The following is a 68,243-nucleotide window of genomic DNA, read 5'->3' as shown; positions in this document are numbered from 1 at the left end:
GAACCATCCGATTATAAAGTACCGATCCTGTAAAAAATCGGAACCAATTTAATGACCATAATTTTCGAACAAAATTTGGATTTGTCTTACATCGATCTGATTCCACTTGATTTGACTTCAGCTCCAGGCAAACCATAACTAATCCATGACGAAATAAATACATATCATGCTTTTGCTCATGGTCGACAACCATAAATTATATATCAGTCTGTGACTGATATATCACTTTCAATATAATTAATTAAAAATATTTTATTTTAATTTTTTTATTTTTTTAATCATATAAATTATATTTATCTTTTCGATATTAGACTAATTATAAATTTTCTCCCGTTTATGATTGGCCAAACATCATGCTGCACTTCAGTTCGAGACTGATCCAGTACATACCACATTTCTTGCATGCATGGCCGATCAGTCCAAATATCGTCCTATACTCCATCCATTATATTAAAGACATAATTTGATTTTCGATATTAGATTAGTCACAATTATAGTTCAGTCCATGACAGACAAAAAATAATACCATCCCTTAGTTCGAGATTGACCCCAGCATATATATTATGTTTTTTAGATGACACTAACCGAAATGCCGCATACACCTCATCAATTTTGTTAAATCATGACTTTCCTTATTCAATATGATATCTATATTCAAACACCAATTATCATGAACCATGTGATATCAATATGTCAACATATGATGCACAAGTCGGTAAATAAATAAAATACACAATCATACAGATACAATTATTAGTAAAAATTTTGCATAATCATGTAAATGATTGTATCAAAAAATCTTTATCTCTATTGATAATAAACTTACCATACTAAGTATCAATTTACATCTTGATTTACGAATCGAGGTATTAAGAAATTTGCTCAACGCTCTCGTCCCAAAAATTATCCTTCTAGAGAATCAAATTAAATATCAAAAAAAAAACCCATAGCATAGAAATTATCTATCTAGAACTCTCTAGCTAAGTTGGGGTTCATCAAGGCTCTAGCATTAAGTCCCTAAATCCTTCTTCCACAAATCCTCTAATTAAAGAGATAAAAATAAAAGACACAAGATAGAGAGAGAGAAGAAAACAACGCTTCTCCCTTCTTCTTTCTCAATTGGGAATTGTTTTCTTTCTACCCCTCTTCCTCTCAAGCTTCCAAGCAAAGAAAACCTAGGACTGGCGACCCATGGTGGTGCTTGTCGATAGCCATGGTGGCGACCCCAACCATGGCCACAGCCGGCAATGGTCGGTGAAGCAAAACAAAAGGAAAAAGAGACCAAAAGAGAGATATTTTGACCCAACACATTATAAAAATTCAGAGTTTTACTAACGATCTTTTAACGATGAACTACAAATTTAGTCACCAAAAGCCTATATTAAGTGATGAAAATAAAAAATAATTATAATAAACTATTTTGATTAATATCTTTAATGGCATACGAAATGAGATTTTTATTATAAAATGTTTATCTTTTATGATTATCTTTTATTTTATCTTAAAAAATTCATCATATATATACGCTATGTTTTTACTTGTGGTTGGCAACCACATCTCAACCCACAGCTGACATCGTAAATACTATATTTCACAGTTGCTCGCTAGTTCACATATCTTATAATTAAATTTGGTTCATCATCTTGATTTGATTTGAATACTGGACTAGTCATAACTATACTCCAGCTCGTGGTAGGTCATACACATACAATGCTTCCGCCTATGGCTGCACTACAAGAAAAGAGTATTTTTGCGATGAAATTATTTGCGATGAAAATTTTTTCATCAATAATAAGAGTATTTACGATGAAATAATAAATTCATTATCAATAATAAAATATTTATGATGAAAATAATTTTTTATTACAAATAATTATATATTAGCGACAGAAAAATTTTTTTGTTATAAATATCCAAAATTTATGACGAATATTTTCATCATAAATAATAAGATATTTATTTTAATTTTAAAATTTTGAATATTCATGATGAAAAAATTTTCATCGTAAATTATTTAAGTATTTATGATAAAAAATATTTTTTCATCAAAAATAATATTATTTCCAACAAAAAATTTTCATAGCTAATATTTAAAAAAAATAAAAAAATTTAAAATTTTAAAAATTATAGATTATTTATGATAAAAATTTTACATCATAAATAATTTAATATTCATGATGTAAAACTATTTCTGTCATGAATATTAAATTATTTATGATAAAAAATTATCATCAATAATATTTCAAAAAAAAATAAAAAAATTTAAAAATTTATAAATTATAAATTATTTATGATAAAAATTTTACATCATAAATAATTTAGTATTTATGATGAAAAAAATTTTTCGTCGTAAATACAAATTATTTATGATGAAAATTTTTTGTTGCTAATATTTCAAAAAGAAATCAAAAATTTTAAAAATTTTAAAATTATACATTATTTATGATAAAAATTTTACATCATAAATAATTAAGTATTCATGATGGAAAAGATTTTTCATCATAAATACTTAATTATTTATGATAAAAAATTTTTATCACTAATATTTTAATAAAAAATTAAAAATTTAAAAAATTTAAAAATTATAGATTATTTACGATGAAAGTTTTACATTGTAAATAATTTAATATTCATAATGAAAATAATTTTTCATCGTAAATACTAAATTAATTATGGTGAAAAATTTTTATTGCTAATATTTTAAAAAAAATTAAAAATTTAAAAAATTTAAAAATTAAAGATTATTTATGATGAAAATTTTACATCATAAATAATTAGGTATTCATAATGAAAATTTTTTTCATTGTAAATACTAAATTATTTATGATGAAAAATTTTTATCGCTAATATTTAAAAAAATATTAAAAATATTAAGAATTCAAAAATTAAAGAATATTTATGATGAAAATATATTTTCATCATAAATATCAGATTATTTACTATAAAAATATTTTTATCACTAATATTTCAAAATTAATTTAAAATTTTCAAAAATATAAAAATTAAAGATTATTTGTGATAAAAAATTTCATCATAAATAATGCGATATTTGCGATAAAAATTTATTTTCCATCATAAATAGTCAATATTATGAAAAAATAAAAAAATTTAAAAAATAAAATTTACAGATTATTTACGATGAAATAGAAAAATATCGTAATAATTAAAAAAATCAAAAATTAAAAAAAATTACTTTTGATACTGAAAAAATTAGTCTCCCAGTATCCAGACTTTGTTGGATGATGCAACAAAATTTTTTACCCACAATCGAATCTACCGTCTATAAGATCCAAGAGCAAACTGCCTCAGAAAATTAAACGCAAAAAATTTGATTCAAAAAAAATATCAATTTTCGATTGTATAAAAAGCAAAATTTTATCAACTATTCGATGGACTAAATTGTATCTTTTACTTCTAAATTATTCTAAAAAAATTTGGTCAACAATCTTTTCTGACAATAAAATTCTATAATATCTTTAACAGAAAAACATAACTTCTTGAACGCGATCCTTAATCTACTGCAGATGATGCGCTACAACAATCGATCCCTGAAATCATCAATTGATGTCGATCTTCCATCAAAAAAATTAAACTCTATATAGAAACTAAGGCGAGCAAATCACCTAAAAATTGATCTAAACAAGATATCTATCAAACCATAACAACACGATCAAAATTTAATTCACATGTAACAAGGATTGTTAGTTAACATCTGCAATATATCTGCAATGTAACAAAAATTTTTAATGCGACTTGCATGTTATTCACTGTTTGGTGAGAAATTTTTTTTTTTTTGTGGATGGTTCAAAACCATAAAATTTTCTAATGCATATGCTTCAAACGTATCGTGGTGTATTGAAAACAACGACGGTAATATCTCTAGCATGAAAAGTCATGACTCCCATGTGATGATGCAATATTTGCTTTTTGTGGTCATATGTGGCTATTTGCATGGTAATGTTCAAACTATATTGATAGAGTTGGAAGTGTTCTTTTGAGAATTGTGTTATCAAAAATTAAAGATTAACTTACTTAAGAGATTTGAGAAGGATATTGTACTTATTCTTTGTAAGTTAGAAAAAAAATTTTACCATCATTTTTTGATGTTATGATGCATCTGGCTATTCATCTTCCAAAAAAAGCTCTTTTGGTCGAACCGATACATTATCGATGGATGTATCCTATTGAAAGGTAAAAAAATTATACGTACTTTGTCATATCAATTATAAGATGTAAATATATTTCTAAAATTCAAATTTATTTTTATTTATAAATTTTTATGTATCCTAAAAAAGTATGTGTGCAATAAAGCACGGCCTGAAATATCTATAGCGGAAGCATATGTAGCTACGGAGTGTGTCACATTCTGCTCGATGTATCTTGATGATATTGAAATAAGATTCAATCGTATAGATCATAATGCAGATCGTGAATGGGATGACAATGAATCGATATTGTCTATATTTAAACAAACGATTGTACTTATTGGTGTAAGGAGATATGAATTTTTGGACGTGAACGAGCTATCCAAGGCATATTTTTACGTTCTAAATAATTATGAAGAAATTAAATATTTCATTGAGTAAGTACCATCTTAGCATACTATTTAATATTCTAAGTAATTTTTTCACATCGATGTAAAATTAAAAATCATGACTTGTTGCAGTGAGCACAAGAGTATGCTATATACAGAGAATAATACAAATGCTGATGATCAATATAAGAGGAAATTTATAAAATAATTTGGTGATCTTGTAAGTTGTATTAGTAATATATTATTTATAATAATTATAAAAATTATTATTTGAATCAATATAATTTTTTATGTTATAGTGTAGATGAAATATAAGTATTTCAATAAAGAAGTGGGTGCGATCGATAAATTATACGATTTAGCATGTGGTCCCGATCGAAGGATTAATCACTATGCTTCCTGTATTATTGAAATAATGAGATTTTACACAAGGAAGCTTGAGATGCAACGACGGATCCAGAATAGTGGGATTGCTACAATAGGATATGAAGGAGAAGAAGAGATTGAATATTATGGTGTACTGATAGATATCATAGAACTAAAGTATAAGTCCAATAATTCTGTATTCTTGTTTCAGTATAAATGGTGGGATATTAGTAATAAAAAGATTGGTATACATATCGATCTATATTTTATTAGTATAAATTTTGCACGAATATGGTACCAGAATGAGTCGTATATATTAGCAACTCAAGCGAAATAAATAATATATTTGAAAGATCTAAAGTATCGAGGTAATTGACATGTTGTACAAAAAATAACATCAAAAGGCATATATGACATACCAATCCGATTAGAGATGGATGAAAATTTGGATTCACATGAAGAAAAAGCTTTTCAGCAGGAAGAACAAATATTAATCGAGCTTCTTGTTGATGAAGAACTTGTAACGACACCTTTGAATTAGGCTGATCTACCATCCAATGAAGTTAAGCAGATTTTATATTTAATCTTGATGAGTCAGAGGGTGATGATCAGTTCATAAATGACGATGAGATAGAAGACGACACATATATCGATTATTGTGATTCGGAGGAGGATTTACACATCGAGAAAGATACGAATATTGATGAGTAGATTTATATTCTTTGTTTAATCTTCTCTTGCAATAATGGTATGCGATATAATTCTATTTATTAGAATATAATTTATTTTCTGTTATTATTGTTTCATATTATATTCATTTATATGTTAAGAATTCAAATATGGCACCAGGAGACAGACGACGACGTTCGCGTTCACAGTCTACTCCGAAGGCTGAGGTGCCTTCATCGATTTCCACTATCACACCGGCTCCATCGCTAGAGGGTTCTGTACTGGCAGGTCCTAGTGAGGTAGATCCGAGTGGTATTATTATATTTTTTATGTAATAAAATTTGATTTTTTTTATGTGGATAGCTATCATACTAATGATTTATTTATTATTATTTCAGGCTAATCTTCATCAGTAGTGAAGCGAGGATGAGGTCCATCGAAGAACCTTACTTTAGAGCATTGGAGACACGAGCACCCAGAACAGCATCTTCGTATTGAGATACCATGTTGATGTGTCAGTCAAACTCTAGCAGCCTCACTGTGAGCAGTAGTGTCATCTCAAGTCAAAGGATCAGTCATACAACTGCAGCATCGAGAAAGTCATTAACGAGTGAGCAGACATCCATGTGACTTTTCGTATTGATCACGCTCAGTACTAGTTATTCTCTAACAACCACCTGCACTCTCGCTCCAGTGTCTCTATACTACAGACTCGAGATCCATCTGTCCGAAAGAAACGATATGTGCACTGATCTATCCGGATCAATCACCATCCCCAAAATGATCCTATGATCAGGAGTAATTTAGGAATTAACCATCAATGACATATGTCTTAAATTCTCAACTCTTTGAGAATATGTATTATCATCTTGTTAATCCCTTGGATGATTCATGGACACAAAAACATGAATGATAATATAACTGTCCAATAAGTACAAAATTATGTTCTAAAAATAAGAAATGTATCAGTCAAGATTGGTTTCTAGGATATATATTCAATAGATAATAGAGTAGATGGCACAGATGGAGCGGACGATACAGCTGATGAGACAGTAGCAGGTCGGTTCGAGCTCTTCGAGCGCTCCCCTTCCCCAGCTCATTCTCCTTCTGTAGATGCCGACACTTGACGACCTCTTTATGTAGTTTTTTATTTTTATTTCAAATCTCTTATAATTTTAATTTAATATAATAAAATAATAAAATTTATCTATGAATTTATTATGTAAATTTTTTATTTTAAATTTATAAAAAATATTATAAATATAAATTAAAAGTATATATTTATAAATTATTTTAAAAAAATATGTGTAAATTATTAGCGACGAAATTATTATCGATGAAATATTGATCATCAAAAAATATTAGCAAAAAAAAATTGATTGTAAAATTTTTAATAAATTTAAAAATACTAAAATTTTATATTAAATTAATAGCGATAAAAATATTTTTATTATAAATAATTAATATTTTATTAGTGATAAAAATTTATGTTGGAAATTGTTATATTTACAACATAAGCTTTATGTCACTAATATTGTTTAAATTTGATTTACAAAAAATTTGTTATTAAATTAATAGCGATCAAAATAGTTTCATTGCTAATAACCACATTGGCAATGAAAAATTTACGTTGCTAATATTTTTATAAATTTTATTTTTATAAAATTTTTTAATTAAAGAAATAGCGAAAAAAAAATTTCATCACAAATAATCATATTTGCAATGAAAATTTTTTATCGCTAAAATTTTTTAAAAATTTAATTTTTATAAAAATTTTTAATTAAATTAATAGTGCATAAAAATATTTTTATCGTTATTAATTTATTATTTATTAGTAATATTAAATTTCATCATAAATATTTTTTTATGCCTAAAATTTTTCATCGTAAATAGTTTTTGAAAAAATTAATTTTTTTAACGATAAAAATTTTTCATCGGTAATATTGATTATTTATGATGAAATTTTTTTATCATAAAATATTATGAACGATGCGATTATTTACGACAAACTATTAGCGATGAAAATTTCATCGCTAATAACTATTAGCGATGAAAATAGGTTATTAGCGATGAATTTTTTTCATCGCTAATAACCTATTTTGTTGTAGTGCCGGCAATCATAAATTATATCTGTGTCTGTGGTTGATATGCCATATTTCGTATACGGCCAATTAGAAATAAACCCCTGATTTCAACTTTTAGTTATACAAATTATATTTATTTTTTCGGTATTAGACTAATTACAACCATACTCCAGCCTATAGTAGGTTAAACACAATACTACACCTCAATCCAGTAAAAATCCCTCACATTTACACCAGCATGAATATGAAATATCTTTACGATAATATTGACTAATAGTAAAATTAATATTTATATAACAATAATTTGAATAATGCTCAATATATCAACATGTATGCTATAAAACTCACATATATGAGTCATGCTAATATACACATCAAGTCTAACCAAACAACAATTTAGTTGCATACATATCACCACTTCAAAGGTTGATCTCAGTAACACAGATTAAGAAAAAGCAGTCATTTAGAGATGATCTCAGTAACACAGATATAGTCCCTTCACCTGTAGATAACAAAAGGAAGATACAGAGAGATCACCATAAACCAATAGATGCTGAGATTCCTGTGGAGTTATACCTATATCTGATGAGTCTCCTACAGCTGATGAAATAGTCCCTGAGTAGCTTGATGAGCAAGTACCTACAGAGCCAGCACCTTTGAAGAGATTTAGTAGGGAGAGACAGACTTCTACGAGATATTCTACTCATGAGTATGTGTTGTTGACTGATGGGAGAGAACTAGAAAGCTATCAGGAAACTACTTTAAGTTAGCAAAGGGAAGAATGGATAAAAGTTATACAAGAGGAGATGTAAAGTTTGTATGACAATATCACACATTTGAGCTAGTGGAACTACCTAAGAATAAGAAAGCACTCAAGAACAAATGAGTGTTCAGACTGAAGAATGAAGAGAATAGCTTACAATCAAGGTATAATGCCAGATTAGTTATGAAGGACTTTGGTTAGAAGTAGGATATTGATTTTGAGAAGATCTTCTCATCTGCAGTAAAGATGTCTTCCATCAGAGTTGTGCTCAGATTAGTTGCTATCTTAAATCTAGATATTGATTAGCTTGATGTAAAGACAGCCTTTCTCTATGATAATCTGGAGGAAGAGGTATATATGGAGCAATTAGAAGAGTTCAAGATCAAAGATATGGAGCATCTTTTATGCAGGTTGAAGAAGAGCTTGTATAGTCTAAAGCAAGCACCTCAATAGTGGTACAGAAAGTTTGAGTCATTTATGATAGACCACGGATATACGAAAATCTCTTCTGATCATTGTATTTTTGTTAAAAGATTTAATGATGATGATTTTACCATACTTCTGCTTTATGTTGATGACATATTGATTGTAGGTCATGACAGAAAGAAAATCGACAAGCTAAAAAAGAAGATGAGTAAGTCTTTTGCAATGAAAGACTTAAGACCAGCCAAGTATATTCTTGATATGAGAATTTTTCGTGATAGAAAATAAAGAAGGTTATGTCTTTCTCAGGAGAAATATATCGAGAAAGTCCTTAATAGGTTTAACATGAGCAAGACGAAACCAGTGAGCTCTTCACTCGCAGACCCCTTTAAGTTAAGCTCTCAGCAATGTCCTACTAGCAGAGAAGAGAAGGAGAAGATGAAAAAAATATCTTATGCATCTGCAGTTGGCAGCTTAATGTATGCTATAATTTTCATCAGGCTTGATATTATTCATGCAGTTGGTGTGGTCGGTAAATTTCTCTCTAACCCACATAAACGACATTGGAAAGCAGTGAAGTAGATATTTAGGTATCTTAAAGGAACATCTGGCATTTATTTATACTTTGGAATTGATAAACCAATGTTATATAATTAAAGTGATGCAGATTGGGCTAGAGATATTGACTTCAGAAAATCCATTTCAAGCTATCTGATTACTTTTGTAGGAGAAGCTGTGTCATGACAATCCAGATTATAGAAATGTATTACCTTGTCAGCCATAGAAGCAGAATACATTACTGTGACTGAAGCTTGTAAGGAAGTATCCTGGATGAGAAAATTTCTATGAAAACTGAGACTAAAACAGAAAGGATTCACAGTTTACAGTAACAGTTAGAATGCCTACCTCAGTAAAAATCTAATTTTTCATTTTCATTCCAAGCATATTGAGATTTATTATCATTGGATCCGTGATATTTTGGAAAATAAATTGTTATCTCTTGAAAAAATCCATATCGATAGAAATGGATTAGACATATAGACAAAAATATTGTCAAAAGATAAGACAGAGGTGTGCAGATAGATAGCAAATTTGGTGAAGCCCCCACATCAGTCAGAAGGGAGAGATTTGTTGAGTCTTGCCCATGTAGAGGCCTAATAAATGGTGGGCCACAAGAGGGTTAAAAAATAGAGCGCCCTCTCTTTCGCTCTCTCTCTCTCTCTCTCTCTCAATCTCTCTTATTCATGCATGCAGACATGCGAGCGCCATCGAAGAGAAAAGAAAGAAAAGAGATTTTCATTGGTTGCGATCACTTATTTTCGATCGAAATGGTGATTCAACTCTGATTGGTCTAAAATTTTGTAGGCATGTTCCTTGTATATGATTCTCCACATCCAACGGTTTGATTATTATCGGATAATCTTTAATCTAATTTTTTTTTTGATACTGATTGTGAGATTTTTCGGGATTGCTGTTTGCTATGGATTTGATGATTTGTGGTCTATGTGATATTTGAAGTTTTCAGAAATACTGTGTATCTCACTAATTATAGTAAAAAAAAAATTTCCTGCCTTGATCTCGTGATTTTTTCTATTTTCTAATTTTTCACGTAAAAAATTTTTGGTGTTCTCTTGTATGATTTGATTTGTTTTTGTTATTGACGTCAGTAATCATTATTGATTATTTATGATAATTATATAAAAATTATTTAATCTCATAAAAAAATCAATTTATTTGTATTTTTTTTTATCAAATCAGCACTAATCCTGACTTCATCATGATCCACTAATGATTGCTTATCTTGCAACAACAAAACAGCAATTGACCAACGGGTATGGCATTTTGTATGGTATGATATCTCTTTATCATTCACATGTACAAAAACAAACGATACAGTACTGCAAAGTAAAACAGAAACTTGAGAATATTACTATTTTTTTTTTTAGAAGAAAAAAATATTATTAGTTACTGAAAAAAAAAATTACAAACAGACAACCACTCCTCCTTAGCAAGTCCACCCAAGTCCCGAGCTAGTTCAAAAAACCAACACTCATTAATTACCTGAATCAATCAGTCACAAAGACTTCACAATCACCTATCCTCTCTCTCTCTTAGTTTTCTTTTTTTGTCCTTTCCTTTTTTTTTCCTATCAAAAAAAAAAAAAAAAAAAAGGTAGTGAAGGCTTTTCTCAGCGTTGCTGAAGGCCGTAAGTCTAAACTTGACCCGCATAAAATCCAGTCAAATTAACCCACGCTTAGCTCTATCCTAACGAGAAACAGGTTCGTTCAGATTGGGGCAGTAATGAGCCGCCTTTCCTCCTAGTACTTGATCTCCATGAGCGAGGCACGCACTATGAGCTCGGTCAGAGTCCAGTCCTCCAAGAATCGGGCCGCTTGCTCAAGCTCGAGCAAGGCCTCAGGGTCGATGTTGACGAACTTCTCCTCCCACATGCCGAGCTCCCTCCGCGCAACGATGTCGTCACCTTTGCCGTCTCCCTTCCAGGAGGTGGTTGGCCGGGTGGTCCAGTACTCCACCACCTTGGCCAGCGTCTGGGCTTTCACACCGGCGACTGGAATGCAGTGGGGGCAGCTCCCGTCCTCCATTATCCTCTTGACGGTCTCCGACGACATGGCCGCTTTCGCTTCCACAACGAAATCTTTGCCGTCCACGCTCCTCAGTCTTATCATCTTCTTCTTGGCTCTCGCCGCCATGGTTCTCTTCATGATCTCTCTTTTTTCAGTCAAACCCACATCTCGCTCCATCACTATGGCCGTGGCCCGCGACGTGAGCTCGATCAGAGGCCAATCCAACAACCAATAGGCCGCATGGCGAAGCTCGAACAAAGCCTCGGGGTCCATGCTGGCCAACTCCTCCTCATCCCACATGCCGACCTCCCGCCGCACAACGCCGTCGTCGCCTTTGCCGTCTCCCTTCGTGGTGGCGGTTGGACGGGTGGTCCAGAACTCCACCACCTTAGCCAACGTCTGGGCTTTCAGGCCGGCGACAGGAATGCACTGGGGGGAGCCCCCGTCCTCCATCATCGTCTTGATGTTCTCCGCCGACATGGCCGCTTTCGCTTCTACAACGAAATCTTTGCCGTCCACGCTCCTCAGTCTTATCATCTTCTTGGCACTCGCCGCCATGCTAATGATGCTTGACACACACACTCTCTCTCTCCGTGGATGCGTTGTCTGGCGGACTCGAGGGGTTTATATAGAGTGGGCTGCATGGGGAGAACTCCGTTGAAGTCCTAATCCTAGCAGGAGTGCGTTCGGGCTCCCAAATCCGGGTAGAAATCGGAAACCCAAGTCCCAACCCTACGAGGAGCGCGTTCGGGCTCCCAGATCTTGGTAGAAATCGGAGTAGAAAGTAACTACTTAAGAAGTCGTTGCTTGATGTGTTAGTAAATTTCTCTATAACCCACATAAATGGTATTGAAAAGTAGTGAAGTGGATATTTAGGTCCCTTAAAAAAACATCTGGCATTTATTTATATTTTGAAATTGATAAATCAATGTTATATGATTAAAGTAATGCAGATTGGGCTAGAGATATTGGCTTCAGAAAATCCATTTCAAGCTATTTGATTACTTTTGCAGGAGAAGCTGTGTCATGACAATCCAGATTATAGAAATATATTACCTTGTCAGCCATAGAAGCAGAATATATTACTGTAGCTGAAGCCTGTAAGGAAGTACTCTGGATGAGAAAATTTCTATGGAAATTGAGATTAAAACAGAAAGGATTCACAGTTTATAGTAACAGTTAGAATGCCTACCTCAGTAAAAATCTAACTTTTCATTTTTATTCCAAGCATATTGATATTTATTATCATTGGATTCATGATATTTTGGAAAACAAATTGTTATCTCTTGAAAAAATCCATACCGATAGAAATGGATTAGACATATTGACAAAAGTATTGTCAAAAGATAAGACAGAGGTGTGCAGATAGATAGCAAATTTGGTGAAATCCCCATATCAGTCGAAAGGGAGAGATTTGTTGAGTTTTGCCCATGCAAAGGCCTAATAAATGGTGGACCACAAAAGGGTTAAAAAATAGAGCGTCCTCTCTTTCGCTCTCTCTCTCTCTCTCAATCTCTCTTATTCATGCTCGCAGACACGTGAGCGCCATCCAAGAGAAAAAAATATATATATATTTTCGTTGGTTGCGATCACTTGGTTTCGATCGAAATGGTGATTCAATTCTGATTGGTCTAAAATTTTGTAGGCGTATTCTTTGTATATGATTCTTCACATCTAACGGTTTGATTGTTATCGGATAATCTTTAACCTAAATTTTTTTTTGACACTGATTGTGAGATTTTTTTAGGTTGCTGTTTGCTATAGATTTGATAATTTATGGTCCGTGTGATATTTGAAGTTTTCAGAAATAATGTGTATCTCACTAATTATAGTAAAAAATTTTCTTCCCGCCTTGATCTAGTGGTTTTTCCTATTTTCTAATTTTTCATGTAAAAAATTTTTGGTGTTCTCTTATATAATTTGATTTGTTTTTGTTATTGACGCCGATAATTATTGGTTGCTTGTGATAATTATATAAAAATTATTTAATCTCATAAAAAAATTAGTTTGTTTGTGGTTTTTTTTGTTTTTTTTTTTTTTTTATCAAATCAGCACTAATCCTGACTTCATCATGATCCACTAATGATTGCTTATCTTGCAGCAACAAAACAGCAATTGACCAACGGGTATGGCTTTTTGTATGGTATGGCATCTCTTTATCATTCACATGTACAAAAACAAACGATACACTGCAAAGTAAAAACAGAAACTTGAGAATATTACTATTTTTTTCTTTTTAGAAGAAGAAAATATTATTAATTACTGAAAAAAAAAATTACAAACAGACAACCACTCCTCCCTAGCAAGTCCACCTATGTCCCGAGCCAGTTCAAAAAACCAACACTCATTAATTACCTGAATCAATCAGTCACAAAGACTTCACAATCACCTATCCTCTCTCTCTTTGTTTTCTTTTTTTTTTTTTTTTTTCTTTTTTTTTTCCTGTAAAAAAAAAAAAGGGAAGTGAAGGCTTTTCCCAGCGCTGCTGAAGGCCGTAAGTCTAAACTTGACCCGCTTAAAATCCAGTCAAATTAACCCACGCTTAGCTCTATCCTAGCGAGAAACAGGTTCGTTCAGATTGGGGCAGTAATGAGCCGCCTTTCCTCCTAGTACTTGATCTCCATGAGCAAGGCACGCACTATGAGCTCGGTCAGAGTCCCGTCCTCCAAGAATCGGGCCGCTTGCTCAAGCTCGAACAAGGCCTCAGGGTCGATGTTGACGAACTTCTCCTCCCACATGCCGATCTCCCTCCGCGCAACGATGTCGTCACCTTTGCCGTCTCCCTTCCAGGAGGTGGTTGGCCGGGTGGTCCAGTACTCCACCACCTTGGCCAGCGTCTGGGCTTTCACACCGGCGACTGGAATGCAGTGGGGGCAGCTCCCGTCCTCCATCATCCTCTTGACGGTCTCCGACGACATGGCCGCTTTCGCTTCCACAACGAAATCTTTGCCGTCCACGCTCCTCAGTCTTATCATCTTCTTCTTGGCTCTCGCCGCCATGGTTCTCTTCATGATCTCTCTTTTTTCAGTCAAACCCACATCTCGCTCCATCAGTATGGCCGTGGCCCGCGACGTGAGCTCGATCAGAGGCCAATCCAACAACCAATAGGCCGCATGGCGAAGCTCGAACAAAGCCTCGGGGTCCATGCTGGCCAACTCCTCCTCATCCCACATGCCGACCTCCCGCCGCACAACGCCGTCGTCGCCTTTGCCGTCTCCCTTCGTGGTGGCGGTTGGACGGGTGGTCCAGAACTCCACCACCTTAGCCAACGTCTGGGCTTTCAGGCCGGCGACAGGAATGCACTGGGGGGAGCCCCCGTCCTCCATCATCGTCTTGATGTTCTCCGCCGACATGGCCGCTTTCGCTTCTACAACGAAATCTTTGCCGTCCACGCTCCTCAGTCTTATCATCTTCTTGGCACTCGCCGCCATGCCAATGATGCTTGACACACACACTCTCTCTCTCTCCGTGGATGCGTTATCTGGCGGACTCGAGGGGTTTATATAGAGTGGGCTGCATGGGGAGAACTCCGTTGAAGTCCTAATCCTAGCAGGAGTGCGTTCGGGCTCCCAAATCCGGGTAGAAATCGGAAACCCAAGTCCCAACCCTACGAGGAGCGCGTTCGGGCTCCCAGATCTTGGTAGAAATCGGAGTAGAAAGTAACTACTTAAGAAGTCGTTGCTTGATGTGTCAGCAAATTCGGATATGAAAAAACGCCCATGTTCTTAGGACCCACGCTCCCACCTTTCCTTCTGGTGGTCCATACGATGCCACACGAGGGAGAGGAAATGGGCATGCTCTGATTAGATGGAGAAGACCACATGGTCCTCTCACTGCTTACCAGCCGCACCGTTCACGTGCTATAGAACAAGAAAACATCGGGGCTGACTGTGGGTGCAATGGAATCGAGGCGAGTCGAGTCGGATAGCTCAAAATTTAAATTCAACCCAACTCAAAATATTCGAGTTTAAAATTTAATTCAAAATCGATCAAATCTTAACATGTTAAATTTGAGCTCGATTCGATAAAAAATAGATAAAATTTAAGATGGACTCAACTCAAATACCAACCGAGCTATATTCGAGTTCGAATTCGAACTCAAAATCGAGCTTTAGTCAATTAATAATATATATTATAAATAAAAAAAATATTATTAAATATATATATAAATTCGAATAAGTTCGTGAGCTTTCGAATTGAGTATGCTACTATTCGAGCTCGACTCGAGCTCGATAATAACCAAGTTGAGTCAAGTTCAGACTTGAATCGAATTTGAGTAGCTCGTGAGCAACTCGACTTGTTTGCAGTCTTAAGGTTGACAAAATCTAGGAAGTATCCTATTATAAAGAACTGATCCTATAAAAAATAAGAACCAATTTAATAACCTTAATTTTTGAATAAATTTTGGATTTGTCTTGCATGAGCTAGATTCAGCTGAATTGGCTTATAAATTGTCATGCCTCAACTTAATATCCTAATCGATCATGTGATATGATTATTTTAATCATAGAGTAATGTCCTAGAGATCATACAAATCTAAGTAATAAATAAATCTACATGAATATTAAAAAAATTATAAAAATTCAATCATATTTACCAAATCACATCAATCCATCTTTATTGAATAAGATTTTATAAGATTGAATAATTTATTTGGTATCAGAAAATCAAAACTAACTAACTAATGACTCTATCATTCGAACTCAATGTCCAATCCAATTGGTAATACGTATTTTATAACTTTAAAAAAAAAATAAGATATAAACTTTACAGTTCAGTAAGAATTTTTCACACTTAAACCAGCATGAGTATGAAATATCATTGTGATAATATTAGCCAATAGTAAAATAATAAGATTAATATATCAATAATTTAAATAATGCTCCATATATAAACATGTATGCTATAAAACTCAATTGCATACATATAAGTCATACTAGTATACACATCAAGTCTAACCATATAGCAACTCAATTGCATACATATCACCACGCAGAAATCTCAAGATAAATATTAGTTATATATCATCCAAGCAACAATTCGATTCAACGATATAGTGAAATTATTTTTTATTATTTGATTAATACAGTTGGATCATGATCACATTATCACTCCAGTATTGGACTAAACCCACTCATGCTCCAGCTCGCGGCATGCCGATCATACTTCCATCTGTGGTCGGCAATCACATCTCAATCTATGGCTAACATCATAAATATCATGTTTCACATATTCTGACTTTCAGATACCCTTCAATTGAACCTGATTTATCATTTTGATTTGACTTCAGTATTGCATTAGTCACAACCATGCTTCTACCTATCATAGATCAAGTACACACCATGATTTATATCCAACTATAATCATATCTCAGTCCATGGCTGATACACCACGTTTCATGAATGGCTGACTAAAAATTCTTTACTTTTTTTATTATTTTAGTTATGCAAATTATATTTTTCTTTCTGATGTTCGATTAATCACAATCATACTCCAGCCCGTGATAGGTCAAACATCATGCTGCACCTCAGTCCGAGGCTAATCCAGCACATACCACATTTCTTGCATGGCTGATCAGTCTAAATACCACCCATATCTTATCCATTATATTAAAGTCATAATATGATTTTCGGTATTAAATTGATCACTGTCATGGTCCAGCCCATAGCGGATCAAAAATAATATCATACCCCAGTCCAAGATTGATCTAGCATATACATCATGTTTTTAGGATGACCGACTAACCTAAATACCGTCTACACCCTATCAATTATGTTAAATCATGATTTTTCTTATTCAACATGATATCTATAATTAAACATCAATTATCATGAACCATGCGATAACGATACATCAATACATGATACACGAGTCGGTATATGAATAAAATACACAATCATGCAGATATAGTTATAAATAAATTTTTTTTATAACCATATAAATGAATGTGTTAGAAAATTTTTATCTCTGTTGATAACGAACTTACTACACTAAGTATCAATTTACATCCTAATTTACGATTCAAGGTGTTAAGAAATCTGCTCAATGCTTCTGTAGCAGCCCGGTTACTTGGGCCTGTAGCCCAAACGGCCCAACAACACAAAAAAAAAAAAAAAAAAAAACAGAGGAGGAAGACTCCTAGCCGGAGTCTTCTTCCTTCACGATTCCGGCAAAATCGGACTCAAAGAGTCCGGCTAGGGTAGGAAACCTCCTGTATAAAGATCCCCCGTCCTCTCTTAGGAAATTACAACCAAAAATTTTGAGGAAAATCGAGGGATTTGAGAAACTTTCTCAAAGGTTACCGTGGGGGGGTTGATCGGAAGAAAGGGGAGTCGTCGGAGCTTTCTTTGGACGGCGGAACAAGGTATTTCCTCTTCCCCTTGTTATTCTCCGGGCACCGGTATTTTTGGAAGCCGGCGAGGTGCTGGTTCGGACTCAAATAGGGATACCGTGTTTTTGTGATTTTCTTCTTTCTCTGCCGCCGGCAACAAGGAGGGTGACACTACCGCCGACACGGTAGCATCGCCGGCGTCGGGACGTTGCCGGGGAAGGTGGCTGGGGTGCTCTCTGGGTCGGGATGTGGGGAGAGGTTCGGATGGAGGCTCGGGTTCCTGTTTTCGAACGTGAGGAGAGAAGAAGAAGAAGCATCTTCTCTCTTCTTTAATTAAGAAAAAAAAATTATAATAAATAAATAATATATATATATATAAGGTGGGGGATCATGGGTATGAGTCAGATGACCTCAAAATATATAGAAAATTTATTTGGTTAAATCAATTTATTTTTGTTTGATAGGAGAACAGTCTAACGATCAGGGAGACAACGAGTAGGGCTTGATTTTCGGACTATAAGGTTGTGAATTTGAATTTCCAATTATCGAGGTAAGAATCCTGTACATGATCATCGCTAAATTTATGTTATTTATTTGTTAGTTTTATATGTTAAATTTGTAATATCAAAATTATAATCGATGAATTTTCTATGTTTGAGACATTGAGATATGGCTTATATGAATATATTTTTTTAAATATGAGTATATTATGGAAGAATGTTTTTTATGATTGATGGTATGAATCTTATGGACATGATTTATCAATTTATTCATTCTATAATTTAAAATAATTCGATAAAATTCAGAATTGAATGAAAAGGGTATGTTTTGGACTAACCTCGACATATGAATCAGCCGGCCAGGAGCTTATGCCTGGGACAGCCCCCACTGGCTTACAGGTGGATCAGCCGGCCAGGAGCTCATGTCTGAGACAGCCCGCCAGGAGCTTATGCCTGAGACAGCCTCTCACGGACTTTCGTACGTGGGACAGCCGGCCAGGAGCTCATCCTGGGACAGCCTTGAAAGGCTTTTATAAAGGAATAATTGGATTGGAAAGAGATTGAGGTATGGTCTGGGTTAGTCTAAAACCAAAAAGGGATAAAACATTGACAGATTGAAAATGTGAGAAGATACAATATTTAATATGAAATTCAACAATGAATGAAGATTCCACCTGATGATGTATGATGATACATATGCATATTTGTGACATTATTTCAGTTATTGTATACCTAGAAGATTTCTCAATTGCATTGGTTTTAGAAATATTAATTCTATTTACTGGCTTGTTGTACATGTGCAGTGATTCTTACTGAGTTGGAGAAGCTCATATTTTTCTTCTTATTTTTTTTTCAGACTCACAGGAAACTTAGATTGGATGGTTTGGGCGAGAGCAAATGAGGACTGAAGTCTTTAGTAATTTAGTTAGTTTAAAATTCTCTGATGCCAAAGAACATTTGAATAATTGTATTGAACAAGTTGCATTTGATTTGAAGTTGTGACATTGGTTGATTGATTTGGTATTTAATTGGTTATTTAAAATTTTGAAGTGTTAAATTTTTAGGCCTTACATGATCCTAGGGTGCTGCTCTAGGGTTTGTGTGGCCGTGTCATGTGTCCAACTCAGGTGTTGGGTTTGGGGCGTGACAGAGTGGTATCAGAGCCTAGGTTTAGGAATCCTAAGGTTTATTTTAGAGAGAGAGTATATGGGTAGACTTTTAGATGGAAAGTGACTAATATGAAATATTATTCTTAAATTCTTGACTAAAGTGAAACTGTGTAGGTTGTCATGGCAAGAGGGACTGAGCGTGGGCGAAATCGGAGACCTACTCGTTTTGCGGATGGCTCTAATGCTTGGGAGCCAGCTACACCACAAGAAAATGCTCCACCCTCATCGGATGATGAAGCACCACAACAAGAACATCCTACTGAGCCTGCAGAGGTCACTCCCAGGGAAGAAACTCCAGGAGAACCTGAAATTCAACCTGGGGAACAAATTACTGCAGCTCAATTAATGCAAGTACTGGTTCAACAACAAGTGGCTGCAAGGGAAGATATGAGGAGGATATTGGAGGTGCAACAGGGACAACAACAACAGATCATACAACAAATATTTCAGAAGCGACAGTCCCAGCAGCAACAAAGAGCTGAAAATCAGTATGAACGTCAGATCAATTTATTAGACTTCAAAAAATATGCACCACCGGCATTCTCAGGGACCTCAGATCCTATAGAAGCTGAAAGCTGGCTAAAAGCAATAGAGAAAGTTTTCCATGCTTTGAGATGTCCTGCTGAAGACAAGGTCAATTTTGCCACATTTATGTTACAAGGTGAGGCAGCCGATTGGTGGGAGATGGAAATTGAAAAGCTAGGGCCAAATGATGTACCTTTTACATGGGAAGAATTTAGAAAGATTTTCTATGAGAAGTACTTTCTTCAGAGTATCCGACTCCAGAAATTTCGAGAGTTCGATCGTCTGGTGCAAGGCCACATGACAGTTGCTCAATATGCAGCCAAATTTGAAGAATTGTCGAGATATGCCCCTGCATTGATAGCTGAGGAAAATGTTTGAGCCAGAAAATTTGAGAATGGATTAAGGGATAGAATCCAACAGTTGGTGACTGTTTTTGAGCTGCCCACTTATAAAGAAGTCGTAAACAAATGCTTAATAATAGAAAAAGGACTCAATGATGCTCAAGTAGCAAGAGAGAAAAGTATGAAGAAAAGGGATCGAGCAACTGATTCTCAAGGTCAAAGTAGCAGAGCCTTCAAGACAAAAACCTCAAAACCAAGCCAGACTGCAGTTGAAAGTAAAACTCAATATCAGGGGAATATTATATGTTATAGATGTGGAGGACCCCATCTTAAACGAGATTGCACATGGCCTGGGGGACAATGTTACAAATGTGGACGAGATGGCCACAAAGCAGTTGTATGCCGCAATGGAGGAGAATCTCAGAGACAGCATATACCTCAAAATTATCATAATACCCCCGCTAATCGAGCATCCCAAGATGTACAAAGACAAGATGCGGGACAACAAAAATCAAAAACCCAAGGACGAGTCTATGCACTTACACAACAGGATGCTAATGCTTCTAACTCAGTGGTGACAGGTACTGAATCGATCTCTTAAAAAAATTTTTTATATATATGTCATGAATTATTATATGCTTAGATATATAAGGACATATAGCACTGAATGATAAATGAATATCTGACTGGTATGATTAAAATTGCATCCAACAATGTCTACGCTCTATTTGATCCTGGAGCTACCCACTCTTTTATAGCAACTAGTTTTATTAAGAAGACTAAAGAGATGTCTCCTACACCTTTAGAAAATAATCTCTGTGTCTGTACACCAAGTGGAGAGGTGATCTTGGTAAATTCAATTTGCAAAAATTGTGTACTAAGTATCGAGGATAGGGAGATGAAAGCAGACTTATTAGTTTTAGAGATGAAGGACTTTGATCTAATCTTAAGGATGGATTGGTTAGCAGCATATCATGCTACAGTTGACTGCTTCCAAAAGATAATAATGTTTCAAATTTCAGATCAGTCAGAGTTTAGTTTTAAGAGTACTAAATCTTTCTTTCACCAGAAGTTCATCTCAGCTATTCATGCTCAGAAATTTCTTAGAAAAGGATGTGAAGGATTTCTAGCCACTGTATTAGAAACTCAGAATGAAAAACTTAAGTTAGAGGATATCCCTATTGTGAAGGAATTTTCTGATGTTTTTACTGATGACCTGTCTGGACTACCTCCTGATCGAGAGATTGAATTTTCTATTGACCTGATCCCTGGTACGAGTTCAGTTTCTAAAGCTCCTTATCGAATGGCTCCAGCAGAATTGAAGGAATTACAAAAATAATTGCAAGAGTTGTTGGACAAAGGATTCATTAGACCTAGTGTGTCACCTTGGGGAGCTCCAGTACTTTTTGTAAAGAAGAAAGATGGTAGCCTTCGGCTTTGCATAGACTACCGAGAATTAAACAAGGTAACAGTGCGAAACAAATATCCTTTACCACGAATCGATGATCTGTTTGATCAGTTGCAAGGGGCTCAGGTCTTCTCAAAAATTGATCTTCGTTCTGGTTACCATCAGTTGAAGATACAGCCGGGAGATATATCAAAAATAGCCTTTCGGACTAGATATGGGCATTATGAGTTTTTGGTCATGCCATTTGGTCTGACCAATGCACCGGCAGCCTTTATGGATCTTATGAATCGAGTATTTGCATCATACTTGGATCGATTTGTAGTTGTATTTATTGATGACATTTTGATTTACTCGAAAAGCTCACTCGAGCATGAAGAACATTTGAGGACTGTATTACAAACTCTGAGGGAAAAGAAGCTGTATGCAAAGCTACAAAAATATGAATTTTGGATGAGCAGTGTTACTTTTCTCGGGCATGTCATCTCCAAGGAGGGTGTCTCAGTTGACCCAAGGAAAGTGGAGGCAGTAGTTGACTGGAGCCGACCCACTAACGTATCAGAGATACGCAGCTTTTTGGGATTAGCTGGCTATTATCGAAGGTTTGTGGAAGGTTTCTCTAGTATTGCTATGCCTCTATCTCGTCTAACACAGAAACAAGTAAAATTTGAATGGACAGACGAATGCGAGCAAAGCTTTCAAGAGTTAAAAAGACGATTGGTGACTGCTCCAATCTTAACCATTCCATCTGGGACAGAGGGTTTCACTATCTATAGCGATGCTTCTCGTAAAGGTCTCGGTTGTGTTTTGATGCAAAAAAGAAAGGTGATAGCTTATGCCTCTCGACAACTGAAGTTATATGAGCGGAATTATCCTACTCATGACCTAGAATTAGCAGCTGTAGTTTTTGCTTTAAAAATATGGAGGCATTACTTATATGGGGAGCATTGCGAGATTTTCACAGATCATAAAAGTTTAAAATATATCTTTACTCAGAAGGAGTTAAATATGAGACAAAGAAGGTGGCTGGAACTGCTGAAGGACTATGACGTGACAATAAATTATCATCCCGAGAAAGCAAATGTTGTAGCCGATGCTCTAAGTAGAAAATTTTCTGGTGAATTGGCTGCTCTAATTACCTCACAAAAATCTATATTGCTGGATTTGGAGAAATCAGGAATTGAAATACGACCACATGATTCTCAAGTTCAGCTTGCAAATCTTGTACTACAGCCTACTTTGATTGAAAAGATTAAAGCAGCCCAAACAGAGGATTCAGAGTTACAAAAGGTCATAAATGCAGTGGAATCCGGTATACAGACAAAATTTTGGATACATGAGGATGGGTCATTGAGATTTGAAAACAGACTATGTGTTCCCAAGATTTCAGGATTAAGAGACGAGATCCTAGAGGAAGCTCACTGTTCGGCTTACACTATGCATCCTGGAAGCATAAAAATGTATCAAGATTTGAAAAGAAAGTTTTGGTGGTCTGGTATGAAAAGGGATATTGCACAATTTGTAGCCCAATGTTTGGTATGTCAACAAGTAAAAGCTGAACATCAAAGACCAGCAGGACCACTGCAGTCTCTTCTTATTCCTCAGTGGAAATGGGAGCATATTACTATGGATTTTGTGACTGGATTACCTAAAACATTTCGAAATAATAATGTTGTATGGGTAATTATTGATCGATTGACGAAATCAGCACATTTCTTACCCTTTCGGATTGGTCTCTCCTTAGAAAGATTGGCAGGCTTGTATATAGAGCAGATTGTATAACTGCATGGAGTACCAGTTACTATTGTGTCAGATCGAGATAGTAGATTTGTTTCGTAGTTTTGGAAGAGTCTTCATAAAGCTCTTGGAACCAAGTTAAATTTCAGTATAGCTTTTCATCCTCAAACTGACGGACAATCAGAACGAACCATACAGATCTTAGAGGATATGTTAAGGGCTTGTGTCATGGACTTAGGCAGAGTATGGGATAATCACTTATCATTGGTTGAATTCGCTTATAATAATAGCTACCAAGCAAGCATTCAGATGGCTCCTTTCGAGGCATTATATGGAAGAAAATGTAGATCGCCCATTTGTTGGGATGAGGTGGGGGAAAGAAAATTGTTGGGACCAGAAATAGTACAGCAGACGGTGGAAAAAGTACACATGATTCAGGAACGACTTCGTACGGCTCAGAGCAGGCAAAAGAGTTATACTGATAATAGAAGAAGGGAGCTGGAATTTCAGGTAGGCGATCATGTTTTTCTGAGAATTTCTCCCACTAAAGGTGTAATGAGATTTGGAGTTCATGGTAAGTTGAGTCCAAGGTATATTGGCCCTTTTGAAATTTTAGACAGAATTGGAGAGGTTGCATATCGATTAGCATTACCGCCGGCTTTATCTGGTATTCATGATGTATTTCATGTATCGATGTTGAGGAAGTATATTCCAGATCCAAGTCATGTGGTGAGTTATGAACCTTTGCGTCTTCAGAAGGATATGACTTATGAAGAATATCCAGTACGGATTGTTGACAAGAAAGATCAGGTGTTACGACATCGAATTATTCCTTATGTGAAGATCCAATGGAGCAATCATAGCGAGAGAGAGGCTACATGGAAACTCGAGACAGAAATGAAGATCAAGTATCCACAACTCTTTAAAAACTCAGGTATATAAATTTCGAGGATGAATTTTTTTTTAAGGGGGGGAGATTGTAGCAACCCGGTTACTTGGGCCTGTAGCCCAGATGGCCCAACAACACAAAAAAAAAAAAAAAAAAAAAAAACAGAGGAGGAAGACTCCTAGCCGGAGTCTTCTTCCTTCATGATTCCGGCAAAATCGGACTCAAAAAGTCCGGCTAGGGTAGGAAACCTCCTGTATAAAGATCCCCCGTCCTCTCTTAGGAAATTACAACCAAGAATTTTGAGGAAAATCGAGGGATTTGAGAAACTTTCTCAAAGGTTACCGTGGGGGGTTGATCGGAAGAAAGGGGAGTCGTCGGAGCTTTCTTTGGACGGCGGAACAAGGTATTTCCTCTTCCCCTTGTTATTCTCCGGTCACCAGTGTTTTTGGAAGCCGGCGAGGTGCTGGTTCGGACTCAAACAAGGATACCCTGTTTTTGTGATTTTTTTCTTTCTCTGCCGCCGGCAACAAGGAGGGTGACACTGCCGCCAACACGGTAGCATCGCCGGCGTCGGGATGTTGCCGGGGAAGGTGGCTGGGGTGCTCTCTGGGTCGGGATGTGGGGAGAGGTTCGGATGGGGGCTCGGGTCCCTGTTTTCGAACGTGAGGAGAGAAGAAGAAGAAGCATCTTCTCTCTTCTTTAATTAAGAAAAAAAAATTATAATAAATAAATAAATAATATATATATATATATAAATATATATATAAGGTGGGGGATCATGGGTATGAGTCAGATGACCTCAAAATATATAGAAAATTTATTTGGTTAAATCAATTTATTTTTGTTTGATAGGAGAACAGTCTAACGATCAGGGAGACAACGAGTAGGGCTTGATTTTCGGACTATAAGGTTGTGAATTTGAATTCTCAATTATCGAGGTAAGAATCCTGTACATGATCATCGCTAAATTTATGTTATTTATTTGTTAGTTTTATATGTTGAATTTGTAATATCAAAATTATAATCGATGAATTTTCTATGTTTGAGACATTGAGATATGGCTTATATGAATATATTTTTTTAAATATGAGTATATTATGGAAGGATTTTTTTTATGATTGATGGTATGAATCTTATGGACATGATTTATCAATTTATTCATTCTATAATTTGAAATAATTCGATAAAATTCAGAATTGAATGAAAAGGGTATGTTTTGGACTAACCTCGACATATGAATCAGCCGGTCAGGAGCTTATGCCTGGGACAGCCCCCACTGGCTTACAGGTGGATCAGCCGGCCAGGAGCTCATACCTGGGACAGCCCGCCAGGAGCTTATACCTGGGACAGCCTCTCACGGATTTTCGTACGTGGGACAGCCAGCCAAGAGCTCATCCTGGGACAGCCTTGAAAGGCTTTTATAAAGGAATAATTGGATTGGAAAGAGATTGAGGTATGGTCTGGGTTAATCTAAAACCAAAAAGGGATAAAACATTGACAGATTGAAAATGTGAGAAGATACAATATTTAATATGAAATTCAACAATGAATGAAGATTCCACCTGATGATGTATGATGATACATATGCATATTTGTGACATTATTTCAGTTATTGTATACCTAGAAGATTTCTCAATTGCATTGGTTTTAGAAATATTAATTCTATTTACTGGCTTGATGTACATGTGCAGTGATTCTTACTGAGTTGGAGAAGCTCATATTTTTCTTCTTATTTTTTTTCAGACTCACAGGAAACTTAGATTGGATGGTTTGGGCGAGAGCAAATGAGGACTGAAGTCTTTAGTAATTTAGTTAGTTTAAAATTCTCTGATGCCAAAGAATATTTGAATAATTGTATTGAACAAGTTGCATTTGATTTGAAGTTGTGACATTGGTTGATTGATTTGGTATTTAATTAGTTATTTAAAATTTTGAAGTGTTAAATTTTTAGGCCTTACATGATCCTAGGGTGCTGCTCTAGGGTTTGTGTGGCCGTGTCATGTGCCCAACTCAGGTGTTGGGTTTGGGGCGTGACAGCTTCTATCTCAAAAATTATCCTTCTATAGAACCAAATTAAATATTAAAAATTAAAGATCGATAGCGTAAAAATTATCTATCTAGAACCCTCAGTTGGGGTTTATCACGGGTCTAGCATCAAGTCCCCGAACTCTTCTTCCACAAATCCTCTAATTAAAGAGATAAAAAGAAAAGACACAAGGTAGAGAGAGAAAAGAGAGAAGAGAGAGAAGAAAGCAATACTTCTCCCTTCTTCTTCTTTCTCAATTGGGAATAGTTCCCCCTTCTACCTCTCTTCCCCTCAAGCTTTCATACAAAAAAATGTTGGGATTGGTGATGCATGGTAGTGCCTGTCAATAACCATGGTGGCAACCCCGACCATAGCCACGGCCGGCGGTGGTCGTTGAGGCAAAATAAAAGAAAGGGATGACCAAAATAGAGATGTTTCATTCCAACACTTGGGCCAGCTCATTGATCGGCGACCAACACCTCATCATGATACCATCAGGGTACTCAAGGAGGGGTGTTGATCTTGGCAACCTCTGATGATCACCGAAGATAAAAAAATAAAAGAGAAAAAAATAGGGTTTTCATGCCAGATAGGGGAGATCCATTCTATCACAAATCCAATGACTTATTGGTGCTACCCTAGGTGACAATGCAACCCACTGGACTGAGAAAAAGAGGAAAACAAACTATGGGGGTCCTTACATGATCTCTCCGATGATAGATTGACAATAATTTGCCAAGGGATGCTTGATGGAAACTACAAGAAATCGGTGCTCTCGTCAATGATTGGTCGGCTTTGAAGGTGAGATAATTAGAGAGTGGAGGAGACCCTTCTTATAGATCCAAAGATTCTAAGATTTAGTAAGCCCTAGAATCCTTGTCCTAGTCGAAATCAGAGAAGTGAAATACTCTCGATCGGAATCGAAGAGGAAGACTCCCGAGGGAGGCGACCCTTCTTATAGATCCAAGGATCCTAGGATTTAGTAAGCCCTAGAGCTCTTTTTCTAGTCAGAATCAAAGAAAAGGAATACTCTCGATCGGAATCGAAAAGAAAGACTCCCATCGGGAGCCTTCCTTCCCTCTCTCTTGTGCACAGTATATGAACTTTTTTTTAGTGCTTTAAAATTCAAGAAAAAAAAACTCTTAGAACTAGGCCCTTACATATACAATATGTATTGTTCTGTATACCCAAATGACACATTTGGTTCATAGAAAGTGGAGAAGGGAAGAGGTAATTCCTGAGAAGTAGGAGAGAAACTTTTGTTTAGTTTGAGTTTTAAGATTAGAGAAAATAAAAAAAAAATTCATAGAAAGTCATTTTTCATATTTCACGGTAAGTGAGAACTCATAGAAGAGATGGATTTTCGCACCTTCTATGAGATGAAAATTGATGATATTTTTTCTTTCTCAAAATATCCTTTTAAGACTACTACTAAGATTTTATAAAATATTAATAGATAGTTAGGATGAAATACTGAATAGTAGTAATATGATATTATATTAATATTATCTTAATATTTATATAAATATAATATTAATATTAATATTGATATTAATATGATAATACTTATACTAATATAATATTTTTATTAATATTAATATACTATTTATATTAATATGTTAATTTATATTAATATAATATTATATTTATTAATATGTTAATAAATTTATTATATTTAAGTATTAATATGATATTGATATAATATAATATATATTAGTATTATATTAATATAATAAATTATTATGATCTAATGTTATATTATAATATATGTATATTAATATATATAATATTATTATTTATATAAAATTTAGGAGCAAAGATATATGGTCTTATATCTGTTAAAGGTATAAGAGGTATTCTACGTAATTTGTTCAAAAAAATAGATATTCAACTAAGCATAAGCCATTCTTCAACAACTTATTTTTCATGGCCAATCAAATATATTAAAATTCTATTCTTAAGAACTAATTTTTTAGAAAATTACTTCTTTAAAAAAAAAAAATTCATGAACCAAATGAGTCTAAAGTATATTTGAAATGAGCACCAAACTGGTTTGTTAATGCACCATACAAGAGGCAAGTATTTTAGGAAGGGCTTTATCCTTCACAGCTTGGGAAAAAAAAGGTTGGTGTATGCCTAGAGGTATATGTAAGGTATGGACAAAGTATTTTTCAATCTAATATCCATTTATTGGTTATAATACAATTTTAATCTAAGGACAATAATTTATCTGATTCATCAACTCGGTCAATACTTACTTTAATTGAATTTGTGTTTGAGATAAATGGATTGATTCACAAATGGATCTGATTCACAAAAGGATCAACTCGTCTTGATTTATTATTCAATGGGTTGAATTCAAATTTAGACCTTCGGTCTGTTTAATAATTGGATCTGATTATAACTAAACCTATTTGATCTATTTAAAAACTACTTAATCTGTTTAATCCAAACTATATAACTTGTTTAATCCATTTAAGTTAACTTGACTTATTTAATAAATGAGTTATGTGGTTAAGGATGGATTATCTATTTAATAAACAGATTAAATTTAGATCTAAATTTTTTATTTATTTAATAAATAAATTATATTTAGATTGATAAATTTTTAATTTAATTTATATTCGACCTGACTTGTTTGCCATCCCTATTCTAATCCAATCTTTATACCACTGCCATGCCATGTTGTAGGGAACTATTCATGTGATTAATTGAAACAATAGAATTCATAATAAAGTTGTGGTATAAAACATAAGTTTCCTGTGATAGCATTTAAAAAAAAAAAAATTGCTAGGAGCCATGTTGTAGAATTACGGGTGGAAATCTCTTTATTTAATCTCCCTATTTTATCTTGATTATTTATAAGTAGCTTGCTGCACATACAAAGCAAACAAAATAAGTTGTAGGTGTTACCGGATTCGAGATTCGTTATCAAGTGCGCTCCTTTAAAAGTCGAACTCATCCTACCAAATTCTGATCTTTCCAAAAGGGATCGGGTTAGAAAGAGTCGGCTTAGGTTTGAATAAACCCCGTTCGAATTGCATCCGCATTTCTACGTGGTTTGCTTTACCCGCCGGTGACCGGAACGCTAGCCCACCCACCCAAAGGATTATCGTAATCAAAATTGTAGAAAATATTATTTGACGTTTTGACTGGCCTTAAAAAGAAAAAATATTTATATTTCCCAAAGGAAGAAAACGTGATTAAAAAATAGGAGGCCATGTTATTGTCTGCTACATATATCCGGAAAAAGGAGAAAAATATATCTCACACCTAACGGGATTTGTGCGAGGGAAAAATCTCAGGGTTCGGACTCTCTTCCCTACGATTTAGGCTTATTTTTCTCTTAATTTCTCTGCGTATGATCACATGTTTCTGGTGTCTGCAAAGTTGTAGATCTACAAATTTTGCTTTTTTGTCTGAATTCATGTGCTTAATTGGTTTTTAATGAGGGGTATTGGTGAAAATTCCCAATTTTGATATTTGAGAGGAGGATTTTGTTGTGGATCGCATTTATTTCTTTGCTAAAGGGTAAAGTTGTGATCTTTTTCATGTTTGTGTGGTTTTTCTTCATGAGTTTCTGGCAAGCATGTGCTGTTCGTGCGAGATGTTTGATGCTGGGTTTTGCTTGCAAGCTGTGTTTAGTTCATAGTAATTTTTTATGTTTTTTTTTTTTTTTTTGGTATAGAGAGATCCTCTCTAATGATTCTGGTTTGTAGCTGCTTTTTATTTGATTCTGTATGATCAGGTCCTGCTTTTTGTGGTTTTTCTCATTACAAGATGTGGTAAAGAGAAAAGATCAAATTTTGCTGAGGTAGTCGGAAAATTGTTTTGGACGACATAATATTTCATTCCAGATGACAAATATGTGACTTTGTGATGTTTTTACTGTGGAAACTTGAACAAGAAAACAACTTTGTTATCTTAGAATGAAAATATTATAAACCACAGAGCGCTTTCTCGAATGGAATCAACCCTTGCATGCAAGGGGACAGGGTTCAACTCCAGTAAGAGCCAGCGCTCAAGAGGTTGGGCCAAGGGATGGGGTGGGTGTAGGATATAAAGTTGGGGATTGGCTGATCTCACACACACACAGAGAGAAGAAATTTAATTGAGAAAAGAAATCAAGCTTCTGCCCGTTATGAGAGGTTTTAAATGCTTGGATCCTGTTTGAAAGATCTGTCTTTCCACTTATTCAAGTATATCATTCCTGATTATAAGATCTTCATCACTGTCACCTTTTCAAGGATTTTTCATCTTTCATATTTGTAGAGCTCTCAAGTATGCCACTCAGATTTCTTTTTGCATCGGAATCTTGATTATTAGGATTTTTTTTTTCTTTTAAGAAAAGTAGATTTTGATAAAAGAAAGTACATTTTTTTGAAAAATAAAGGTACTTGGACAGGATCAGATATCTGTCTAGGACTTGGCTAAAGTGCTTCCTAGATATGAAAGGCTTTGAATTTGTAATGGTTGTGGATTTATTGAACAAGCCGTCAAAAATGTGTTGTTTCTGTGGGATTATGTGCTGGAATGTTATAAAAGAGAAGTCCAGTTCTCACTTTTGGGGAACCATCCTTTGAAACATTTTCCTTCCTAGAGAAAGATGCATTGCAGATCCTTTTGGCGTTCTGTGTTGAAGTTCATCAAACTAGAATAACATTTTGAACCCAGAGAAAGTTTCAGCTCATAAAATCCCCCACCCCACCCAAACCAAACACGCCCGCCACCCCCCCTCCCATCTTATTACCCTTTGATCGTAAATCAATTTCTCAGGTTGCATGTATATCTGCCTGGACCTTGAGGTCCTGCCAGATGCTTTATAACTTCCAGCCTAGATTGGAGGTCTGTCTTCCTTTTTCGGTCTTTGGTGGTTGAGTTTTGGTAGATCATGGGCTTTTCTTTATATCATCTAACATTCAGATTGTTCTAGGCTGTATATCTGAAAATGTGGCAATTGATCCTACTGGTTTGCTTGTGCGGACATAGATTTGTCAGATGGTTTTGTTATTCATTTTTGGGTTGTAATTCTTGGTTTGATTTGATGTAAGATCCTCACTCATGTCGCTATAGTAGCACTAGAAGCTTTTTTTTTTTTTTTTCTTTTTGTGGTGTTGGGGGGGGTGGGGGGGGGGAGGCGGGAGGGGGGTTATGTTCTGGCAAAGGATTCCTTTATGTTTTTGGATGAGTTTTCATTTGTTATAATTTTCTCAATTTTATCCTAGAATCCTGTTGTTGATATGTGCATGATTTCATTTTTGATTCACATTGATTAATGACATTCTTGTAACTCCTTATCCTGATAATCCACTTACATCAGGTGAAAGATGGCTCTCACACGAATTGGCCTTGCTGGTCTGGCTGTCATGGGCCAAAACCTAGCCCTAAACATAGCTGAGAAAGGGTTCCCCATTTCAGTGTACAACCGCACCACTTCAAAGGTTGATGAGACTGTTGAACGTGCCAAACTTGAAGGAAATCTCCCAATTTACGGCTTCCATGATCCTGCATCATTTGTCAATTCAATCCAAAAGCCCCGTGTCATCATCATGCTTGTGAAGGCTGGTGCACCCGTCGACCAGACCATAGCAACGCTCTCAGCTTACATGGAGAAGGGTGACTGTATAATTGATGGTGGCAATGAATGGTATGAGAACACGGAGAGGAGAGAGAAAGCCATGGCTGAACTTGGTCTTCTGTATCTCGGGATGGGAGTTTCTGGTGGGGAGGAGGGTGCAAGGCATGGACCCTCCTTGATGCCTGGAGGGTCATATGAGGCCTACAAAAACATAGAAGACATTCTTCTCAAAGTGGCAGCCCAGGTTCCAGACAGTGGCCCCTGTGTTACATACATAGGCAAAGGTGGTTCAGGCAATTTTGTGAAGATGGTCCATAATGGAATTGAGTATGGAGACATGCAGCTGATTGCTGAAGCTTATGATGTATTGAAATCTGTAGGTAAGCTCTCAAATGATGAATTACAGCAGGTGTTCTCTGAATGGAATAAGGGAGAGCTTCTTAGCTTTTTGATTGAGATCACAGCAGACATTTTTGGAATCAAGGATGACAAGGGCGAAGGTTATCTAGTAGACAAGGTCTTAGACAAGACCGGGATGAAGGGTACTGGTAAATGGACTGTTCAACAGGCAGCTGATTTATCAGTTGCTGCTCCAACAATTGCAGCATCTTTGGATTCAAGGTTCCTTAGTGGATTGAAGGAAGAAAGGGTTGAAGCTGCCAAAGTTTTTAAGTCAGGCGGCTTCAGTGACATCTTGAGCAGTCAGCCGTTAGATAAGGCAAAATTGATCGATGATGTGAGGCAAGCTCTTTATGCTTCAAAAATCTGCAGCTATGCACAAGGGATGAACTTGATAAGAGCTAAGAGCATGGAGAAAGGATGGGACCTCAAGTTGGGTGAGCTTGCAAGAATATGGAAAGGTGGGTGTATCATACGTGCAATCTTCTTGGATCGGATCAAGAAGGCCTACGATCGGAATCCCGAACTACCAAATCTTCTGATGGACCCGGAGTTTGCAAAGGAGATATTAGATCGCCAGTCTGCTTGGCGCCGAGTCATCTGCCTTGCTATCAATGCAGGTATAAGCACTCCAGGTATGTCTGCAAGTCTGGCTTATTTCGACACATATAGGAGGGAAAGGGTGCCAGCTAATTTGGTCCAAGCTCAGAGGGACTATTTTGGAGCGCATACTTATGAGAGGATTGACATGCCTGGATCCTTTCACACTGAGTGGTTCAAGATTGCAAAACAGTCAAAGATCGGAGGTCATCTTTGATTAGTTCTTTCATGGAGACATGGGGGATGTTAGTGAATTGTGTGGCTTTGGATAAGAAAAAGGTGCAACCCTGCTTTTTAACAAAATAATGTCCCAAATTGGGATGAGGAAATTAGTTGAACTGTTTAAATTTGTGTTCCTGCTGTTTTAATGCATTTTTATTTAGAACTCTGTGAAATTCGGATTCTCATTCTATATTATGTTTATTGGGGTTTCACATTTTAAATTCTCCCACATCTTGGTGAGGAAATCAGAGCTAGTATGTGGAATTATACTAGTTCCAACTGTATGCTACTTTTTAAACACGTCTATCAAATAAATTTTGCTCATGGGATGTGTACTTATCTAATCATATAGAACTTGGTACTTGTTTACTCTTACTGCGATCTCTATGATAAACAACTGCAAGAGTTTTGTCTACGGTATTACCTTTATAATGTATTATATTTCTTCTTCTGATTTTAATATCTGCCAGAGTTCCACTTTCATGATGATTAGTTCCTTGCATTGGGCTTTTCAACCTCTTATGTTGTTGGGACAGTTAAAAAATCTGCTATTTTATCCCTTTTAGGCATTTGTTGTCACTAGTCCTAACATTCACCCACTCACAACTTAATATGCAATGTTGGCTCCAAAGGTCCTCAGCATTAATCTTAAGGAGTATTTGGTTGGGGGGAGTGAGGATTTGAAATCGGAGTCAGAATTGATGACTTCCATTCCAACTTTTTAGTTGGGAGGAGTCTCATTTCATTTCCGATTTCAGAATGGAATAGAAATGGCTCAATTTATATAGAACTCAATCCCTACTCTCCTCTATGGATTCAAATTTTCATTCTAATTTCGATTCCGATTTCGATTCCAGTTACGAACCAAAAGTTTCGGAAGATTTGGCCATTCCGATTCCGATTTCAAGCCATTTCGATTTTCATTCCCATTTTGATTCCGGTTGTGAACCAAACACTCCTTCAAGGGGCTTTTGGTTCGGTTCATAACCAAAATCAGAATGGGAATGGGAATCGGAATGACTTGGAATCGGAATGGAAATGGCTAAATTTCTTGAAGCATTTGGTTCTTGACCAGAATCGAAATTGGAATGAAAAATTGAATCCATAGAGAAGAATAGGGATTGAGTTCTATATAGATTGACACATTCCCATTCCATCCCGGAATCAGAATCGGAACGAGATTCTTTCCAACCAAACGGTTGGAATGGGAGTCACCTATTCTAATTCCGATTTCAGATCTCCACTTTTTCCAACCAAACACCCTCTCAGTTCCATGTTGTTCCAATCAAGAGGTGTATTCTGTCAATCTGAGTGAAACCTGGGCTGATCAAACAAGAGGTGTATTTGTCAATCTGAGTGAAACCTGGGCCTGATCAAACTTGGTCTGCATTAATTTCCAGCCTGAATTCAGTATCATGCTTGGCAAATTTTCTATATGAACGAGCTTGTTCGAGCCTTATTTTTATGTTGAGTCAGGTTTGCTTCTCCAAGATCACTTGCTTTCTTCCCATTAGAACATCAGAAACTTATAAGATGCATCCAGTACTGACCTAGAATTCAGTGGGAAGTTCTGAAAGGAATTTCAATCAACTAGTACTCATTTTCCATAAGACATGGTAATAGATTTGATCAAGACTTTCTGAGCTAGATGAGCATTTTCAGGTTCCCTTGAAATCTAGTCTTCTCTTTCACATATTGCTGAAATTTACAGTAAGTTCTAATATAGACTGGATTAACTGAGCTTCGTCATCTCAGTATTGGATCCTGTATTTATAGAATCTTATTATAGTATTGGTATATAGTTTGGTACGATATGGTAATATCGATATGGGATGGTATGATATTTTGGTACAGTATGCTACATTCTGTGTCGGACGGTATGGGGTGATACTGCAAACTATAGATTAATAGTAACATATTCTTACATGGTACCATGCTTCTACATCTGGCTTGGCCATCCTCAAGTGTAGCCACATCATGTTGTCACCACCCCCGCGCCGTGCTGAATCTGCCAAATCTGAATATTATGGCTTGAAGCAAACCAAATATTTGCATACGAGCTAGCAACCCCTTGTTATTTCTTACTCTAATTTGCAACTACAATATTGTCAAATGAGTTTGTCATACTTTAGTTAGGTTGAATTTCTCTCTGTTCTGTATTTAAAAACTAATTGCATTACAGATTGAGGTGAGTAGATTGGACAAAGTCCAACATATCCAGAATTAGCACAAAAACTTTCCTAAAAATTTAGATCTAGGTGTGTAGTTATTGGGTGTATCATAATGAACCCTAGCTAGCCAATGTGACTCGAGGAGGAAATATGTTGACCAAGTTCAAACTGGGGATTTGAAATTAATTTGGTATCTAAACTTGAATGGCTTGTGTAGCCAGATTCATCAATCATTTTTTCTCCCATTCCTGCCATGGTCGTGTGATTGGAAGATGAGTGCTACTCCTCCCAACTCATGCTAATATGAAATAAAGAGGGTTCCCGTTAACTGCAAGTTTCTTCAAATCTGATCACATGTCTTTTTTCCAAAAGCTTTTCTTCTCATACTGATGCAGTACTGCCCACCAGAACTAGGAGACTCTCTTCATTCTGGCCGCCCAAGGAATGCAAGCAACCAAGCAAGTCAAGGATATATCTTGCAATAATATAAATGGGAAACCCCTACAAAATGCATCATTGGCTCTACATGGAGTTACATGTCCATCTTCTGCTTTGTAAGAGTTTAAATATTCAAGAGTTTTTGAAATAATCATGAAAAACAGGTCCCTTTTCAGACCTCTTCTTTCCACCATCAAGTATATAAGTGAATTTGATTTAGGATAGAAGCATTATAGCTGGTTACCGTTTTATTCACAACAAGACGATATGGAATGTTAAAGATGCAAAGCAATACTCATTTACGAAAAGTAAAAGGAGGAGAAAAAAAAGAAAAGAAAAAGACATCCATTTGCAAGTTCCATGACCTAATCAGTCTACATTTTTATGTTGGTGCAAAAGCCAAGAGCGGAATTGGCTCTCATAAATTGATTGATAAGTTTGGATTATTTATATGGGATTATAAGGGATGAAATATTCATAATAGAAACATCAAGGACTTAGGCTGTCAATCTTATCCTTCATCTCGAAACTTGTATGGTCATGTCAAAATTCATAAAATTAGAGGAAGTATTTTCTAAAATTTATTTATGAAGTGAATGCACGATTATAATGGCATTAATGCAAGAGGTTCAAGGATTAATTACGAAGATGTTTGGTTGGTTCGCAATTAAAGTTAAAATTGAAATTGATTGGAATAGAAATTGAAATGACTAAATTTTCTTTAAAACATTTAGTTCATGGCCGGAATCGAAAATGGAATGAAAATTTGAATCCATAAAAAAGAATGAGGATGGAATTTTAGGTAGATTGGACCATTTCCATTCCATTCTAGGATCAAAATAGGGCTCTTCTTAATCAATCAGCTGGAATAGAAGTCATCCATTATGATTTTTATTTCAGATCTCCGTTCTCTCCAATCAAATATCTCTTATATTCTAATAACTACAAAACATACTAGGTATGTGTGGTGTAACGTGAGGATGATAATACTTAATTGTTTAATCTATTTCAATTTATTATAGATCAAATTAAATTATTTGTTTGATAAAATAGTAAATTTTCGATCTAAAAATTTTATATATTGAATAAATATTGATAAGTTTTTGATCCATCATATACCCAATCCGGTTGGCTGATTAAAAAAAAAATTCTCCTCAGGCTCCTTGCTTGGCTAGCTAGATCTTATGGGACCCCACAGTATGCATCTTGAGTTTTTAAATTCTGTTTGGTGTTGTTGGTGTTGTCGTTGATAACAGGACTTTAAAATAGAGTTTTTTTTAAATAATTTTTTTCAATTTTTTGATAAAATTAAAATATTTTTTTAATTTTTTAACAAACATCACACTGCCATTAAAATATATATATATATTTTTTTTTATTTTATTTTATTTTTTTTTTTTTGGATTACCAAAAAGTGCTTTCTGGCAAGCTAGGCAGGATTTCTAAGAGGATCTCTTTCTCTCTTTTACCTCACCTCCCACCCCTGATTCCCAACTTGGACCTCTGCAACCGCTGCTTTAGATGCTCTCTTTTCAATATCAGTCTATTTTGTCTCCCCCTTCTCTAATCCAGAGAAGGGTTTTTCTTCAAAACTCTCTCCAAAAATCTAGATGATATTGAGATGGAGAAGATTGTGGCATCTGAGCTCGAAGCGGACGTTCAAAACCCTAGGAAGTACCGGTACTAAATCCCTTGACAACTCTTAGCTCCATCTTTGCCCAGCGATCGTTGAGTCGACCGTGTCAAGCTGCTCTTATCGCTCTAAGCTTCTTCCTCTGGTGTGCTCGCCAGCCAAATTACGTGGTCCATCGATCGGATGATCCCTGCCATCGGCCGGCCGCAGACTTTCATGATACTACTGAGAAGTTATTGGCGAAAGAACCCGTATAGGCTGGCATTGGAGAAGGATAGAAGGAAAGATAAGAACCAGAAATTTTTTTTAAAAAAATAAAATAAAATAAATAAAAATAATAATAATAAAACCTGCGGCAGAAGGTTTGAACAGAGAAGAGAGAGACCACAAAGAGTTAACAGGTGTTTACTGGCTTACAGCCTTTGGTTCACAGAAGAAACAGATAGTTGATACATGCCAGGACAACCCGAAGAACAAGAGGATAAAGAAAAACCGCTGGCTCTGCAAGTGCTGAGAGTTGTGACACAAACAATGACTTCCAATCCAGGGGAGCTGATAAAAGATCCATGAAACGATAACGGGGATGTCATCTCGTTCTGTCTGTCGAACATCACAGAATAACCGGTAACAGAGAGAGCTGAAAAATTACAGGTCATCGAGAAGGGTAGGTAACGTTCTGATAAAAGATCCATTCTTCCTCTGTGAACCGTCATCGCCAAGGTTGGACAAAAGCTTGAAAAGGTTGAGACTTTCAGCAGCCACGAACCGGGGAGAGGCATGTTTGTTAAGGAAGACTCGGGTATTTCTAGCTTTCCAACAACTCCAGGCGATGGCTCCAATAAGCATGAGGGTCACCGGTCTCGCAGGTTGGGGAAGTTTCTGTTAGTCCAATCCATGCAGGGACCTTTAAAGGTCTTCTGTGATTGTTACACCCCCAATAATCTACAAATAGGACTCCAAATGATGCAAAAGAGTGGGCAATCTGAAAATAGATGATCCAAAGTCTCAGTAGGATTTTTGCAAAGAACACATCCCCCTAAATTCTTTCCAATCTTTCTGCCAATTGCAAATTGAGTGTTAATTTTATTCTTCAAGCATAACCAAAGGAAACATTTAATCTTTAGTGGGATGCTAATGTTCCGTAGGGATGAGGCGAACCTGCATCTCAACCCCATAGAATTTATGAACGTTGAGAAATTCTTTGTGCGCCGTGGGTGGTGTAATGGTATAGAAAATATGATGTGAAGCATACCGTTTTATGTGGTTGGTCCATATAACCACCTCTTTCCAATACACATTTAATATCTATAGTTTCAATTTTTCGTTTAAAAAATTTGTATGACAAAAATATCCCTACTATTTGAAAAAAATTATGACATTCTGTGACATATCATGTCTTCCTACATGCAGGATTTCATAATATGATCCAAAAAATTATTATATCCTGCGGCATATTATGACAATTTGCATCAAATTATGACTTCCTGCATACAAGATATCATGATATGGCTTAGGATGTCATGATATGGTCCAGAATATCATAATATAAAATGAGTATTTTTATCCAACCACTTTCTAATGTGCATTTAATGTCTGCAGTTCCACTTTTTTATTTAAAAATTTTGAATAAAAAAAATATTTCTATTTTTTGAAAAAAAATTATGACATCCTATGGTATATTATAACATTCTACGTCAAAATTATGACTTTCTGCATGTATGAACATAAGATGTCATAATTTTTTCTAAAAGACAAAGATATTTTTGTCATTTAAAATTTTTAAATGAAAAAATAGAATTTTAGACATTAAATGTGTTGGAAAACAGTAGCTACGTGGATCAATCATAAAAAGCAGTGTGCTCCATGTTAAATTTTCTACACCGTTCGTAATGCACAAAAAATTTTGCATGAACTGATACATAGAAGCCGTCGAGAAATTCCCCCTTCCATCCTGCTTCCATTCAATTTTATCCTCTCCGTCGTTCTAGATAATTGGCACCAGCATTGACCACAAAAGATTCAGCTGATCTTGAAGCTCGCTTGGGCTAGTGGCAGTGTTTCCGAATTTCTAGGTTAATGAGCGTCAATTGAAGAACTTGACTACCATACCATTTTCTTTGAGTTGCCAGCAAACATTGAGGGAAGATACTTTTTAGAGGTGCCTCGTACAACCACCTTTCTTTCCAAAACAAGATTTTTCGTCCATTGCCAATCTTGAATCGAACTGGGATCCAGAAAGCCAGTAAGGAGTTAGTCACATCTTTCCGAAGGCTTGAACACCTCCGAGGCGGCTTCCAATAGCTCGACAACTTAACCTTCTGATGATAGGCAAGCTTTATCTGCTTTCTCCATGTGCCAGGGTCGTTAGTAATGAATCTCCATCACCATTTCACTAACAGAGAAATATTCAGCTGGGTGATATCCTTTATACCCAGCCCCCTTTCTCCTTTTGAAGACAAAACTCACCCAACTTTCCTTACAAGCGTCAAGCGATTCCTTTCGTTGAAGAGGTACCGGCCCAAAGAAACGGTGAGCTTGACAATCCTCTTAAGCAAAATTTTTTGTGCACCGCAGACAGCGTAGAAAATCCGACGTGAAATACACCATCTCATTCGATTGATCCATCTAGTCACCATTTCCAATACGCATTTAATGCCAGTAGATCGACTTTTCATTTAAAAATTATTTAAAAATTTTGTATGGTAAAAATATCTCTATTCTTTAAAAAAATTATGACAGCTCTATGTGCATATTATGACATCCATAATATGTACAAGATATCATAATTTTTTTCTAAAGAATATGAGTATTTTTATTTTTAAAAATTTTCAAACGAAAAAACCAACCAGCAAGCATTAAATGTACATTAGAAAGTAGTTGGATAAAAATATTTCTTTCATATTATAATATTTTAGACCATATTATGACATCCTGGACTATATTACACCACAGGATATCATACTTTTTTGTAAAAAATAGAAATATTTTCGTCATACAAAATTTTTAAATAAAAAAAAAAGACATACATGTATTAAATATGCATTGAAAAATAATGATTATGCGAATTAATCGGACGAGGCAATACACTCTATGTCACATTTTCTACACCACCCACGGTGTGCACAGAATTTCTCATCCTCCTGATTACCCAAACCAGCAGCTTAATGATGGACATGTAATACAGTGGAAGAGAGGATTCTTGCACATGGAGATCGATCGTCTTGCTGCTGGACCGGCTAGCCGTCAACTCCGGGATTGGAAATATTTTGCCATCCAGAACAAGCAGCTTGGGTCGGGTACAAAATTGCGCCCGTCAACATGCAGACTGCCATGCCCCTTCTGAGCTTCAATCAAACACGATGGACTCATAGTACCTCGAACACCAAAAGGCAGGTGCAAACAGATGGTACTGGCGGTCAGCGATGATGATCGGGAAGCTCCAGTTTGGCGAAATCTAGTCTTCTTGGGTTTCTATTGAGAATACTTAGTTTTCATCTGTCTTATTCTCTTGCATAGTATTGCAGTGCAATTACCCGCTTTTGATGATAAGTATACTGCTTTCCCCCTTCTATATCGTCTGTGAATCTTTAGTTGGGCATCCAATGTTGGGGTTGCATTGATGCTTGGCCACCGCCGACCGTGACATGCCCTCACATGATTTTGGTCTGTACGAGAGGGTGGGTGAAAGGAGAACCTCCAGTAAAACGTAACGTCTAATATTTTTAAAACCTTGAGATTACTCCGTTAATGCGCATCTGATGCCTTCTGCTTTATCAAGCTACTGATCTGATCTCCACCCGTGGATCTGGGTCCTACATCCAGATGGCCCTTTTGGTTGGTCCAACCAAAGTTGTGCTAGTTCATTGGCAGACTTAAAACGTCTCCAGCAAGTTCAATTGGCAACTGCCGAAAGTAATTTTATTTGGTTAAAATGAGATCGGCTGCTTTGAGACTTTCCAACTTCAAATTACCGTGAGATCAAATTCCATATCAACTGACAATTTTAAAAAAGAAAACATATATTGAACCAACTGACAATTTTATAAAAGAAAACAAATATTGAACGTGACCACCTAGGTTGATTACCAACAAGACCAGCAGCTTGATCTAGCTAGTTTCTCCAGGCTCATGCAATGGAGAATGACAGCAACTCTAGTTGTCAACAACATTCACAAAACCTAATCGGCCAACCACCGAGGTCCGATCCCTCAGGTCACCACCTAAGAATTACAAGGGAGAAGATTAAAAGATCGTGGCCAAAAAAATTTCCCTCTTTTTCCTGGAACTACTTACCAGTCACGTACCCTCCAAGTCCTCCAAATGCCCCAAGTTCTGAAACAAAAACCATCAGCAGCAACAAGGTCTCCTATCTGCCAGCCACTAGTCTATTGCAATCTACTTACGATGGTCAGATAATCAATGATCCATACATGCTTTATGCAAGACCCCTACTACACCAAAAACAAAATCCAGGCATGGCATGGATTGGTCTTTGCCAAGTTCCTTTTCCAAAATAAACAAGGAGGTAGATATTAATTATTAACAGGGCTGCCAGAGATTTATTGCCTCAAGGGCTAAGAAAGCTAAAGATCATTTTAAGGAAACAGAGAAGCTTTACTCGTTACAAGGTATACATCTTATCAACAACCATTACTATTACTGGACCAGGCAACCAAAAGGGGCAAAAAATGGAAGCCATATGCTTCACAACACCTTCAAAATAATAATTTAACATCAATGAAATATTAAGGAAAACCAATTGAATAGTCTATTTTGCATTCTGAACCATCAAAAATTGCTAGACCATGCACAAAAACCTGGTAATAGAACAATTATGTAAAAGGCATGAACCTAGCTGTCAAGCAGAAGTTTCCACCATCATTTGACATATAAGAAACTCAACATAATATTGGAGAAATAAGCACAAACAGGGAGATGGGTTGTCATAAGGTCCACTATGGTTGTGTACCTGACACCAGGCTTGCTAATAATGGCTCCGACAATATCAGCTCAGCCTCTCATTAGTCATCTCTTCTGGAGAACATTTATGTTGTGCAGGAAATGCAAGGTTCTGGATCCTCAATCAGCTATAATGTTATAAATGGAGTTCTGGAGATGACGTCATCTACTCACCTAACAAAACCACTGCAGCCATTTGTTCCCACGCAAGTCCAGCTGCGGCAGCAAAACCATCACACATTCTACCACTCATATGTTACAGCCACCTTCTGTACGTTCTGTGAATGTATCTTTAGATCCATGCTACATAGCTCCTGCAGTCTACTTTCCAGAGGATTATTTACAAGTATAACATCAGGGTTCCTGCTATGGGTCACCTTCATATGTCCTGTTTGTATCATCCATGCTCTGAAATATATGATGGTCATCAGCACCTGTCATTTAACCAAATAGATTAGAATATCTTGAGTGCAGTACCTTAAGACAAGTATTCACTATGCAGGCAAAGAGCCAGACGTCAATTTACAAGGCCTATTAGCCTTGGAATGAATTAGCTCATAAACTAAAAACAAAAGGTACAAAAACTAAAAAGAATAGAATTCATTTTTTAAAGGATTACTTGGGTGCCTGACAAGTGCTAAAGGCAACAAACCAATTTTTAATGGAACAACATCTACCACTCCCAAGGTCACCAACAAGTAGATTGTTCTTTTCCTCCAACGTTTCTGCTTCTTTCTGATTTCAATTGAATCAGAATATATTATTAAGTTGAGATATTGTCAGATTCAACTTGCAGAGAGCTGAAATGCTTGAAAATTCCTCCAGCGACCTGGACACCTGAAAATGATTTCAGAAGTAAAATAATCATCCAATCTAGACTGTTTTGAATTCCACCAGTCACCCAAGGAATTCATGCTTTCTGCATTCATGGAGGGCTTCAATATCACATCTAGGAAATTTATTTCACAGACAGAAAAACTTTCAGGGGAAAAAAAAAAAAGAAGAAGCATATCACATGTTTTCGATGTCTTCATCTTCTGGTACACCTTTAAAGCACCACTAAGATCTTCAACAAGGACCAGCAAATCACAACTCGATCATAGTTCTATTATTTGACAGTGTTTACATACTACATTAAGAAATGTTTGTCTATATAAAACTTCTATTACATAGTGGTAAATAATTAACTCTCACTAATTATACATTGCATCAAACCATAAGGCATCCACAGTAGATAAGGAGCGAAAAAGGTCACAAGCCTTCCTTTTAAAAGACAAGGGCCAGACTTGGTTCCAACACGTCCTGCTTGACTTGACTGTTAAAAGATCAGTCAAGGCAAAATAATAACAGGAACCATGCTTAGAGAGGTCAGCATCAACAACATGGCTACCTAGTAGTAATTTACTGCATCATATTTTAATCTTCATTTAAAAATACTATGTGATGTGGGCATGGTCAAATTCTAGTCAGGTTATGATCCAGAAAATGGTATGAAGCAGTTGTGGTCTCAGCAACCACTTGGTGCAGAATCTGGTTGCCCTGCTTTCACAATAGAATCTGAGTGCTTTTGAGTGTCATCAACAGAATCTTGGTTGTTCTCATCAAGTTTTGCATCTTCTGATCCTTTAGTGGGTTCCCCAAGTTTCTCCTGCAAAGTAGCAGTTCCAGGACCATTAGTCTTTGGCTGTCATGCTGCAGGCAGATCAACATGCTAGCATAGATAACGCTCAATACCTTGAGAGAGGCATTTTGAGCAAGAAGCTGTTCATAGTCCTTCCTCATCCTGTCTACTTCTGCTCTTAGGGCAGTATTTTCCTCTTTCAAAGCCTCAACACGTCGAGCAAGTTCTTCACACTCCGCCTGTAAAGTCAAAACTCAACCAATATTATGCATATAACATGTCAAGGTAATATTCAGTACTTCCTCCAAAAGCTTTCTGCCTCAAATTATGCATATTATACCTGTTTGCGCAACCTGGACCGACGTGCAGATTCCCTGTTTGACTGCTTTCTTTTCTGCCTTTTGAGTTCTCTTTCATCCTGTCCAGATAATCATCAATTATTCCAAGATTCACCCAAAGTATGATGTAATTTCATGAAATCATGCCATGCAAGGAAACAAGACTAACATTTTTTAGAATCCAAAACATGGTCTAGTATTGACAGCACAGGTCAAGGAGGACAGGAAAAGGAAAGATTATGAAGGTTCAAGGGTTTATGAAATGAAGGACAGAAAGAGGCATGAAGAACAAAAAACAATTTCAAATGGAAAAAGAAAATTTACAAGGGAGGGTGCTTCACTCATTTATATTCTGATAGATGACTTAACCGGGATACTGCTAAAAAGCAAAACCTTTGTAAATCATCACAACAACAAGTGCATTCACAAATACTACATATGCTATATTAAAGGATAAAAAAATAAAAAGATATATAGATTACATTGAAAATATATCTATGTGGAAGACTATTGTGCAAGATAACGAGATATCATTCTGTTGAGAACAAATGTTGGAAATTTATTGTGCTTATGACCAGGTGGAATGGATGCTCGGGGCTTTTGTTTCGTGCTAGATGTTTGGAAATCAATCATTGCTTTAAAACAGTAATAAACACGAAGCCTAGCTGTAACAGTAACACTAATGGAATCCATTAGTGCCAGAAATAAGTTTACACTTCTCAACTGAGTGTTAAGTAACAACCTCAGCAAAAATTGCCAAACAAGAATAAGCCATCATGTATTCAAACAATAGACAGAAAGTGAGATAAATTAAAGGAAAACAGTTGTTACATGTGGAAAAAAGCTTATTAAAAGCATAAATATTGGGCTAAAGTTATATTAAAACCAAAAGCCTGAACTTCTATAATAACCAAGTTACAAGTATAACACACACAAAAAAAAATAAAAAAAAATAAAAATAAAATAAAATAAAATAAAATAAAAAAGAGGATCATTCCTAACAATATGCAAGACCAAAGCACAAATTACAAGCTACAAGTTAGAATTCATCAGAAGCAATTTTTGAGCTAATCCCAGAAAATACTGATCTTTAAAAAGTAATGCCAATATAGATCAGTCCACATATAGAACTTTGAAATAAATCATTCACAATGACAAGAACAGTGGTTACAAAGAAAACACCTGTATCCAAAGCTCTGATGGAACATTCTCCCGAGATCCAACAAGCCCACCAGGAACCATTGCCCCTGCAACTGTGGCTGCAGGGGCCTTCCCACGAACTGGAGGGATGGTTGGTGGGTTTGATGCATTCCAGTAGTCCATCCCTATATTTAAGTTTGTGGTGGGGCCAGCAACCATTCCAGGCACACCAGCAACTGGCATAGGCATTATCGGAATGGTTTGACTTGCTGCTGCCTGTGTTGGTGCACGAGATACTCCATTCTGAGAACCACGGGCAGTGGTATCATTTTGGGATACCTCTGCTATAGCATATGAGTCAAAATACTATATTATTGGTAAAGCAGATATTAGGAAATTGTCTCATTAGTGAATATCAGCTATCCTACCATCAAAAGAATCCCGTCCACCACACATCTTTGCTTGCGAGTCCTGTAAAAGCTTACAGCTTACACAACATTAGCCATAACGAACTGAATGATTTTACATGCAGCATCCTAAGGAGCAGGAATAACAAAGCACTTCTCATTTAAACCAACATGATTAGAGCACGTGTTAGTCATAATAAAAGAAAAAATACTGCTCCTCGAAAGAATTTAAAGAAAATATGCAGATCCAAATTCCGATGCAGCTTTGCACAGGATTGTATCCATGGCGTTTGATGTACATAAATGCTCACAAGCCAGTTGATTATTTTTACATATAACTATAATCATGACTACAAAACTGTCAGAAAAGTTGCTACAATTGTCTAGATGTTTAAACTTTAAAGTAGACAAATAATAATTAAAACAGGAAATGCCAAGTATGAGAAAAAATCAACATAACATTATCATTTAGTGATTACCATTTATTACACTCTTAATGACTTAAAATGGTTAATAGATTTCTATATTATGGATTTCTAAGAATTAATACTCAAACTTGAAGTGTGCACCACATCAGCAACTGTTTTCCATTGTAAAAATGGTGCTGTGCTAGGATCTATAGAATCTTTTGTTGCATAACAGATGATGAATGTTACACTCATAACTTTTTTTTTTTTTTGTGGGGAAAAGGGGGGTGGTGAGGTTCTACAAAGCGATAAAGATGCAGGGAATGTATCTTACATTCTGAGAATTTACATCACTTCCATCGCTCGAACCTTCACTTCCACTTTCACTGCTGCAAAGATCATGCTTTTTTCAGGTCACTTATTGGAATTTTCAAAATAGTGGGCATGAAGTACCAGCATGAAGCATAGAGATAAGCATTCGAAAATTTGTGCCTGCATGTTTTTATACCTTTGAGAGAAGACACCATTGGCTGCTCCTGATGTTTTACCCAGATCGTTGTTCTTTCCCGTAATCATGTTTAAACTTCCTAAACTTCCCTTTGATCTCTTGATAGGACTCCTTTCCTTACCTTCAGATGACTTACCATCACCTTCCATTCCCGTAGTCACAGCCCCCTATAGGTTGAGATGCATATATAACACATTATCATGTATATAGCATGCATAAATTTAATGATAGCATGGTTAAGCAGGGAACTTACAGAAGCCTCAGGATTGCCATTTGTGGAAGGAACAGCGTAGGGACCAAAAGGGTGAGAACCCTGTTCAAAGATATACAGTGGCACAACTAGTTAGTTTGCGTTCTGCATTGACTACAGGTAAAAAAGTTAAACATTCAAAGGAAAACAACTGTGGCCGAAGATATTCTATAACATATACCGGTGGAATAGATGGATGAGCATATAACCCTCCATGAGGATACATAACATATGGAGGTGGTGGGGTCCCAAATGGAGGCATGAGGTGCTGAAAAGAGAAAAGAGGAAACATATAAATAGATTTCATCATTACTAGATAAATGTGACCTCAGAAATCCACTACTCCACCTTATGTAAATGGTTATTAAGAACCTTTTCTGTAGTCCCTTTTCTTTCCATTATGTTCCCCATGAATGCATTAATATCAACAACCATATCCACCAACCATGTCACACAATAAAAGGCCCATATATAGGCTCAACACAAAAACAGCCTAGAGACAAGTCTTAAACAGGCTTCTAGCAACAACTCAAGTATCATGTCCGGAGATAGTCTCGGTCCTACTTGTTTCTAATCTTAATCCCAACCAAAGCAAGTTTATATTGGTGGATTCTTTTGTTACTTCCTTGCCAATTCTACTCTTTTTAAAAGCTGAGGTTTCATGCATTAAATTTTTTTCCCCTTTATTCACCTTTTATTGAAGGTCAAAAGAATGATCAGTAAACAACAAACTAGCAAAAAGAGGCAGGTAGTGTTGTGAGATAGGGCCTTCATTGACCTTTTTTTAACAGAACTGATCATAGAACCCATCAACCAGCGAGATGGCCTATGAACAATTATCCCAGCCAAATAATCATATTAAGGTACTCTCAACATGCTGCATGAGATTTTGTCTTCCAAGAAACAACTGGCCTTGTATATTTCACTACACAGTTGGACTGGTAAACATGTTTTTCTTGTTTAATTATGATTTCCAATATTTTCAATTTCAAATTGTCTCAATTCTAAACCTTCCAATCAACAAGACCTATAAATCCAGCACAGGAAGCGAAAGATCTGAGACATACGATCAAATGATTTAAAGCAAGGTATAATACAAATAAAGAGCACCTGAGCACCCCACATGTAAGGATGAGCCTGGGGACTTGAGGCCACAGGAGAATGAAAGAACCCATGCGGCGGAATTGGAGAGTATGCCTAATCAAATAAAAACTACAAGGTTATGATATCTAAATTTACAATTTTTTTCTATAAATCCAGAACGTATCAAAAAATATGAAACTTCCGTCCAATCAAAACATAAGTAAACATCTACACCCAGATCACCTGAAATCCCGACCAGTCTGGGTACATAGTGGTGGTAGGACTGGAGCTTGTGGCTGGAGGCTGCTCCTGAACAAGAAAGGAAACAATTTTCACACTTGAGAGAGAAAAAAAAGACCAAACTGTCGAATTTGAACAAAATATGAGATCTTGGAAGATAGATCGCGTACCTGCGCCCCTGATGTCTTCGGCGCCTTCGGCGGCGCGTCACTCTCGCTGGTCCCCATGATTCACTAGTGCTTTCCACCACTCGCTTTTCTCTATCTTTCTCAAGCCATCGTAAAGAGCAAAAACCTCCGAATCACGCCACCAATTAAACAAATCAACAGCCGAAATCACTCAATTCGGCTCCCGCACTCGCTCCAAAACCCTAACTCGTCTGGAACTCTAGAAAACCCTTAAATTAAGAGCAAAATTTTAGCAAGAAATAAAAGGGAAATCTATAAATCTAACCCTAAAGAGGTTCCAGGCCCCCCAAAAACAAGTTTAAGAATATATCGAAATTTCGATTAATCAAGAAGCAGACCAAAACTTACATCAGAGGACGAGCTCTCGCGACCTAAGACGGTACTCGGAGACGAGATCCAGGCCCCAATTAGAGCAAAATCATCCGGCGAGCCAATCCATTAGGCGATTTCCACGAAGAGAGGGGGAAAGGGCGGGTGGGGGAGCGAGAGAGGAGCAAGAAGAGGCAATGAAGAGAAGGGGCAAAATGGGAACCAGGGGGAGAAACATACGGTTGCGGAATGCGCAAGCGGAGAGAGCCCCTTTCAGCCGTTCGGTAGTGTTATACGGATTTGTTTTCGGATATGATGTTCCGCCTACATTGATTGGATATTGAGTACCATATCCGTACGGAATATAGGATTAATAATCTTAACCAGGTGGTTGGGCTAAACCAGGTGGGTTTTATTGGGTTGGGATTTTTTTTTTTTTCCACTGGATAAAACAGCAGATCTAGAGTTCACCTTCTCCAACAACATAAATTTTTGAAGCAAAATGATTAGTTAACACGTAGTTTCAATTTTCATGTATGAATTTTTTGGGTCACAGATGACAAAAGATGTTAAATCTGGTTATCCATTGTTGATTTATTCTTTGATGATCTAAATTTTTGGAGCCGAGTAATTAATTAATAGAATTAAGTTGTTGGACTTGTGATGTGATGTACTCCATGGAAGAAAAGAGGTAGGCTGCAATGAGATGAAGGTAAATGGATTTGAAATTTCTTGTTCCTTACTCTCCAATAATAAAATCTTATCCAAAGAAAAAAAATATTCAGCAGCACATCTCATTGCAGTTCTCACAAAAACAGAAAAAAGATAAAGAGATACAAAAATCATTTTTCTTAAAAGAAGGATTGGATCAAAGCACGATCACTTCCATTCTGCAAATAAAGATTAGTAATATAGAACAAAAGAAAGAAGAAAAAAAAAAATAGTAGTAGTAGAAAACAAATTAAAGAAGTGCTCAAGTAACAAAATTACTTAAAAATAGGTTAAAGGCTATCAAACTTTCTTCTAATTTTAGCTAGACCTGGAGCTCTTTCATGAAAGAGGCTTCCCTCTAGCTAATCCAACAAAAACATCAAAATTTTCTAGTAAGAGGAGGATATTGAAAATATTAAAGCATTCCAAAAAAAAATGGACAGTTCCAGAAAAGATGATTGGTGTCTTCCTCTTTTTGAGCATGATGGACACAACTTGGGAAAGGCCAGTTCTCTTTTTTTTTTTTTTTCTTATTTGTTTGTTTTTCTTTTCTTTTGAGATTCTTAAGTGTAAGAATTTTCTTCTTAATGAGTATATGAAAATAGTTGATCTTCTCATGCGGAGAAACCTCCAAAGTTGAAGTAGCGATCATTCAGAAATATGACATGTGTCAAAACACATGAAAGATATATGCCAAGTCAACTCAAACTCATGCCAAACTTTTGGTTGGATTAAAATGCATAATCTTCATAGTAAATAGCATACATTTTTTTTGTCTCTCACTAAGAGACGAGCGTTCCTTAGAGAAAAAGAGTGATAAGTCTAGGATTTCGACTAACCCTTCTTAAGGGGGTTCTCAGTGCCAGTGAGTTCCAAGATGAATCTCTCTTCGGATGTCTTTTCTGTAGCTTCCTTTGATAATCCTGTTGAAGCTTCTAATCAGAAAGGAAAAGGGATGGATTCCCTATCCCCCTATTTGTCTAGTGACTGTTTGCACACTCGTGCAATGGACTCCGCCCATTTTTGGGTGCAGATAGTTTAGGGTCCTCACAAATTTCATAGGAAGATGCCTCGCTCTACTGCAGCTAACGTCTCTACTTTAGAAGAGAGATTTATGGAGCTTTAGTCTTCTCCAAGGATGAGTTACAATGGACTTCAAAGAGGAGCAAATCTTCTCTGGTTGGAAAATTTCTAGTGCATGATTTTTCTATTGTTTTTGACCAGCATGAGATAAAGAATTAATGGCAAATTGATGGGATATAATTTTTTTCTCTCAAAAATTCTTCTAAATAGTGGATACACGATGATCTTAGTGTTAGAGCTGAATTACTCTGTCATTTTCGTCTTTGTTGGAAATTTATTCAGTGCATCAACAATGTTTGATTGTCTCAAATACCTATTGTTGTGGACCAAGGGCTCTGAACCCATCTAGCTGGATAATTCGTATTGTCCTTTTCGAGAGCTGTTTTAAGGGCTGCTTTACAATTTGCATTATTCAAGCTATTTTGGGGCTTATATTTTTTTTTTCAAAACCCTTTGCACTGCTATATTAATACTTACTATGCTATAATTTTGTTTCTTTTTTTTCAGTTCCGTATGCTTTATAATTTTGTTTAGACATCTCCTGTCAGGCCTTCTGAGCTCCTATTTTGGCTTCGTTATTGGCACCTTTCTGCCTTTTCGTGTAATATGCTTTATAGATGAATTAATGTTTCTATTTATCAAAAAAAAAAATCAAATATTTTTTTTTTTTTTTTTTTTTAGCAAACGTATTTTCGTAGATTCTACATCTCTGCCACACCAAAAGCCTAACTCATCAATTTTATTTGTTGCTTCATTTCTCATATGTGTGCCATGCAATTGAGAGGGACAGACAAAATGTGGTCATTTTTTATTGAAATTTTATTTAAATTTCTATTGATATATCCTCATCTCAAACCCATATCAAACCAACACATATCAAGGATCGATGATTTGAGAAATTTTGATCTATGGCTTGGGGCTGAGATGATGAAACTATCAACAATTTCAAAGTAATATAAATTTTTCTCTTTATAATTTATTTTTTCTTTCTCTTGGAGAGAACATAAACTTTCTTTTTGAGAGAAAAGAAGCACATATTTCAGGGAAAAGGTTATACAAAGTAAAACTGACAAATGATCTATGCAAGGACTAGGAGGCAAATAGCTTTATGTTTTCGGGGTAGTCAAAACAAATATTTTTCACATTCTTGTGAGAGGATTTCAATATTCTGGTAGAACTTTTGGCCTAAAAAAAAACATATATAACCTTCCTTCTTACTAGATGGTGATTCAGTTATGTAGTGATCTTTCTATTCCTCAAATTATTATTATGACTCTGGAATTCTACACGCAACCGGACTAGCAGCAGCAGTACGGAATAGGAAACAATGACAAAGTGAGTGAAAGCATGTAGACAAAATCATGCATAACTGGAAATATTGGAATTCACTAAAACATGACAAAGTCAGATAATAACAGATAGACAAAGAAAATATTTATACGTAATTTGATACATAGTTCAAGTAACTGCAGGAATCTGTCGTTGTATTAACCATAGTCTTGTGACTTCACAGCCACAAAGCATTTAAGTTTTCATGACCAAAAATTACCAGGTAAATAGACCAACAAAACTAGTATAAGGCCAAGGTTTAGTTGTATTATATCCTAAGTTTGTCATTGTTGAGCAATGACTTAAAAAGCAAAAAAAAAAAAAAAAAGCATCATTAATTCCATTCATAAAGAGACTTTGTTCCTCCAACTAGGACTGTTCATTCACTTTTAACCGATCTGATTTGATCCGAAAATCGAATAACAAAAAATAAAAATTGAAAATCAATTCCAATAAAAGAGGAACTAAATCGAAACCAAACCGAGAATTTCGGTTCAGTTATTCATTTTTTTTCATAATTTTATCTATTTTTAATTATTTATTTTTAATTATTATCGATCTATTATTAGCTTGTTACATTATATTTAATTAAATTCAAAATCTGTTGATCGAAAATTTTTTATATTAAAAATTAATAATTAATAAGTAATAGTATATTGATAATTGATAAATGATAAATCGATAATCAGCAAAATGTAACATATCAAAAACCACATCATTTACAATACAAACAAGCAATCAAGCATCGCAGTAACTTATAACAATAAATCAAATCTAAATATCCAATCATCCATTCATATAACCAACAAGTTCTCAATACAGTAAACAACGTAAATTTAAATAAGAGTTAGTAATTATTTCATAAAGTTGACGAAGGTTGACTTCAATTTTCGATTCGATTTTCAAATTTTTTTTATTTTTAACCAAATTAAATTAAAAATCAAAATTTTTGAAAATAAAAATCAAAAATCAAATCAAACTATATTTGATTTAATTTAAATTATTTTTTTATCTAAAACCGAATTATGGACAATCCTGCCTCCAACTCTCCCACATCCCCCCTCAACTAAGCCGCAACACAAAGATCTTTATCCTTTTCTTCCCATGATGCACCTGTTTCACCTCATATGCTGTCATAGGCCTGGATATGCCCTTCTCGTCCTTGACCTCTCTTTTATATCTGAGGCCTAAATCGACCATCACGTTCCCATTTTTTTTGGCCCTCCTCTTGTTTACAGGGGGACTGCTTTAATCATGAAATATATATATATTCTCTATTGCTTCTTGCGTCGATGGAAGAAAATAGAATTCTTGGCTTGAAACTCCTTCACAAACTTAACGACACTGGAAGGCCTATATGGCCTACTCGCCAAGTCTTGAAACTCGAGGAAGAGCTCGTTCGCCGACTCCAAAGACACCTCAGGGAAGAACCATGTCGCATGTTTCAGCTTCCCCACATCACTCGGTATCAGCTTCTTAGTGAACAACATTTCACGGAAGACACCGCTGCCGCTGCCACTGCGCATTGCAATGCCAAGAAATCCGCTAGCTAGGAGGGGCCAACGTGGAGGCCTATGACAACTGCAAAAGTTATAGGTATTCAGTGGACCTTAACATATACAATACACTCTAGATCAGCTCAAGGATTGCTTCTATTCTATAAAGAATTGCTCTTGGAATCGGAGCTCGTGAATCGACTTCATTCCATGGGAGGTTGCGGTGTGAGTCACCATGGTGCAACTTGATGGTCATGCTGTCGTAGGCTGTGGTTGCTGCAAGTTTCGATTTGAATGTGCCAAGCTACATCTTATGATTGGGCACAGATTTAAGCTCCTAAGCATCCATTTTGCCATGACACAACACCTTTGCGCCTTATCGATGGGTCCGACTTGGCTCAAGGGCATTCCACAATCAATAGGCCACAACCTTTGGTGCTAGTTGAGCCCTCACCCTCACATGCCATCGTCGCCATAATGATGATGGACAGCATATTTCCAACTATGCTGCTGGCACCAACCATGATAGCAGTTATGCTATCGGCATCGACCGTACTAACATCATAATCATCTGTTGATTGAAACGTATGAATGGATCTGCAATTGAGAACAATGGGAAGCCTTGGATATCCTTTTCCCTTTTTTTATTTTGGCAAAGGGCAATCATTTTCCTTAGAGGAAAACCCAAAGAGAAGGCATCAATGGGCTCAATATCAAGCATAGAGAAGTAAAAAGTCAGATAGTAATGGATCAAAACTATATACACCAATGAAATAAATATGGAGATGCATGAGTTATAACAAAATTTGTAGATGCAAGCGGAAAAAATAGCATTAATAAAAGTTAGTATCGATAGCCCATGAGGTACATGCAATATATAGTATTATGATAAGAAAAAAAAATAGAAGTAAAGAATGTTGTTACCTAGGGAAAAGAAGAGATGAAGGGGAGGTGGCCATGATAAGAAATGCAGAGTTCCGAAAGAGAAGGAAGGCAGAGAAAAAGAGTTAATTAATGGAGATGTGGGTTAGAGGAAGAGGGTCAGGGTGGCTGGGTTGGGTTTTAAAATGAGAAAAAGTAGAGAAGATGGAAAGAAGGCCCGACGAACGATGGTTGGGTCAGCTCTTGCGAACAAAAAATGAGGGGCAAATATGGGATGCGAGGACTAAGAAGGGAACAACGACCTATTTTGATAAATTGAAAAGGTGATGTAAATTAAATGAGTGAAGATAATCCATTTTCGAAAGAGAATGAAATCTCCTACGATAGTTAAAAAGTATCATAGGATAATATAAATATTTTAAAATATTCATCCAAAAAATGACAGTTATATGATATTTATTTAAATTATTTAAATATTTTTAAATTTTTTTAATATTTTAATATATATATATTTATTTATTTATTGATGAATATTTTTAAAATATGTATAGCATCTTATGATATTTTTTAAGCACCGTGGATAATTCATTTCAACGGGAAAATAGATTTTATGGGATGGCTGGACATTGTGGACCGAAAAAGAGGGATTAATATAGGTAACGTGGGATTCCCCCTTGGACGTGTCCTTAAAGTTTTTTTTTGCAATATTTGAGGCCGTGTCCTTAAAGTTGGGTAATTTAATGGGGGATAACATGGACTCTCTGGAATTTTGAGAACAAGATTAGCCAGCGAAAATAAAAATAAATCCTTGTTGACTGTGATGCCTTAAGAAAGCGGGATTAAGGACACCCGAGCGACCTTACGCTCTTACTAATTAAGGAGAACTTAATTAGGAGAAGATCCACGCATATACCCTCTTATTGGCATGCGAAAACTCATGCACAATGGTGTGGGTGTAAAGAAGGGTGGTCATTGAGTGCTTCCTGAAAACATGCATTTAATGTTTTTATGCAAAAAAAATAAATACAGAACATTTTAACATCATTGCAACCAGAACTCTCCAGAAACCATATTAACTACATTAAGAGAGTACAGAGAGCAAAGTCTAAAATCAAAATAGAAATGAATGACTTTTATTCCAACCGTTTAGTTGGAAAAAGTTCCATTTCAATTTCAGGGTAAAATAAGAATGGTCCAATCTACATCGAATCAATTCTTACTCTCATCTATGGATTCAAATTTTCATTCCAATTTCGATTTTGAACCAAATATTTTGAAAGATTTGTCATTCCAATTTCGATTCCAAGACATTTCGATTTTTATTCTGATTTCAATTTTGATCGCGAACCAAGCAACCTCAACTACAGTGTGTGATTTTCATGGCTGAACAAACCCGATAGAAGTCAGTGTGTGGGCTTCTACTGCGATACATGGTGAGGCAATATGGTTTGACAAACAAGCAGATGGCAGGTTCTTCCATCTATAAGATTAGTCAAATAAATTGTGATTTGTGACATGCACCTCTCAAGTTAAAATTTCAAACTTAGCTAAATTTTTCTCATCTATTGTTTAAGTCAGCCTGACCTAATACACTGGAAGGACTTTGTTTGGCTAACAGGTTTTAAGTTGGTAGGTTGTGACATCATAGCAGCTCTTAAATCCAACTTACTTAGCTTTTGAGGCAGGGTTTCTTGACCCAAACACAAATTTAAATTACGGTCTATTTGGATGGTTGAATTAAAAATTTTATAAAATTAAATTAGCATAACTAGCAAACTTATAAGATTACAAATAGAGTTAGACTTATAACTATCGCAAAACTATTTTAGAGTGAGTCGGCTTGAATTCAACAAGGAGAAAAAGATGTTTTAGCAAATATTTTTTCTCCTCATGAGATTCATGCCAGTGCACTACAAAACTATTTTTAGATAATTATAAATATAGATCTAATTCAGTCTGTAATTCTATGATTTTATTAGTTGTATTGGCTCAGCCCATAAATCTTATAGCAGTTTCAACCTAATTATCAAAACATATCCTTAATCATCTAACCTTGTTTGAACTCGTATATCTATATGGTCTAATTCAATTCAAAACAAATATCATAATTGAGCATGCTAGTGTCACACAAGAAAAGGCCGCACAAAGTATGTGATGATTTTCCATTTTTCCTTGCAAGATAGATATGTGTTATAGTTTTTATTTTGACAAAAAAAATAAAAAACAAAGGAAATCTTCTAGCCTACAATTGTTTTAGTGAGTTTCGCAATGAGCTCATCTTACATCATAGTTTAATATTAAGATCAAGATGTAGATATCAATAGATAGGAAATTCTTTGTGCATCACAGGCGATACAAAAAATCCAACTTGGAGTATATTGCTTTATATGATTGGTCCACGTAGCCATCACTTTTCAATACATATTTAATATCTGCAGTTTCGTTTTTTCATTTGAAAATTTTAAATGACAAAAATACTTCAATTTTTTGAAAAAAATTATGACATCTTATATTCATATTATGACATCCTGCACTTCTTGAATGCAGGATGTCATAATATGCTACAAAATATCATAATTTTTTTCAAAGAGCGAGAGTATTTTCGTCATTCAAAATTTTCAAACAAAAAAATGGAACTACATGCATTAAATATGCATTGAAAAGTGGTTGGAAAAAAATATTCCTTCTATATTATGACATCCTGAGCCATATTATGACATTCTACATGCAGAAAATTATAATTTGAATTGGATGTCATAATTTTTTGGGTCATATTATGATATTCTATATGTAGAAAGTCATAATATGCCACAGGATGTTATAATTTTTCAAAAAGAACACGAATATTTTTATCATACAAAATATTTAAAATAAAAAATGAAACTGTGGATATTATATGTACGTTAGAAAGTAGTGGCTATATAGACCAATCACGTAAAGAATGCGCTCCACATCAGATTTTCTACACCACTCGTGGTGCATAAAAAATTTCTCATCATCATCGACACAGCACAATTGACCTAACCCTGCCCAACCCAGTTATGGAACTTTAAAGCTACGCGAGGATGAGTTTCGATGGTTCAAATCTTTGTTGGATCATGTTGGGCCCTTGCGCTAGCTAAGTGGTCAAGGATGTTGAGCCTATTCTTAACCGTATTCATGAGAGATGGAAAGGATAGGAAATGGAAGAAAATATGTTGAGATGCCTTGCGGACGAGTCAATGGCGGCTAAGCTGAGAAAGATATTGTTGGAACGGTCATGCAAAACTTGGATTAGCTCATCCCATTTCGAATGGATGACACGGTTGGCATGTAGTTTTGTTAGTTACAAAAGAATATAGATAAAGAACATTCATGAAGTTAATTACCAAAAAAAACATGCATCAAGGTATAGTTTTTCTAAATGATTTTTTTCTGCTCTCTCATTGTTTTTTTTTTTTTTTTTTGAAAATTTTTTTTTGGCACTTATAGGTATCTTCTACCATAGTGCTGTTTCCTAGATGCACAGCTTTGTATTTATTTATTTTCTAAAAATTCTGTGAAAACAACACTCAACAATTTCTTCTAGTTAAAGCACATTGTGTTAACCAGTTAACCTGCACGATCTTGTGGACAAGCAATGAACCATAAGTTTTAAGAAAATGTATGGCCGGAGATTAGGGAAACCATTATTCAATTTTGGTTGGGCAAGGGAGTATAGAAGCAGAGCAGGGGATAAGAAATGTTAGATTGGGAGTACTTGGTTGATAACTTGTTAGGATTTAAGTAATGGAATTAGAGACGTCGGGTTATATGGAATGCATGTATAGGATTTTAAATAAGCTAATTTGTAAACTTGTACTTCTTTTTTAGTCAAGAAATCAGAGAAGAATCCTCTCTTTTCTTCTTTTTTTTTTTGATAAGGCAAGAGGAATCCTCTTTTCAATCAAAGAGTGATCACCTCCTCAATAATATTTGGAAAAAGCAGAAATAATTTGATTGATATATTTTTAGTATTTCAGAGCAATTAACAACAAATGTTCCCCGAATTTATGATTATAGATGGTAGTTAATCTCTGCTGATGTCTTATACCATAAATATGTGCGATATAGATGCTTAGTAAACATGCTACATGCTATAAAATTTCAGGGTGGACTAGCTTGAGAGTCAAACACTCCCAGCAAATACTATTTCAAGCTGAAGTAAACAGAAAAAAAGAAATACCATTTCAAGCTGGCTGTCGTAGTTTAAACTTTCATGTTGGTAAGTGTTTCCTACTTTGGTTTGTCAAATCTCTTAAAGAACTCGATCATGATTTGCTATTTGCACTATAGAGACATGATTAGGACTTGTTATTCTCTCAAAAATCCTAGTTTTATCTAGCTAACTCAAACTTGGACATGTTTATGATAAGAAATAATAGTTGAGTTAACCAAATCAAACTAGGACTTGTAATGGACCATTTTGAGATTTGGGGGATGCTTGAGTTAGAAATTTCAGTGGATCTAAGGGCTTGTTTAGATTTCTAGGCATAAAATTTTGTAAAATTTATGGATTGGACCAAAATAACCAATTAAGTTAGATTAAATTTGGCCTATATTTATAGTAACCCAAAAAATTATGGGAGTCGGTCGGCCCAAATCTCATGGAGAGAAAAAAGTACTTCGGCAAGTCATTTTTTTCTTCCTATAGGATCAACTTGCTCCAATAAATTTTTGGGTTCTTATAAAAATGGTCATAATCTAATCTAATTTAACTAGTTATTTTGGCCCAACCTATGAATTCCATGGGATTTTAGGCCTAAACAACCAAATAAACCCTAATAAGTGGGATTTAAGATGATGGGACATAGTAAATTTGATGAGCTTAATCATATATTCTTTATATATCGAGTATTATTGGCTTAAGAAACGAATTCAACATAAACAATTTTGGAGAGATTTGAGTCTTGAGTATTTTGATAATATGCAAGATCCAAGAGAACCGGCTTAAATGAGTAATCCTCTATTTATATTATGATTTGAATAATAGATCTGAGATGTAAATTATTGACATGATTCTCAGTCTTGTTTTTGTGAGTTGTGACAATTTTGTACTACAAATTGTATAGCATAACTCAGGTTTCCAACAATATATAGGTCTGTTTGAATATTCTGACACGATTGGACACAAAAATCTAGCAAGAATTACCAAAAGGATGAAACATAAGGAGGTAGCAGTTTCCAAAGTAAGATGCCAACACAAGGGTTGGGGTTGCATCTTTTGCATGGAAGAATAATTGAATAATTGATCTCCTTTCACGGTACCATGGGATAACTTGTAGATATGTGGAATATCCAAACTATAATACAACTTCGCTGTCACCTTGTCATTATCGAGTACAACTTGATCTTAAAAATCATTTTGCAATCCGATGGTCCAGCGTGTGAAGAAACATCAATCATTTTCTCGCACGTGAGATCCAAACAACCCAAACCTCCTACATGAGGCGGGTGCAGTAATTTTCTTTATTTAATCGCTACGGACTGCATGTTGGAAATGTTTTTCCTGTGTCTCTTCCTTCTTTTTCCCCCCCTTTTATCCTCAAGCATGCGTCGCACTTTTACCCAGGTTAAATTTTTAAATAAAACCAAGACATCCTTCAACATTTTGCTGCCCATTGCTTGGTCTAATATAAAAATAAACTTAGTTTATTCATCCTACCAGGTTATGCTAACTCGTGCCACCAACCTTTGTAATGAACCCAACCCTCTCCCCATCGCATAGATTCCGTGCGCATAGATACATTGGACAAGATGCTCCATGATACCATGAAGCCCTACAATGATGTCGCATATTTACATACACAGGCATGATTATAGGATTAGATCACTCTTATTCAACTGCAAACTGAAGATCCAGACTCAAAAAAAACTCATTGGAAATTACTAAATAATAGACAGTACTCGAATGGGGAGTAAATCATTTGATGCTTAAAGGAGGTGGCCTTTGCAGCTGGGTCCTCTTTTGCATGATAGTCCTCATCTTTGTGTGGGAAGCAGGTCCAGAAAAATCCAACAAACAAACCGGAAATGTAAATGTTTCATAGGATGACACTAATCACCGACAACATATATAAATTCATAATATTAATGCATTGAAGGGGGGTTGAATGGTAGGCCGCTTGTCAGATTCAACAGTGGGACCATGGAACGTGGCTGGGTCGAAGCATATGATGTCTTCGCCCGACCTCTGATGCCGACCTCATCTTGCATCGATATGGATCAGCTTGCTCTAATAATTTTTGGGATTTTTATAAAAATAATCATAATCCAATCTAATTTAATTGGTTATCTTGGCCCAACCTATAAATTTCATGGGATTTTGGGCCCAAACAACCAAGTAAATCCCAAGTGGAATTTAAGATGACAAGGCATAGTAAATTTGATAAGGTTAATTATATCTTCTTTTTGATGTCAAGAGTATTATTGGCTTAAGAAACGAATTCAACATAGATAACTGTTGGGGAATCCCCACCGACCGACTTACGGTCGAAGGGGCTGACTGACCGACCCCGACGGCCGACTCCGACTGGCCGACCGACCGACCGACTGGCCGACTCCGGCCAGGAAGTCTGATGGCCGACTCTCGCAACATGATGCTCGCCGACCAATGGAGGGGTCCGACACCACTCAGCTGGCTACCGACTTTGGGTCGGTCGGCTCCTCCAACCACCGTACAGCCGCCAGACGTTGTCAGCTCTGACACGGACATGCGGCGCAGTTACCTAGGGACATGATCCCGCCGAGAGCCGGGTCAACCCTGGTGATTGGACGGCCACACGGCGACATGACGTTTTCACGACGGCTCTGACAGTCCACAGTGAGTTGACAGTTCCTCACTTGTCCGCGCCATTAATGACGGCGCCATACCGTGCTCCACTATATATACCGGGGAAGGCAACAGTGCAAGGGATCGATCCGCCCGTCTCCCCCACATACGCAGGCTCGCTCCTCCCCCTCACTCTCTCTTTCTCAGAGCTCTCTGTCTGCATTTCACTGTTGCCCAGTCACCTCTCTGACTTGACCGTCGGAGGGTCCCCGACCGGAGCCGCCTCCGGTCAGTGCGGACTTCCTTTTGCAGGTGCGCGCTCCCCGGCGATCGGGCAACGAGGCGATTGGCCGCAACAAATTGGCGCGCCAGGTAGGGGACAGCATGACAAAGACAAGAGCTCAACGATCGAGAGTCACCGGATCGGCCAGGCGCTCTTCCCGTCGAGAAGAGGCCTCTCCGCCCCCACCGGCGGCGGAGCCTAGCTCTCCGCGCCCCGCGGTGACCACGGAGGCCCAGATTGCGGCCATCGTGCGGCAGATGACCGTATTGACCGACGCAGTCAAAAGCCTCCAGCAGCAACCGGCGGCCCGACCTATGCCCTCCAAGAGCAGCCGTCGACGACCGCGCCGATCCCTGTCACCTCCATGCGAGCGCTCCCAACAGCGCTCCCGCGGAGAGGAGGAGGGACGACTACGGCGCGACGACCGACGGTCCCAGCAGCCCTCTCCCTCTCCGTTGGAACGGGCAAGGAAGGAGAAGCGGCCGCGCACACCGTCGGCCTCCCTCTCGGAATCCTCCGGAGACTCCACTCCTGGGGTCTCCCAGCATCGACGAGCGGGCGACTACGAGCGACGGTTCGAGGAAATCGACCGCCGACTCGCCCAGTTGCAGATGGACGGCCAGAAGTCTTCGAACGACGTCGACTTTCAGACCGCCCAACCTCTCTCCCGACTGGTCCTTGACGAGCCGATTCCCAGTCGGTTCAAAATGCCGAACGTGGAGCCATACGACGGCTCCACCGACCCAGTCGACCACCTCGAGAGCTATAAAGCTCTCATGACGATTCAAGGGGCAACCGACGCTCTTTTTTGCATCGGCTTCCCCGCCACACTTCGCAAGGCTGCCAGGGCTTGGTACTCCGGTCTTCGATCGGGCAGTATCCATTCCTTCGAGCAGCTCGAGCACTCGTTCGTGGCCCATTTCAGCACCAGCCGAAAGCCGCCGCGAACGTCGGATAGCCTTTTCTCCCTCAAGCAGGGGGAAAACGAGATGCTCCGACACTTCGTGGCGCGATTCAACGTGGCCACGCTCGAGGTCCGGGACCTCAACGAAGACATGGCGGTTTCAGCCATGAAGCAGGGCCTGAGGTCGTCCCGATTTACTTATTCTCTGGACAAGACCCTCCCCCGAACATATGCCGAGCTACTGAAGCGCGCATACAAGTATATGCGCGCGGACAAAGGAGCGTCCGACCGACGCTTGGCCGAACCCAGAGGCCCGAAGGAGAAGCGGAGGAAAGGTCGGGAACCCGCCGAACCAAGCAGGCTCCCGACAGATAGTCGGGTCTCGCCACCCCGACGAATCCAAAAGTCACCCTGACGATGGAGTCCGAGACTGACGCATCGCAGGTATGACTCCTACACTCCCCTCTCCACTCCTCGTGCGCAGATCCTGATAGAGATCGAAGGAGCGGAGAATCTACGACGGCCTCGGCCTCTGAAGGCAAAAGGCTCCGACCAACATGGCCGATCGTCGATCGCCGAATCAACGGCTCGATCATCGATCGCCGAAATCGACGGCCTCGGCCTCTGAAGGCAAAAGGCTCCGACCAACATGGCCGATCGTCGATCGCCGAATCAACGGCTCGATCATCGATCGCCGAAATCGACGGTCTCGGCCTCTGAAGGCAAAAGGCTCCGACCAACATGGCCGATCGTCGATCGCCGAATCAACGGCTCGATCATCGATCGCCGAAATCGACGGCCTCGGCCTCTGAAGGCAAAAGGCTCCGACCAACATGGCCGATCGTCGATCGCCGAATCAACGGCTCGATCATCGATCGCCGAAATCGACGGCCTCGGCCTCTGAAGGCAAAAGGCTCCGACCAACATGGCCGATCGTCGATCGCCGAATCAACGGCTCGATCATCGATCGCCGAAATCGACGGCCTCGGCCTCTGAAGGCAAAAGGCTCCGACCAACATAGCCGATCGTCGATCGCCGAATCAACGACTCGATTATCGATTGTCGAACCGACGGCCTCGGCCTCTGAAGGCAAAAGGCTCCGACCAACATGGCCGATCGTCGATCGCCGAATCAACGGCTCGATCATCGATCGCCGAAATCGACGGCCTCGGCCTCTGAAGGCAAAAGGCTCCGACCAACATGGCCGATCGTCGATCGCCGAATCAACGGCTCGATCATCGATCGCCGAAATCGACGGCCTCGGCCTCTGAAGGCAAAAGGCTCCGACCAACATAGCCGATCGTCGATCGCCGAATCAACGACTCGATTATCGATCGTCGAACCGACGGCCTCGGCCTCTGAAGGCAAAAGGCCCCGACCAACATGGCTCGGTTGCCGATCGCCGAATCTATGACTCCGTCGTCGGCCTGATCAACAAATCGCCGAACCAATTGCTCAATCTACGTCTCGATCGTCGAGGACGTATCGGATTCTGCGACGGAGATCGAAGGAGCGGAATATCTACGACGGCCCCCACCTCTGAAGGCAAAGGGCTTCGACTAATGCGGCTGGCTGACTTGCCGACTTAGCTTCGACTAAGAAGGGCAAAACGCCAAGACGACCGCAGTCGCATTCGCGACATACCGATCTGGTCACGACCGATCGAAGGATATTCGGCTTGCCACCGTTTATCATACATCCCGACGCATACGTCCGACCAAGGGCTGGACAATGGATATTCGACTTGCCATCGTCATCCTATCCGAATACGTCGGATGCTACTCGACTATCAGATTCTGCAGAATGATCGTGTCGACGAGCAACGTTCGGAGGTTGGCCGACCTCCGACCCGACGTGCATGCTCGACCTACAGTCGGGACGACCGATATTGGATCGTTCGTTGATGTGATCGCCAGAGTCGGGGCAGGAAAAGACGGAACACCACTCCTTTCGTCCGAAGCCGTCGCCCACGTGTTCACGCGAGCCAACACGACATCGGGCTCAGGAGTGGAGGGGGGCAACTGTTGGGGAATCCCCACCGACCGACTTACGGTCGAAGGGGCTGACTGGCCGACCCCGACGGCCGACCCTGACTGGCCGACCGACCGACTGGCCAACCCCGACTGGCCGACCCCGACGGCCGACCCTGACTGGCCGACCGACCGACTGGCCGACCCCGACGGACGACTCCGACGGCCGACCGACCGACTGGCCGACTCCGAGGCCGACCGACCGACTGGCCGACCGACCGACTGGCCGACCCCGACGGACGACTCCGACGGCCGACCGACCGACTGGCCGACCCTGACTGGCCGACCGACCGACTGGCCGACCCCGACTGGCCGACCCCGACGGCCGACCCTGACTAGCCGACCGACCGACTGGCCGACCCCGACGGACGACTGGCCGACTCCGACTGGCCGACCGACCGACCGACTGGCCGACTCCGGCCAGGAAGTCTGATGGCCGACTCTCGCAACATGATGCTCGCCGACCAATGGAGGGGCCCGACACCACTCAGCTGGCTACCGACTTTGGGTCGGTCGGCTCCTCCAACCACCGTACAGCCGCCAGACGTTGTCAGCTCTGACACGGACATGCGGCGCAGTTACCTAGGGACATGGTCCTGCCGAGAGCCGGGTCAACCCTGGTGATTGGACGGCCACACGGCGACATGACGTTTTCACGACGGCTCTGACAGTCCACAGTGAGTTGACAGTTCCTCACTTGTCCGCGCCATTAATGACGGCGCCATACCGTGCTCCACTATATATACCGGGGAAGGCAACAGTGCAAGGGATCGATCCGCCCGTCTCCCCCACATACGCAGGCTCGCTCCTCCCCCTCACTCTCTCTTTCTCAGAGCTCTCTGTCTGCATTTCACTGTTGCCCAGTCACCTCTCTGACTTGACCGTCGGAGGGTCCCCGACCGGAGCCGCCTCCGGTCAGTGCGGACTTCCTTTTGCAGGTGCGCGCTCCCCGGCGATCGGGCAACGAGGCGATTGGCCGCAACAATAACTTTGGAGAAATTTGAGTCTTGAGCATTCTGATTACATGCAAGTTTCAAGAGAATCGGCTTAAATAAGCAATCCTCTATTTATATTATGATTTGAATAATAGATCTGAGATGTAAAGTATTGACATGATCCTTAGTCTTGTTCTTGTGAGTTGTGAAAATACTATAAATTGTATAGCATAACTCGGGTTTCTAATAATATACAGATCTGTTAATTTGAATATTCTGACAGGATTGGACTGAAAATCTAGCAAGAATTACCAGAAGGATGAAACGTCATAAGGAGGTAGCAGTTTCCAAAGTTAGATGCCTACACAAGGGTTGGGGTTGTATCTTTTGCATGAAAGAATAATTAATCTCCTCTCATGATACCATGGGATTACTTGTAGATATGTGGAATATCCAAACTATAATACAACTTTTCTGTCTCCATGTCATTATCGAGTACATCTTGATCTTAAAATCATTTTGCAATCCGATGGTCGAGCGTGTGAAGAAACATCAATCATTTTGTCGCACGAGAGATCCAAACAACCCAAACCTCCTACATGAGGCCGGTGCAGTAATTTTCTTTATTTAATCGCTATAGATTGCATGTTGGAAATGTTTTTCTTGTGTCTCTTCCTCCTCTTTTTTTTTTTTTTTTTACCCCCTTTTATCCCTTTATGTTCAAGCATGCGTCGCACTGTTACCCAGGTTAAATTTTTAAATAAAGCCAAGACATCCTTCAATATTTTGCTGCCCATTGCGTGTTTTAATATAAAAATAAACTTAGTTTATTCATCCTACCGTGCTTTGCTAACTCGTGCTACCAACCTTTGTAATGGACCCAACCCTCTCCCCATCGCATAGATGCACCGGACAAGATGCTCCATGATACCATGAAGCTCTACAATGTTGTCGTATATTTACATACACAGGCATGATTATAGGATTAGATCACTCCAATTCAACTGCATACTAAAGATCCAGACTCAAAAAAACTCGTTGTAAATTACTAAATAATAGACAGTATTCGAATGGGGAGCGAATCATATGATGCTTAAAGGTGGTGGCCTTTGCAGCTGGGTCCTCTTTTGCATGATAGTCCTCATCTTTGTGTGGGAAGCAGGTCCTGAAAAATCCAACAAACAAACCGGAAATGTAAATGTTTAATAGGATGACACTGATCACCTGACAACATATACAAATACATAATATTAAGGCATTGAAATGGGGTTGAATGGTAGGCCACTTGTCAGATTCAACAGTGGGGCAAGAACCATGGAACGTGGCTGGGTCAGAGTATATGATGTCTTCTCCCGCCCTCTTACCCCCGTCCTCATCTTGCATCGACGTGGGTCCAGAGTAGCTATCAGGCTTAGATAAGTCTAGTTTTGCGATACCTGTGAGGATTTGTGCGTGTGGTTTTTAATTTTTTGCCCACAACCATATGGTGACACTTCGTGGGGCCACATTCCATGTTCAGCCAACGGTTCCAAAGAGCCCGGAAACACTTGTACAAACGAGACGTGGCATTTAATCTGTCCTGTCCATAGGGATGGGGCCTACGGATACTATCTTAAGGATTTTTTTTTTTCTTTTTTTGGATGATGAAATATCCCAAGGAGTTGTTTTTGGTTGGAAGAGGCCCGCTGCTCAATGATGGACGAAAAGAACAAGAAAGTGACACATATACACGGTACGGTGAATTTGGCCCAACTAAAAATTATATTTACGCTAGATTTGAGAAGGTTATTGGCTTCTAGCCTAAGAGGATCATTATTCGTTGTCACGAGGAAAGTAGATATGTTTGGCATCTCCGTTCTCGTATTATTATGAAGATTTGAACCCTGAATTTCTTCAAAGTATACATATATGCATGCTATCGAGCATGTGCTATCTCGGGTCATTTATTTTCTTATTTAAAAAAAAAAAACATCTGAATTTTATTAAAGAGTAACATCAAAAGCATCAGCTGTCACAATACGAGCAAATGCAGGATAAAGCTGATCACCCTATGGAATCATAAATTCACCAACAAGCACTTGGCTAGAAAGCCAATCAGCAGCTTGATTTCCTTCATGATAAATATGGCGTACGGTAAATTTAGAAAATGATTGTTTCCATAAAGTAATTGGAGGTCCGGTTTCTTAATAGAAATCTCATCATCCACGAGTGGTGTTTACTACTATTGTGCAAATGTGCATTTTCTTGTGCTTCAGTCTTTCATGTTGTTAGGATGCAAAGGACTAATTGTTGGCAGAGTCCAGTTGTCATGGACAAAATTAAATCTTCGGCCATTTCTTAGGTTAGTAGGGAATGAATGAAAATAATTTCAACCCAACTTCTCCTATCAAATGGGAATGAATGAAAACAACTTCAACCCAACACCTCCTATCAAATGGAACACTACGTAACGAACATTGTGAAGCATTAGTTGCTTGACTGCATTTTGGTCATGCTCATGCTATCTCAATTCCCCCTTTTTTTGCTTGGTACACCTAGGGGTCTTCAAGACCCAGAACTAATAAGAAAACAGAAGAGAGTGAAAAAATGAAACAGAACAACATGCCAAACTCTAACAAAAATAATGACAAAAATAAGCGAATGGATGCAAAATTAGGTGGTAGTTGAATTAAGTTGGACTTTCCTTTTTTTTTTTTTCCTTGTAACCGTGTAGTTCCTAAATCACAAGCATCTCATGAGGCCTTTCAATTCACATCCCTTTTCCTTCTCTCTAGACTCTAGACATTTGTATATATGTTCATCTCTTTTTAGAGCCAATATAGATCATTGCAGTCACGCTTTATCAGTAAAGTTTATAACTTTTAGGAATGTTCGGAAAATTTGAGGGAGGGTTTGTTTCGAACCCATCCAGAAGAAATCAACCCTGATTTAATGCATTTACTAAAGGGTGCGCTTCATGGTT

General features: G+C 37.5%; 2 protein-coding genes across 12 annotated transcripts; one reads left to right on the top strand and one right to left on the bottom strand.

The window, feature by feature from the left end:
- Positions 1-29,515: 29,515 nt before the first annotated feature.
- LOC105053810 (6-phosphogluconate dehydrogenase, decarboxylating 1) lies at positions 29,516-33,470 on the top strand. Of its 2 annotated transcripts, none has more exons than XM_010935102.3 (2): positions 29,516-29,653; positions 31,668-33,470. In XM_010935102.3, the coding sequence occupies exon 2, from the start codon at positions 31,675-31,677 to the stop codon at positions 33,139-33,141; it is 1,467 nt and encodes a 488-aa protein (XP_010933404.1). In that variant the 5' UTR covers positions 29,516-29,653; positions 31,668-31,674; the 3' UTR covers positions 33,142-33,470. The 2 variants fall into 2 exon arrangements, with proteins under 2 accessions (XP_010933404.1, XP_010933405.1); XM_010935103.4 differs by having other exon boundaries at positions 29,653-29,878.
- A 9,953-nt stretch (positions 33,471-43,423) lies between these two features.
- LOC105053811 (bZIP transcription factor 1-B) lies at positions 43,424-49,131 on the bottom strand. 10 transcript variants are annotated; one of them, XM_029267315.2, is made up of 13 exons: positions 48,878-49,131; positions 48,512-48,738; positions 48,345-48,410; positions 48,129-48,215; positions 47,200-47,286; positions 47,022-47,081; positions 46,769-46,935; positions 46,595-46,649; positions 45,875-45,926; positions 45,489-45,790; positions 44,309-44,386; positions 44,082-44,207; positions 43,424-43,995 (listed from the first exon to the last, which is right to left on the bottom strand). In XM_029267315.2, exons 2-13 carry the CDS (start codon positions 48,566-48,568, stop codon positions 43,855-43,857), a joined length of 1,278 nt encoding a protein of 425 aa, XP_029123148.1. In that variant the 5' UTR covers positions 48,569-48,738; positions 48,878-49,131; the 3' UTR covers positions 43,424-43,854. The 10 variants fall into 10 exon arrangements, with proteins under 10 accessions (XP_029123148.1, XP_029123151.1, XP_029123155.1 ...); XM_029267318.2 differs by having other exon boundaries at positions 45,489-45,787; XM_029267322.2 differs by having other exon boundaries at positions 45,875-45,917.
- Positions 49,132-68,243: the final 19,112 nt, after the last annotated feature.

This window comes from Elaeis guineensis, chromosome 11 (genome assembly GCF_000442705.2).
Source record: "Elaeis guineensis isolate ETL-2024a chromosome 11, EG11, whole genome shotgun sequence".
NCBI lineage: Eukaryota > Viridiplantae > Streptophyta > Magnoliopsida > Arecales > Arecaceae > Elaeis > Elaeis guineensis.
The sequence above is the reverse complement of the archived record's forward strand: the minus strand, read 5'-3'. Positions and strand labels throughout refer to the sequence as shown.

Coding starts and splice junctions, on each gene's coding strand:
- LOC105053810 (XM_010935102.3), top strand. CDS start 31,675: ATGGCTCTCACACGAATTGGCCTTGCTGGTCTGGCTGTCATGGGCCAA.
- LOC105053811 (XM_029267315.2), bottom strand. CDS start 48,568: ATGGGGACCAGCGAGAGTGACGCGCCGCCGAAGGCGCCGAAGACATCA. Junction 45,927..46,594: donor GTGATGTAAATTCTCAGAAT/GTAAGATACATT, acceptor GTAAGCTGTAAG/CTTTTACAGGACTCGCAAGC. Junction 44,387..45,488: donor CATCAGAGCTTTGGATACAG/GTGTTTTCTTTG, acceptor TTATCTGGACAG/GATGAAAGAGAACTCAAAAG.